Source organism: Trichosurus vulpecula, chromosome 9 (genome assembly GCF_011100635.1).
Source record: "Trichosurus vulpecula isolate mTriVul1 chromosome 9, mTriVul1.pri, whole genome shotgun sequence".
In the NCBI taxonomy this organism is placed as follows: domain Eukaryota; kingdom Metazoa; phylum Chordata; class Mammalia; order Diprotodontia; family Phalangeridae; genus Trichosurus; species Trichosurus vulpecula.
Genome location: NC_050581.1, coordinates 102,291,187 through 102,363,275, shown reverse-complemented (window position 1 = coordinate 102,363,275; position 72,089 = coordinate 102,291,187). Strand labels below are relative to the sequence as shown.

The 72,089-nt window shown below is 37.9% G+C and overlaps 1 pseudogene; it reads right to left on the bottom strand.

Annotated features, from left to right (window-relative positions):
* Positions 1-34,250: 34,250 nt before the first annotated feature.
* On the bottom strand, positions 34,251-70,887 carry LOC118832191 (annotated as a pseudogene).
* Positions 70,888-72,089: the final 1,202 nt, after the last annotated feature.

The following is a 72,089-nucleotide window of genomic DNA, read 5'->3' as shown; positions in this document are numbered from 1 at the left end:
GGAGAATAATGTGTATGAAGAATGAAGGGTAGGAAGGGGACAGGCTATGAAGGACTTCAAAAGCCAAATAGAGGATTTTATATTTAATCCTGGAGTTAAGCAGGATACACTGAAGTTTGTTGAATAGGGGGAATGACATGGTCAGACCTGCCCTTTAGAACAATCACTTTGATATCTGAGTGGAAAATGAACTGGAATAGGGAGAGAATATATACACATACACATATACAGATGTGTATGTACATACATACACAGAGAGATTAAGACTTACCTTTCATGAAAACTGTTGGGAAAACATGATAGTACTGTAGCAGAAATTGGATTTTTACCAACATCTTATAGCACATGCTAAGTTAAGCTCCAAATGGATTTATGACCTAGATATAAAAGGTCACTTCCTAAAAAAATAGGGACAAAGAAGGGGATTACCTTACAAATCCATGGAAGCAGAGGGAGGGAGGGAGGAAGGAGGAAGAGAGGGAGAGAAATAAAAAGAGAGAGAGTGAGAGAGAGAGAGAGAGAGAGAGAGAGAGAGAGAGAGAGAGAAAGAGGTTTTCATTGTAAATGATGGATAGAGAGAGGATCACAGATAAAATAAAAAATTTGATTACAAGTATTTAAAATTATTGCATAAATCAAATACAAAGTAACTAGGACTAAAAGGGAATAATTAACTAGGGGGAAATCTTTGCAGTAAGAGTTTGTGATAAAGGTATTATTTACAAGATATATAAGGAAATGATTCAAATTTGTAAGAATAAAAGCCATTGGTAAACTGATAAATGGTACAAATGTGAAATGAAGTTCACAAAGGAAGAAAGACAATTTACAACCATAGAAAACTGCTATAAATTACTTATCATTAGGAATGCAAATTAGAGCAATTCTGAATTTCCACCACACATACTCATCAGATTGACAAAACTGGGAAAGAAAATGACCAATGTTGGAGAGACTGTGGAAAAACAGGCTTTTGCGATACACTGTTGATACAGCTCTGAATTGTTTCAGCCATTCTGGAAAACAATTTGGAACTAGGCTCTAAAATTACTAAATTATGCATACCCTTTGATCCAGTGATACTATTACTAGGGCTAGGGCTATAATGAAAGAATTCAAAGAAGGAAGAAAGTGTCTAATAAGTGCAAAAATGTTTATTGCAGGTTTTTCTGTAGTGGCAATCCATTAGGGGAATAGTTGAACAAATTGAGCTATAAGTAATTACTAAGGATTAAGATGAGAAAAGCCTGGGACAATTTATATTAGCTGATGGAGAGTGAAGTGAACAGATATTGGAGAGCAATTTATTCTATAACGTAAACATTAAAAAATTTTTAAAAATTAAAGACCAATGCTACTTGCCCTCCTGACTGAGAAGTAAGGGACTAAAATGCAGAATTATACCAATATTTTTATGCATAGTCAAAATGGGAATTTATTTACCTAACAATATTTTTATAAGAGTTTTGTTTTTCTTTTCTTTTATTAGGGGCAGGTGGAAGGTCAGGGAAAAAAAAACCCTAAATACTTGACAACTGAAAAAATTAATAAGAGAAAAACCCAGCCTTCAGACAAATCACTATCCTATTATTGTTCTTTGATTTTTTATGTTCAGCAAACTATTGTGCAAGTGACAAAATAATTGCTTTTTGTAGTTGAATAACAGTAGTGGGATGGAAAAAATAAAACAAATAATTGTTGATTGATTTTTTAAAAAAACCTTAATATTATGCTACAAGCAGACATGAGTTGTAACCAACTCAAAATAGAAACTAATGTTAAATTTTCAATATGAGCATTTATATGTCAGAAATCAGCAAATGCTATGAATCTTATTGATTTATTATTTTGTTGATTGTTTAGATTTAAGAAAATTAGGAAGAAATATTAATACTACCATTAAACTTAAAAGTGTATCATCATCCATACATTTTTTCTAGAGAGCTAACTGATAAATATTTGTCAGCATACTCATGACTATAAATGTATCTCATGCATAGTTAGCAATTTCTTGCCAAAGTCTTTATGTAAACAATAGTTGCCCTTAGTTGTTATCTCAGTACACACCTTCTACCTTCATTTCATGAAAACTAGAACATACTAGTGGTACTGAATTAAATCAAATGACATTAATGTATGTTCAGTTTTCCTATATTAGGTTTCAAATGAGGTTTTCAGCTTAATTCCTTTCCAGATCACCAAATCGTCCATTGCCTAAAAGGTTTTATAAACTAGAGTAAGTAAGGAGATGGTAAGAAAATAAGTAGCTGCTGTCAATGAGTTCAAGTCACCAGGCATGGATGAAATCTATTCCCAGATAGTGAAAGAGTTGAAAAATGGAATTGATCTGTCACCATCAGTAATCTTTTGTTAATGAAAAAGAGAAGAGCAACAGGATGGGGAAAAGGCTTATGTCCTGATTTTCAATAAAAGGGATGGAATCTAGAGATCATAGGTAAATGAATTGAGTTTGATTCCTGGAAAAAAAATAAAATCTCTTATTAAATATATGGCTTATTAGCACTTAGAATAGAAAGGAGTGGTCACATGACCTCATCAAGAACAAGTCATACTTAACCCCATTTTGTTATTTTGTAACTAGACAGGTAAAAGGAATCCAGATAAAAAGTATACCTAAATTTCAGTAAATTATTTCTCAATTTTTTGCACACCATTGCTATCCTAGTGAACTAGATGACAAAGTAGGAAATAATACAATTAAAGGAATTAAAAAATTAATGAATGACTGGACTTCAAAAATAGTCATGAATAGGTTGATATCAGTGTGCAAGGGAGGCAGCATGTTGTAGTGGCTCTTAATAGAACTGGCCTTGGAATCAGGAAAATGAGTTCAATTTCTGCCTTTGACACCTACTGGCTGGGTAAATCATATAGTCTCTCAGGGCTCTAGTGCTCTCAGTGAATTCTGGAATACTCTAAGTTGTGGAGAAGGAGCCAACCTGTAACTGGTAACAGGAATTTCCTCACCAGAGAATTTCGTATGTCAATGAAATCACAGGTCCCATCAATGTAGAAGGAACTCTTTAGTGGAATGCTCTCTGGATCTATTTATAAGATTGTGATGTTATATCATTAAGGCAGAATTCATGACTTCAAAGATAACCATGAATATGCCTGAATGGTCCAGAATCACAGGATATAAGGAAGTCTCTAAGTAGAAGGCAGAGGAGTTAAAGCATTTATTGAAACTCAAAAGTAGCAGACCCATGGACCAGTGTTCCCAGTTTGACATCCTGGCAAGAACCTTCCAAAACCAGTATGCCCACCTCACAATAGTGACCAGGAGGTTACAGAAAAACATTATGGCAGCAAGCCAAGCCATACTGGAGCTTCCCCCCAACCAATACCAGGGCCCTCCAGCAAGAAGACCACCCACTGGCCTCAAGCCCCTGCTCAGTACTCTCTGGTCTCCATGGGGGTCAGTCCTGCTTTTTTGTAGCACCTGCTGCCATCACCACTGCTTCCGTTGCAATCTCCAAGCTGTGTTCCAGCTAGCTGACTGCTTCCTCTCTCCTTCAGCTCTTAAATGCTCTAATCAAATGCCTCACCAGCTGCCTCTTAGCTCTGCTCCAACCGTTCAGCAAGCTCCTCCCACCACAGGCTTCATGTCATCACATGGACCAGAACTCAGGCACCTGCCATTGGCTCCAGTCCTAGCCACTCCCCCCAGGACCCTGAGCACCCCCAAAGCCCACTCAAATGGGCGGGGAAGATCTTCCCATTCACTGATTGCCTTTACAGATGTTTAATTTTTTTAACCAATGAATGAAGGTGTAGGTGGCATCATTGTTAAATTTGTAAATAATGCAAAGCTGAAAGGCATAGTTAACATACTGGATGACAAAGTTAGTATACAAGGTCTTGGCAGGCTAAGGAGATGACCAAAATCTAATAAGATGAAATTTAAGAAAGATTAATGTCCTGTTTTTCATCTCTGTCCCCCTTTCCCTATTCACTTGGCCTCCATCATAGTTCACAAATTAATTACTCCTTGTTTGAACTATTGCAATAGCCTTTTATAAGGACTTCAGTTGTCTTTTCATCCTGCTAAATAGAAAAACTGTTTGGGAAACTCAAATCTCCTGTCACCCACCAAAAGAAGGCCTGCAGAACCAACTGAAAGTCCTAAGAGCATGAAGCTCTGCCAGTCCAGGAATTTTGACTTACACATGGGTCTCATGCTCCCCACTCACTCCTCCCCCAAACTGGTACTGCCTGACTTAGATAAGAACCCTATGAAAACCAAATGACCTTTACAGCAGTTTGGGTGTCACCTTCCACTGGTTTCCCAGAGGATTTGACCTGTTTCCAGCCTCCCTGACTTCCCCCTGTGATATTTCTCCTCAAGAAAGCCAGCTCTCAATTTGAAGAGGGGGCAGAGCCAAGATGGTGGAGTAAAGTTTTGCATTGCAAAACTTAAAGGGCTGTATAAATGCCATTTGCTATTATTATTGGTGTTATTTATTGTTAGCAGTCTCCAGTAAGCAAGCCTCTAGTTCAGTGATGATTTCATTCCCTGTGCCTTCTACTTCAGCCTGAAACACACTTTTAAGTTTAATCTGCATTACTAACTGTTTCTTAAGTGTAGACAATCAAGAAAACAATAAATCAAATCCTGATGTGAATGTTGATTGCTGAAGTGTAAATGCTCACACTGAAAATATAGTAATGGGCTCTGGTATTTAGAGCTGGCTCCAGCACAGCACCCCTTGCTCTCTCTCCCTCAAAGTATACATATTTAACTATGTAAATATTAGATCCACTTCCCAGTGGTCCTGTGCTCCCCTCCCTCCAGGAAGTAGAACATACGCAACAACAGAGCTTGGTATTTTGTAGTAGGCTAGCTCTTTATGGGGAGAGTAGGATAGTTCCATCGTGCTCTTAGTCACTCTCAGCTTGCCTTAAGTCAAGTATTGTCTGATAAAGGACCCTGGATTTACCCAAAGCAGCATAGCACAATGGGAAAACAAAGCAAAATTGTTCTTAGTCTTAAGGCATAGATTTGAGTCCTAACTTTGTCCTCTGTTCCTTGTAAGATCTGAGGTATGACATGACCTTCTTCAGCCTTAGCTTCCTCATCTGTCTCCATGTCCAACTCTATAACCACTTTGCCGTCTTAGCAAACTTTTGTTGTTATTGTTCAGTTGTCTTTCAATCATGTTGGATTCTTCATGACCCTATTTGAGGTTTCTGGCAAATATGCTGCAAGTGTTTTGCCATTTATTTCTCTAGATCATTTTCCAGATGAAGAAACTGAGTCAAACAGAGTTATGTGACTTTCACAGGGTCACACAGCTAGTAAATATCTGAGGCTATATTTGAACTCATGAAGATGAGTTATTCCTGGAGTTTGCTTGACTCCAGTCCCAGCACTCTATGGCATTTCGCTGCCCCTAGCAAACTTAAAGTGATAAATAAATGATAGTCATTAACTCAAGGCAGAAGTACAGCTTGTCACATGGGTCTGTTGTTAAGAAAGAGCTTTGTAGGAGCCAAGATGGCAGCTGGAAAGCAGGGACTTGTGTGAGCTCCCCTCCAGGTCCCTCCAAAAACCTATAAAAATCGTACTGAGCAAATTCTAGAGCTGCAGAACCCACTAAATAGCAGAGGGAAGGAGGTCTCCAGCCCAGCACAGCCTGGATGGTCACTGGGTAAGGTCTGCCATATGGAGCTGAGAGCAGAGCAGAGTAGAGCCCAGCGTGGGCTGTGCCCAGACCAGCCAGACTGGGAGCCAGGTGGAACAGGCCCTAGTGCCCTGCATCAGTGAACTATGGCAGTTACCAGACTTCTCAATCCACAAACACCAAAGACAACAGAGAAAGTTAGTGGGAAAAGCTGTGGGGACAGAGTGAAAGGAGTTTGTGGTTTGGCCACCACCCCAGGGGCAGCAGAAGTGGTGCAGCTCTGAGGACAGAACTACAGCTGCAGTTGCTTCCGGCCCCCACCCCACCTGGGGGGAGGAATTAAGTGGCAGATCAGAGCAGGAGTACAGAGCCTGCTTAAGATCTGAGTCACAGTCCGGGTTGGCAGTTCTTGGGGGAGGAGGAGCACTGGTGTGGCAGAGCTGGCTGTGTAGAAATAGCTCTGAAAACAACAGCACAACCCCTAAAGTTTGGGACAAAGTACTCTCTACTCTACAAGCAGTCATACCCTGACAAAAAACTGAGGGGTGAAGTAATTGGCTGGAAACATGACCAGGCAGTGAAAATGGACTCAGATTCAGACTCAGACTTTGGAATCTTTCTTTGGTGACAAAGAAGACAAAATCATACAGCCAGAAGAAGTCAACAAAGTCAAAGAGCCTACATCAAAAGCCTCCAAGAAAAATATGAACTGTTCTCAGGCCATGGAAGAGCTCAAAAAGGATTTGGAAATGCAAGTTAGAGAAGTAGAGGAAAAATTGGGAAGAGAAACAAGAGTGATGCAAGAAAACCAGGAAAAACGAGTCAATGACTTGCTAAAGGAGACCCAAAAATACTGAAGAAAATAACCCTTTAAAAATAGACTAACTAAAATGGCAAAAGAGCTTCAAAAGGCCAGTGAGGAGAAGAATGCCTTGAAAGGCAGAATTAGCCAAATGGAAAAGGAGGTCCAAAAGACCACTGAAGAAAACACTACCTTAAAAATTAGACTGGAGCAAGTGGAAGCTAGTGACTTTATGAGAAATCAAGATACTGTAAAACAAAACCAAAGGAATGAAAAAAATGGAAGACAAGGTGAAATACCTCATTGGAAAAACCACTGACCTGGAAAATAGATCCAGGAGAGATAATTTCAAAATTATTGGACTACCTGAAAGCCATGATCAAAAAAAGAGCCTAGATATCATCTTTCAACAAATTATCGAGGAGAATTGCCCTGATTTTCTAGAGCCACAGGGCAAAATAGAAATTGAAAGAATCCACAGATTGCCTCCTCAAATAGATCCCAAAAAGAAAACTCCTAGGAATATCATCACCAAATTCCAGAGCTCCCAGATCAAGGAGAAAATATTGCAAACAGCCAGAAAGAAACAATTTGAGTGTTGTGGAAACACAATCAGAATAACACAAGATCTAGCAACTTCTACACTAAGGGATTGAAGGGCTTGGAATATGATATTCTGGAGGTCAATGGAGCTAGGATTAAAACCAAGAATCACCTACCCAGCAAAACTGAGTATTATGCTCCAAGGCAAAATATGGATTTTCAATAAAATAGAGGACTTTCAAGCTTTCTCAGTGAAAAGACCAGAGCTGAATAGAAAATTTGACTTTCACACAGAATAATCAAGAGAAGTATGAAATGGTAATCAAGAAAGAGAAATCATAAGGGACTTAATAAATTTGAACTGTTTTGTTTACGTTCCTACATGGAAAGATGATGTGCATAATTCATGAGAACTCAGTATTAGGATAGCTAAAGGGAATATGTATGTGTATAGATATAGATATAGATACAGATACAGATATAGATATAGATAGACAGGTAGATAGGTAGATAGATAGATAGATAGATAGATAGATAGATAGATAGACAGAGGGCACAGGGTGAGTTGAATATGAAGGGATGATATCTAAAAAAATTAAATTAAGGGATGAGAGGGGAATATATTGAAAGAGGGAGAAAAGGAGATATAGAATGGGGTAAATTATCTCTCATAAAAGTGGCAATAAAAATCAGTCCTGTTGGGAGGAAAGAGGGGGCAGGTGAGGGGGAATGAGTGAATCTTGCTCTCATCCGATTTGACCTGAGGAGGGAATAACATACACACTCAATCGGGTATATTACCCCACAGGAAAGAAAGAGGAAGGAGATAAAAAAGGAGGGACAATAGAAGGAAGGGCAGATAGGGGGAGGAGGTAATGAAAAGCAAACACTTTTGAAAAGGGACAGGGTCAAGGGAGAAAATCGAATAAAGGGGGATAGGATAGGAAGGAGCAAAATATAGTTAGTCTTTCACAACATGAGTATTGTGGAAGGGTTTTGCATAATGATACACATGTGGCCTATGTTGAATTGCTTGCCTTCTTAGGGTGGGGAGGGAAGAGGGGAGACAATTTGGAACTCAAAGCTGTAAAAGCAGATGTTGAAGAAAAAGTTTTTGCATGCAACTAGGAAGTATGATATACAGGCAATGGGGCAAAATGGGGAAATAAGATATACAGGGGTGGGGGGGAGTGGGCTGACAGGAGGGAGGGTTGACTGGGGAACAAGGCAATCAGAATATATGCCATCTTGGAGTGAGGCAGAGGGTAGAAATGGGGAGAAAATTTGTAATTCAAACTCTTGTGAAAATTAATGCTGAAAACTAAAAATATTGAATAAATAAATAATGATTTAAAAAAGAAAGAGTTTCGTAAATCCTAAAACACCTTTGAAATGTGAATAGTTATTATAATCTAGGGCTGACCTTTCTTATTAGGGTTTCTTGGTTTGCCAGATGGCAGCCTCTTTGCTAAGGCGGATGCTAAAAGCCCTTCAGAAACTCCTATTTATCCAATGTTAGGGTGGGGCATGGGTGGGAATCTATCTTTGATTATAAATGGGGTGATCTATAGGACTGGTTTCCTTGAAATGTGGATTAAGAATAAGACCATCAAAGATATGGATTCATAAATAGACAAGGCTGGACCAGGAACATTAAGAGGTCATGTAAACTTTTCCAGGAGCCTGATGGAAAACATCTAAGTGGCCTGTTCCATTCATTCATAGAGCAATCAAATTTCCTCAGACAGGAATGTCAATCAGTCTCACAGAGGAGCCATTTTCTTCATATTCCTACTTGAGTCTCCCCATTTCACTGTAAAACCTATATTCTTGTTATACAATGTGATAGTGGCTACAGGACAAAGCTGTAACTGGCACAGGGAACCTGAGACTTCACCTCAGGGTGCTGGCATCTACTATGTTTTCTCTCTATGCAACTACTACCCTTGTATCCCATTTTTGTCCCCTGCCTATGATGCCATGCAGCACTGTAGCCACAGAGACCACCATTTCCAGAATTCCATTACCATGGTGCTCCTCTTCTAGGGCCCACCTCCTGTCTCCTCAACTCCTTTGAAAATGAGGGCCAGATTATCCCTTCTCTACAGTGGGATTGTTTTCTACAATACTGCCACAACACACCAGTCTGGGCCCCCAGTTCAATTGATTTTGATTCAGTTGAAAAAATTCTTAGTTTGTCTCTGCTTCTGGGTTTACACTCTGTCATTTTGGGGGCACCAGTCAAAATGTCATTCCCCATCAGTAGATAGAAGGAAATTCAAAACTTAACTGGGAAAGATACCTGGGATGGGTCAAAGTTTTCTCAGGCTCAGAAGTTTACAGTTATTATCAGCATGAAGGAGAAATGCTGGTTTTGCAAACTAAGATAAAATATAATAATAAGATGAAACAATAAAAGCAGCTCACATTTATATAATGCTTTATGGTTTACACAATGCTTTATGTATATTGTCTGATTTAATCAAGGGCTAGTTGTCAGCTAGGAGCAGAGATGAATGAAGATGGATCATAGATATAGGCATAGAAGGGACCTCAGAGGTCATCTAGTTCAAAGCCCTTACTGTAAAGCTGAGGAAACTCAGAGAGGTTAAATGATTTCCTTAAGGTCACAATGCTAGTACGTGGCAGAGGTGGAGTTTGAACACATCCATTGATCCAATGTAGTGCTCTTTTCTCTCCTATAATGGAAATCCAAGAAGAGGAAGTAGCAATCGAAACACCAGAACCACTTACATGTGAGTGCACAGGATTGTCACAGGGAAATGGCAGCTGATGCACATGGCACATGCTTTGGTGTGCCTTTCTTTAAGGGGAGAAATGAGACATGCTATCCACAGTACTCTTCCTTCTTAAATAATAATGGTTCACATACACACAGTGCTCTAAATTTTGCAAAGGTCTTAATATATATTCTCACATTTGATCTCACAACAACCCCATGAGGCATGCACAACTACTATCCCTATTAGCTAAGAAAATAGAGATTTAGAGGGATTAAGTAACTTTTCTGTGGCCATAAAGCTTCTAAGTATCTGAGACAAAATTTCAATCTAAGTCTTCCTGATTTCAAATCTACAACTCTCTTCAGTCTATAATGTGGATTCCCCTAGAAGAGTCTTTTTGTCAGAAGGTGGGAGTCAAGCATTCTCCAAAATTGATATTTCCCTTTTCTGAACTCTAAACACTTATAAGAAGTATGCCACAGCTAAATAATTACTTCTCTAATCAGTAAATGTTTTAGAATTTTTTAATCCCAAGTATGCTGTAAGAACCTTAAGGCCAAGACCATAGCTTAGATAACCTTATTAAATCATGTCCCTTCCCCTTCCCTCATTCCAATACCTAGCCCAGTCCTGGTTACAGAACTAGAAGGGACCTCAGAAGCATGTACTACAACCTTTCATTTTATAAATTAAGAAAATGAGGCCCAGAGAGTTTGTCACAGTTTGCCTAATGTCACACAATTAGCAGCACCAGAAGCAGGAGTTAAATATGGTTGCTCTGAATCTAGAGAAAGAAATCCTTACACAGTACTATCAAATGTGTAATTGCTAACTGGGATATTTTGAAAAATCCCAAGCAATTAGGGTTTGGAAAGCACTACTTTTTGAGTGAAATAAGAACAAAACTGATACCCACCAGAAATACTAACTTTCTAGACTGTATACCCTGAGAGTGGTCTTTCAATGTACCTGTGTTTCTAACAGAATCAAGCCTAGCCACTATGCCTCTCCCATTTATCAGATCACTTAAATTAGCAGTATTATTTTTCCCAAACAAATGTCATTTCTTTTGAAGAATTCCAAGTGCTTCACAGAAAATTACTTTACTCAATTTTAAAGCTACCCTTCTTGTAAAAGGAAGCATACTTATTTCTTTTTAAAAAATATATTTGTATTTATTTCATTAAATATTTCCCAGTTATATATAAAACTGTTAGCATTCATTTTTTTAAATTTTGAGTTCCAAATTCTCTCCTTCCTTCACACTTGTCCATCCTCCTTGAGAAGGTAGGCAATTTGCTTTTGATTAAACATGAGAAGTCATATAAAACATGTTTCCATATTAGCCATGTTGCAAAAGAAAACACAGAAAAAAACCCTAGAAAAATAAAGAAAGTTAAAAAAGGATACTTCAATCCACATTCAAAGTTCATCAGTTCTTTACCTGGATGGCATTTTTTTAATCATAGGTCCTTTAGAATTGTCTTGGATCATCATTTCGACAAAGGTAGCTGTCTTTCATAATTGATTACCCCTACAATATCGCTATTATTGTGTACAAAATTCTCCTGTTTCACCTCACTTCCCTTTGTATCAGTTCATATAAATCTTTCCAGGTTTTTCTGAAAGCATCCTGCTCATCATTTCTTATAGCACAATAGTATTCCATCCCAATCATATACCACAACTTGTTCAGCCATTCCTCGATTGATGGGCATCCCTTCAATTTTCCAATTCTTTGTCACCACCAAAAGAGCTACTATAAATATTTTTATGCAAATAGGTCCTTTTCTCCATTTCTTTGACCTCTTAGGGATACAGATCTAGTAGTGATGTTGCTGGGTCAGAGTATGCACAGTTTTACAGCCCTTTGTGCATAGTTCCAAATTGTTCTCCATAATGGTTGGACTAATTCACAACTCCACCAACAATACATTAGTGTACCAATTTTCCCACCTCCTCTCCAATCTTTATAATTTTCCTTTCTTTGTCACATTAGCCAATCTGATAAGTATGAGGTGGAATCTCAGAGTTGTTTTAATTTACATTTCTCTAATCAGTAGTGATTTGGAGCATTTTTTTCATGTAACGATTGACAGCTTTGATTTCTTCTGAAAACTGCCTGTTCATATCCTTTGATCATTTATCAACTGGGGATTGGCTCTTATCTTCAGAAATTTGATTCAGTTCCCTACAGACTTGAGAAATGAGGCATTTATTAGAGAAAATTGCTTCAAATTTTTCCCCTTAGTTTCCTACTTTCCATCTAATTTTCGCTGCATTAGTTCTGTTTTTGTATAATGTTCTTACTTTCACGTAATCAAAAATGTCCATTTTACTTCCATGATCCTCTCTATCTCTTGTTTGGTCACAAACTCTTCCTTATCTATAGCTCTAACAGGTATATTTTTCCATGCTTCTCTAACTTACTTATGAAATTATCCTTTATATCCTATTTGGGATAAGAACTCATTATTTGATAAAAACTTCTAGGAATACTGTAAAACAATAAGACATAAACAAGGTATAGATCATCTCACACTATGTAACAAGAATGGTCAGAACAAGGTCAGAATGGGTGCATGATTTAGACATAAAGCAAGTAATAGTCTACCTATCAGATCTATGGGGAGGGGAAAATTATGATCAACTAGGAGATAAAAAGTATTATGAAATGTAAAAAAAGATAGTTTTGATTATATTAAATTAAAAAGAAAATTTTTGCATAAACAAAACCAATGCAACCAAGATTAGAAGGAAAGTAGAAAGCTGAGAAACAATTTTTACAGCAAGTGACTCTGATAAAGGTCTTGTTTGTCAAATATATAGAGTACTGGGTCAAATTTATGAGAATATAAGCCATTCTCAAATTGATAAATGGTCAAAAGATAAGAACAGGCAGTTTTTAGATAAAGAAATCAAAGCTCTCTATAGGCATATGAATAAGTGCTCTAAACCACTTTTGATCAGAGAAATGCAAGTTAAAATAGCTCTGAGATTCCACCTCACACCTAACAGATTGGCTAATGTAACAAAGAAAGGAAAATTATAAATATTGGAAAAGATGTGGGAAAATTGGGACACTAATGCATTGTTGATGGAGTTGTGAACTGATCCAACCATTCTGGAGAGCAATTTGGAACTATGACCAAAGGGCAATCAAACTGTGCATATCCTTTGAGCCAGAAATGCCACTACTAGATCTGTATCCTGAGGAGATTATAAAAAAAGGGAAAAGGACCTACATATGCAAATATATTTATAGCATCCCTTTTGGAAGCAGAAAAATATTGGAAATTGAGGGGATGCTTATCATTGGGAAATGGCTGAACAAGCTGTGGTACATGAATGTAATGAATACTATTGAGCAATGAGGAATGATATTTTTGGAGGGGGGAAGGCAGGGCAATTGGGGTTCAGTGACTTTCCCAAGGTCACATGGTTAGTGTGTCGAGAGTCTGAGGCCAGATTTAAACTCAGGTCTGCCTAACTCCAGGGCTGGTGCTTTACTCACTGCACCACCTAGCTGCCCCTAGCAATAAGGAATGATGAACAGGCAGATCTCAGAAAAACCTGGAAAGACTTGTCTGAACTGAGGCAAAGTGAAATGAGCAGAACCAAGAAAACATTGTACACAGTATCAGTAATATTGTGTAATGATCAACTATGAATGACTCAGCTCTTAGCAATACGGTGATCCAAGCAAGGGCAAAGGACTCAGGAAGGAAAATCCAGTCTATATATAGATAAAGAACTGATGGATTCTGAGTGCAGATTGAAGCATATTTTTCTCACTTATTTTATTCTTTCTCCTTTTCTTCTTTTGATCTGTTTCTTCTTTCACAACCATGACTAACATGGAAATGTGGTAGTACATATGATAGTACATGATAGTACATATATAAACTATATCAAATTGCCTACCATTTTCAGAAGGCAGAGGGGAAGGAATGTGGGGGCAGTGATCTGGAACTCAAAAACTTGTAAAAATGAATGTTAAAAATTTTCTTGACATGTAACTGGGGAAAAAATAAAATGCTATTAAGAAATTCTTCTCTTTAGTGGATTTTTATGCCTCTTTCACCATTTGGCCAATTTTTTAAGGTGCTATTTTCTCCAGTATTTTTCGTGCCTCTCTTACCAAGCTTTTATTTTTTCATAATTTTCTTACATTACTCTTATTTCTTTCTCCATTTTCCCCTCTATCATTCTTATCTCTTCATTTAACTCTTCCTTGGGATTGGGCCCAATTAGCATTTTTTTTCTTTTAGGCTTTACTTGCAACTGTTTTCTGTTATCTTGTTCTTCTGAGTTTATGCCTTAAACTCACCTACCACAGTAGTAGCTTTTTATGGGTCAAATTCTTTTTGTTGTTGTTTGCTCATATTTCTAGCCTGTTTTCTGACTTTGAGCTTTATATTAAAGTTAAGCTCTCCTCACCTGGGGGTGGGGAGGCAGTGTCCTAAGACTGAGGCTCTTTTATACTACTGTTTTCAGAGGTAGCTCTGTGAGTGTGCAAGTTTTTGGTACTTCTAATCTGGTGTGATGCCGGAAAAAGCATTGTCACAGTTCTCCTCATCTGCACCCTGGTATATGCCCAGAAAGGCCTCCTAGTCTCCTGCAGCCACAAGCACTAGTGCTCTTTTTGCTTTGGAATTGTTACCAGGACCCCTGCTTTCTTGTGACTAACCCTCAGTGTTCCTCTCTGCCGTAGAACTATGACTGAGAATTGCATACAGGCAACAGAGTTTCCAGTACTTGCCAACATTACCCAGTGCCAGCAAATGTTCCATGGTAATCTCTTTCCAACCTCCTAACTGACTCTGAACTCAGAGCTAGCAAAGCTGATGGGGCCGCTATTGCCACCACATCATGTATGGCCTCTGCATAGACCTCCCAGAGTCATACACCTGTTATCACAGACTTTTACTGTTGACCTTTTAACCTTTTCTTAGACTGGAAAAATGTCTCATCCCAACCTTTTATTGTGTCTGCCACTCAAAAATTTGATTTGAGGTGTTATTTTAAAGTTGTTTGAAGAAGAATGTTGGGAGAGTTCAGCTGGGTGGTTGCCATCAGTTCTTTTTCTGGGGATGGATAGCATTTTCATCATTCCTCTACCACTCTTATCTCTTTATTTCACTCAGGAATTCTTGTTTGGCTTATTTTCATTTAGCATTTTTCTCTGAGGCTTTGCTTAGAGCTGTTTTCATGTTATTGTCATCTTCTGAGTTTGTTCCTTGGTCTTTCCTAACACTGTAGTAGTTTTTTATGGTCAAGTTCCTTTTTTGAATTTTTTGCTCATTTTCCCAGCCTATTTCTTGACTTTGAACTTTATGTTAAAGTAGGATTCTGCTCACCTAGGGGTGAGGAGGCACTGTATCAAGCTTCTGGATTTTTTATGCTGCTATTTTCAGAGCTAGTTCTGGAGGTCTGCAAATTTTTGGTGTTTCCAAGGTGGTGTGATCTGGGGAGAGTTGTGATCACTGCTTTCCTGGGTTGCACTCTGATTTTTACCCAGGAAGGTCTCCTGCTCTCCTGAAGCCACAAGCACTAGAGCTCTTCTCTGTCTTGGAACTGTGACTAGGGCCTCTGCCTCCTTGTGACTGATCATAAGCTTTCCTGTCTGCCTTGGAACTATGACCAAGAAATGTATATACACAATTGAGTTGCCAAACAGCATCTGGTCTTGCATCCAGTGGTGGCACAAGGATGCCTGTGTTCTCTTTCTGAACAGCTGCCAGGTTTCCTTATGATCTCTGGCTTGAGAATTCCTGAAGCTGCTACTGCTTCTGTCACCACCACCTTATCCCACCAGTGATGTTTCATTCACATGGGCTCCAGGCCAGCCTCCACACCCATGTCTTGGGTTGTCTTGGGTTGGCATAATGTCTCACTCTGACCTTTCATTGGCTCTGCCACTCCAAAAACTCAATTTGAAGCATGATTTTAAAGTAGTTTGGAGCGGAATAGTGGGAGAACTTGGCTGTAGTGCTTCTTCTACTCTACTATCTTGGCTCCTCTTCATATACTTTTTAAACCAGTTCTATTGAACTGAATCAAATCCAGTTGATTGTAATCCAATCCAAACTACTCCAGGACAATAAGAACTTATTAAGTGTTTTTTTAATGTGAAAGGCACCATGCTAGGGGCTAGGAATACAGAGACAAAATACAAAACTAACCATATTTTCAGCAATTTTGTCTCTTGGAGAGTAGAGAAGAATATGCAACATTTAAGCCCACTTCAAATACTGGCCTGATAACTGGCTACTGAATGAGAATTGCCCTAGCTAAGTTCAGAGAGTTTTATCACTAGGTGATAGATTTTTTTCATCCAATTTTATTTTATTTTCAATTCTAAATTCTCTCTCTCCTTTTTCTCTTTTTCCATTCACTGTGAAGACAAGAAAAAAATCTCATAAATATCTATAGTCATGCAAAACAAAATCATGCATTAGCTATGTCTAAAAAGGGAAAAAATGCTTCTATTTGTACTCTGAATCTATCAGTTCTTTATCTGGAGGTAGATACCTTATTTCCTCATGAGTCCTTTGGAGTCATATCTGGTTATTGGGTTGATCAACATTCCTAAACCTTTCAAAGTTATCTTTGAAATATTGTTATTGTATAAATTGTTCTCCTTATTATGCTCATTTCATTTTGCATCAGTTCACAGAAATCCTCCCAGGTTTTTTCTGAAACAAGTCCTTTCATCATTTCTTATAGCACTGTAGTATTCTATCACATTCATATACCATAACTTATTTAGCCATTCCTCCAAGTGATGGGTACTTCCTCAGTTTCTAATTCTTTGCCACCACCAAAAAGAGCTGCTATAAATATTTTGTACATATTGGTCCTTTTCCTTTTTTCTCATCTCTTTAGAGTACAGCAGGTAATAATCTTTTTCATCCATGGAAAATCATGAATGCCGTCTACTAAGATATGGAATGCATTGGGATTTACACAGTCAAGGGCAGACTCAAGTCAAGGAATCTCCATTCTGCATTTGGCTAGCTCTAATAGGACATTTTTCTCACTTCAAACTTCATTCTAAAAACATTGAAGTAAGTTAATCCCCATGAAAAACTATCTTCTTGTCTCTTAAACATGTTTTGTTTGGGACATACCCATCCTCTGCAAGCAAAGATTTGTAGTGAAGAATCTAGGAACCTAGAAATGAAATTAATTTCAGTCAGAAAGATGATGCTCTGGGAATAACATACACACTCAGCTGGGTATCTTACCCTACAAGAAAGTAGGGGGTAAGGGGATAAGAGAGGGGGATGATAGAATGGAGGGCAGATTGGGGGGAGGAGGTAATCAAAAGCAAACACTTTTGAAAAAGGACAGGGTCAAGGGAGAAAATTGAATAAAGGGGGATGGGATAGGATGGAGGGAAATATAGTTAGTCTTTCACAACATGACTATTATGGAAGTATTTTTGCATAATGATACATGTGTGACCCGTGTTCAATTGCTTGCCTTCACAAGGAGGGTGGGTAAGGAGGGAAGAAAGGAGAGAATTTGGAATTCAAAGTTCTAAAAACAAATGCTCAAAAAAAGTTGTTTTTTCATGCAACTGCAAAATACGATATACAGGCAATAGGGTATAGAAATCTATCTTTCCCTACAAGAAAGTAAAGGGAAAGGGGATGGGGGGGGGAGTGGGGTGACAGAAGGAAGGGTAGACTGGGGAAAGGGGCAACCAGAATATATGCCATCTTGGAGTGGGGGGAGGGTAGAAATGGGGAGAAATTTTGTAATTCAAAATCTTGTGGAAATCAATGTTGAAAACTAAAAATATTAAATAATAAAAATATGAAAAAAGACAATGCTCCAATTAATAACAAGCATTTATTTAACACCTAATGTGTGCTAAGCATTGTACTAAATGGACTCTGAGGGCACAAAGACAGAAAAATAGACAACCCTTTGTCTCAAGGAATTTACATTCTATTGGGAGAGATGTCATGTTCATGTATAAGTAAATACAGAATAAATATAAGGTAGTCAAATTCAAGGTAATTAGGGAGGAAGGGTAATCATAGTTGAGGAGATCAAGGAAGGCTTTGTGTAGAAGGTGGTGCTTGACCAGTGTCATGAATGAAGACAGGGAGTCTACGAATTAGAGTGAGGAGAGACTACATTCCAGGAATGAGGGATGGCCAATGCAAGGACTCCACAAAAGTCCTCTTCTGATGTTTCATTGGGATGTGTGGGTGAACTTGGGGTCTCAAAGAATATGAAAACAGAACAAAAGCTTCAAGTATACTTCCCAGGATCAACCTTGGTAAGTTTGGAGAGCCTCAGCTCCAAGTTGGCTACAGAGTGTTAAATTTCTAAGCCACGGCCACTCTCAAAGACCATTTACTAAATTGCAGAGGAGTTGTTATCTGTGACAGAGGGAGAAGCCACACAGAAATCATAGGTCTTTCAGAGTATTGAAGCATGAAGTAAGATATAATCTTTCTTCTTTAATATTTCAAGGAGCTGTCATTTCATCAGTGTGGGTGCCTGCTCCACTGTCACAGATCCTGTCTTGTCTAAAGCAGAATAAATGATCTCACAAATTCATAGAACCTCAGCATTGGAAGAGATCTCAAGGGTTCCTTAATGAAACTCATATGTTCACAAGAGACCCTCCTACAACATTCCTGAGATGTGCTCATCTAGCCCTTTCTTAGAGACCTTTAGTGAGTAGGAACTCACGACTTTCAAAGGTAGCTCATGCCACAGGGGTTCAAATTGTAAGAAAGATTTTCTTTCCATAAAGCCTAAATCACCTTTTCTGCAATTTCCATTTTTTGCTGTATTCTGAGGCTGAGTACAACATGTCTATTTCCTTTTCCAAATGACAATTCTTCTTTCAAAGTATAGAATAGTATACCCCAGACCCCTAAGATTTCTCCAGCTAAACTTTCTTGTTCCTTCAAATGGTATTCATACGGCATGGACTTAAGCCCTGAACTGTTTTGGTCATTCTCCTTTGTGTGTTGTCTGGCTTATAATCATCATTCCTAAATTTTCCATTTCCTTAAATTCTTAAAAATGTAAAATACCCTGACTGCCATATCATGATGTTGACTCATATTGAGCTCATGGATCACTAAAATCCCTAGGTCTTTTGGGAAAAGATTGCTGTTTAACCATGCCATCCTTATATTATAACTGTGAAACTAAATTTCAAAACCAAGCATAAGGTTCTACATTGTTCCTATTCACTTTTATAAGAGTCTTCTATTAAGGTGAGCCAAATGATGGAGTGCATATTTGTTTCCTAGGACCAATCTCTGTAATTTTAGAGGGGCTCATGAGCAGGCTACCACCTATTGAAATGCCTTTGAAACCCCACTTTTTCATCTGATATGTTAGCTCTTTCTCCTAATTTTGTGTCATCTTTAAACTTGATAAATATGCCAACTATGACTTTACCCAAATAATTAATTTAAAAAAGATAATGGTACAAGAACAAGCATGGCCTCCTGAATCATTCTTTTACGGACTTCTTTCAGTGTTGGTTTTGAATGACTAGTTATTCAATAGACTTATATTCACTCCAATTATACTATCATCTAACCCATAGTCCTCCATCTTGATCACAAAATGCTGTTGGAGACAAAAATATTCAAATGTACTGAGGACAAGTCTTTCCTCTGATGAGCCTCTCCATTAGGTAGATTGGTTCTGAGATCATAGACTTACAGTCCCAATATCAGCTCATAGGTGAAGCCTTACTACTTTGATAAGGCCTGCTGGCATTACTTTTGAGAATCCAGGTTCACCTCCATGTCATGACTCATCACTGAAAGAAGACTTAAGTAAAGGAGAAAAATTATATCCATTACTGTAAATTCTGAATGAGCTTTTCATTTGCACTACAAATTATGAAAAAAGTCCTGTTCTCACTACAGTTTGGCCCAGAGGACTAGTAAGCAAAGTTTCAAGAGAAGCTTCAGTGGGCTCAACCAGAAAAAGGACTGTTACTATTGGCATCCATGAAGTGTTTGTTCAGCCTATGGAGTGACTCATTAAGCAGCCTCTGAATGGAGAGGAAGCAGGACTCTACCTGGAATTTATGGCTCAGTATTCTTGTATCTCTTAGTCAGTGAGAGAGCTGACTCACATTTCCCACCCACATGAATTGTCTTTGTTCTTCTCTTCGGATGTCTGAACCTGTCAGTTTAATGAAATTTGAAATCTTTGATTTCTTCTCATGAAACCTGGCATCAAGGAAAGTATCTTCCCCAAAGACTAGCTCCTCATGCAAGAATGGAGTGCCAAGATACAGAGAAGAGGTTGCAGAACTTTGTGCTCGTTAAAATGTCATTACTCATGGAAGAAGTAAGCTGGATAGCCATCATACATAACATGATTTCTGACCTATTTCTATTTTTTCAGTTGTAGTGTGATCACTTCAGTCCTTTGCTTATTATACATATTCAAATATATTATATATTATGGATTAAACTATATTCCTTAAAATGGGACCCCATGTATTAGAAGCCTGATACATAGTAGAAAGCCTGTAGGAAAGTCAAAAGATCATAGATGTGGACTGAAATGGTCCTTTGCAATCATCTAGTATAAATCTCTCAAGTTATAGGTGAGGAAAGTGAAGCCCTAAGAGAAGACTCCTGCCAAATGTCACACACCTAGTAAATTTCAGAGCTGAGATTTAAATTCAGCTTCTCTGGTTTCAAATCTAGCATGATTTCCATTATATTGTGCTGCCTCTAGATATCAGTCTTGCTCTCCATTAAATCAGTTCTGTAAAGAAGTTTCATTATATTTATAAAAAGTAATTGCTTTCATCACTCAGAACAAAACAGCAAAAAGCAAGTAGAGAAAGAATGCTTATTGTTCAGGTCATGATATACAGTTGGATAAATAACCTACGCAGATGCACACCTACACACACATATGTATGTCTAAAGATTTACATATGTGTTACATATGCACATATAATCTATAGACATAAAATTTATAGATATCTATAAACTTTTGCAATGTGTGTGTGTGTGTGTGTGTGTGTGTGTGTGTGTATGTTGAACAGACACTGCAAGTAGACAATGGACTGGACCCAGAGCTGAATATAAAAAAAAGGAATAGGCTAGATTGAATATAGGTAAACATGCCATGATTTGAAAGATCCAAGTTTTTTCCTGAAGCAAAACCCATATTTTTATCATGAATATTTTTCTAGTGATTCTGTATGGCTTAAACAATGAAACATCCCCAGTCTCGGAGGAATCAACATTGCAGGTCACCCAAAGGGCAATGGAGAGAGACACATGGCACACATAAATAGGGCTGTAGTATATTCCCAACAATGGATTGCAAACAAATGCAGAATAAAATATATCATCAAAAAGATGTATGACCAGAAAAGGAGGTGGGCCAATCATGCAGCTAGACTGAGGAGTAACAGATGGACAGCTCACACGTGCTGTCTTGGTACCCACATCATGAGAAGAGACTTGGACGAAGGCCCCCAGCATTTGTGTGGACCTAATGTGGAGGACCGACAGGGGGACACAGATAAGAATTGCCTAAGATGCGAATGCATGCATGACTTCCAATCTGCACGGTGGGAGGGAGTTCCCACATTGATGAAATCACAATAGCAGTAAAATTTATTGCTGAGTAAAGCTGTCTATAGCAGTAAGCTTTCCTTGTTTCAGGCTACTGACAGAGCCCTCTCAAAAAGCAAAATTTTTATAGCCTCCTCCAGAGTGTTAACTTGAGCATTAGCCCAGTAGTTATCTTCTGAGGTGAAAAGAACCCCTAAACAGTAGGAGTCCAATAGGGAAGCTTTGGGCTTCTAATGGACACACTAAACCTTCATTGGAAGCTCATGTAGAAACCTGAATCTACTCTTCAGAGCTTAACAAATAGAAATATTTACTAAGCATGTATAAGAAGTGAGTGCAAATTAGAGAAATACTAGGTTAATTTAAGGTAGAAAATAAAAACATTAACAACAGTGGACATTTAGTGAGTAGTAGCAATGTAAAGTCCTGTAAGTGAAAATTATGATGTAAGTAAGAGGTCTCATTGATACAATATTTAAGAAAATCTAAATAAATTGAGAGAAACATATGATTTCACTCAAACCTTGACTAAAGGATGAAAGGAATTGTAGGGATTTTGTAGCACACATCCATTTTTCCTCTTATTGGCAGAATAAATCTTATACTATTTTTGCTGTTGCACATAGTTTGCTCTATCCATTAATTTACTGTTGTTGGGTTCCTATATTGGTTTTATAAACTAAAAGGCTCAATCCAATGATAATCTTCAAAATTTCAGATTGCATTATGGAACCAGAGGTATTCGCATATGAGAACACAATGCATATTAAAGGAAATGAGCTTAAACAAGTGCAATGTACAAGTGAATAGGAATTAAAAATTTTGGTTTTCTTCTGTTACTTTTTAATTTTAAGAAGACAGAAAACAAAACATCAGCCAAAAAATAGCATTATATAAATTTGGTCCTCTAGCATTACCATCAAGGGAAGTTAGATAATTTCTTATATTACAAACGAAGTGTGGGCCAATCAAGTCTGACATGGGTGCGATGGCCATCAGCTACATCATTCATTCATTTATTCATCTCTCTATTGATTCATTTATAGATCGAACCATTCATTCACCCATTTATTCAACTATTAATTCATTTATACATCTACTTATTCATTTACACAATAATCCATCCATTCATCTATCCATTTGTTTATTCATCCACTTTTCTACCTATTCGTTCTTTTGATTAGTCATCCATTTATTGATTCACTCTTCCACTCCACAAATATGTACTGTGCATTTATTGCATAAAAGTCACTCTCTTATATGCTGTGGAGGGCACTATAAATGAGACCCAATTTCCTATCCTTGTGCAGCTTATAGTTTAGAAGGGGCCTGCACATTGATAGCTGTAAGCTAATACATGAAAATATTACAGGGGTGATACAAACACAGTGCTACAGGGCTTCAACTGAGGTAGAAATAAAATTTGTTTGTAGGGATCAGGTAAGGCTTCCCATAGAATTTGGACCTTTAGGGAATGGATGGGATTTCAACAATTGAAAATCATAACGGAGAACATTTTAGGAAAATAGTAGCACGAACTGTTTGTACTAAGGCAAAAGAAACAAAGAAACAAATCCAAAACACCATGAAGCATATTTCAGGAAAGTGACAAGTTCAGGTTAACTGGAGCACTGTGGGAATGAAGGGCAGCATTTGAAGATAAAGCTAGAGAGATTGGGGGTGGAGAAGGTAGGTTGCAGCCAGAGCTTGGAGAGGTTTAAATTCCAGAGTAAGGAATTTGCACTTAATTCAGTAGAATATGGGAAGCTATTGAAGGTTAATGAGCAAGGAAGTGACATGATGAGAGCTTTTCATTATGATGAAAACTAGTCTGGCAGTGATATAGCGGATGGATTGGAGAAAGGAGAGATGGGTGGTGAGGAGGCAGTATTGCAAGAATGCAGCATTTAGCTCCTGTTATATTGTCATTTTAAACATTTGCTGCACCCCACCTTTGCAAAAACATTATTATCCAATTAACTGGACTCAATTTTAAATCAAAGTTCTGGGCATAAACGTTATGTTTTGGATTTAAGATGCTAGTCAATGATAAGAAAACAAAAGGTTTGCATGCTCAAACAGACACATACATTAGTATCAAAAGAGTACTTGCTGAGCCAAAGATTGAAGAGAATATACATTTTGCAATAGAGGCTAAAACCTTCCAGAGAGGTGTCTTAGAAAGCATCTTTTTTTTTTTTGCAACCAGACCAACTAATGAATACACACACACACACACACACACACACACACACACACACACACACACACACACACACTAGCCCAGCCTGTTTTCTCTCCAACCTGTGACCTTTGGCCACTCTCTCCATCCTTCATGACACTCTGGTTTTCAGGGAATGAGGTCCCTGGGGACAAAACTGAACGTGAAGCAAGCCCAGCAAATGATCCCATGGAGTGTGGGGCTGTCTAATTCCAAGTCTGTGTTTTGATTAACAAGAAAAGTATAACATACAAATCCATCTAGAGAAAACCAGGGGCTGTTCTTGAGGTTTCAGACCTCTAAGCCTGAGGAGAAACGATGATGGGCTGCATTCTTGGTGGTGGTAAATAAAGTAGAGCAAAATCGCATGAAATAATTAAGTAACAGAAAAGGAACAAGGGGACAAAGGAAAACCAGTGAGAGACAGACCTATAGTAATTACCAAATCAAGCATGTGGCCTTTAGAATGAGTGGGATCATTCATGTGTTGCAGAAGATTAAGTGAATCTACAAAAACCATAAAACCTTGCATCATGCGGAAAAGAATTCAAAGAAACCCGAAATTCAACTCCCCCACAAACAAATACCTGGTGAAATTAATGGTACTTCAAATATTAGCCCTCCAAGGAGCTCAGGTCTTTTGGAGAAATGAGTTGGGACTCATTGGTGCAGGATTCAAAATTACAAAGCCCCCCAAAATGCAATTAATCTGAAAAGCAAAAATTGAAATTTGAGGGGGGAAGGGAATCAAAAGAAGTCAGGCTTGAATACACAGTAGGCATCACTGAAAAATAGAGATACATGTGTGATTTTTTCTTGAACACAAACTACACCACCAATGACTCCACATTTTTGGAATCAAAGCCAGTGTTTTCTTTTTATTGAGTAGTGAGTGGAAACCATTTGCCATCCTATTTCATATAATCAACAAAATGGTTCTTCTTTTTGTCAGAACAGAATTTCATTCAAAAGTCCCAGGTGTGGTCACTAGGACTTCCCTCCCAGAAATATCACAGCCTACAACCCTGCCCAGCCTGCCAGCCAGCCCATTTTGCATCAGGCTAATCTTTTTATTTGTTTGAAGATGAACTAGACTGCCATCAATTGCAGTGTCCTCATAGGAGCTGCCCTTGCTGGGTGAGATGGGAGGGAAGGATGATGTCACCCCTTGGATTCATTAGGCCAAAATACAGCCTGAAGAATACTATAGAGATTCCAAGAGGAAATGGCAAGGAAGAGTTATGAGAAATGCAATTGAATTCTGTTTGCCAAAATCTATATTAAAAGGAACTTTGCCTTTGGAAACAGTTTATTGTGCTAAGGTACCTGAAGGTATTTGCCGATAACATTAAAATTAAAACTTGTCTGCTGGGCCAAGTTGCTAATTAGTTAGAACCCAATGAATATAACACTGTAGCTTGAGTTTAGACTTAGTGGGGAGATAGGTGCATTCCTGGTGTCAATGGCAAGTAACAAAGCCAGCTTATAATAGCTAGACAAGTGACCACCCACTGTGACACATTTTGGAGGAGAGATGCCAAGGGACCAGTATCAGGGACCAGAACTGGAGCTCCATGATGTACAGTGCTTAAAATGAAAAAAAAAAGTAAATTACACTGTGTAGAAGAGGGACTTTCTGCATTTCCAATGGCATAAAATTACCGCATTAATGAAACCCAGGAATCCACATGATCATCTCCACTGAGTTTTGAGGGAAGCTGCTTCATATGATAGAAGCTTTAAATCTAGAAGCTGCTTTTAATACCTCCCTACCACTAATGGCCTTCCCTGGGAGACTCAGTTTCCTTAGAGGTAGAGAAACATACCATTTCATTCATCTTTTGCTGAAAGTAGAAGGAATATGGCAGAGGTGCTAGAAGTTAACATTTCATTTAAAAGGTCTACCCTTGACAATATAAATCTGGCTCATCACCTACTTCCCTCCTCCTCCTTATTCCCCCTCCCCACCCCCTCCTTCTGTCTCAGGGCTTTGCTAGTATGATGAGCAGAGAGATGTCACGTTCTGGAAACACACAGAGGTTAAATAGACCTCCACCATCTGTCCCCTATTAAGAACAATTGTTGGGGTGGAGAGAAACTGCAAGCATTTCCCCCTACCAGCATATTCATTCATGTCTCCTTGCTGAAATCTGCCCCTCTGCCAGTCCAGAATGCAAGTATTTTCTTATGAGGTTCCTTCTGTGGAGAATCATGAAAATTGATAAGAAAAGTGCTTTTTTTTTTTGCAAACAATGTAATCCTGGCATGGCACTGCTTTCCTTATAAAAAGAAGGCGATTTCAGAAAACCTAAGTCTAGGGAAGCCCTCGACAGAGGCCCCAGACCTTGTCTATTTTCCTTCCTTTGCTAGTACTAGCCCTGCTGGACCAACCCAACCAACTAGTCTTCTCCATTTTTCCATACAATTTCCTTACAAGATCATTCCTTAATCCATTTTCCAAGAACATCTCAACCTCTATTACCAAAGTTACCCAACCAGAAAGTAATCCTGCAGAGATTTTCTTTTACTGGCAGGGTGGGATGATGATGGGAGTTAGCGGAGAGAAAGAGAGCAAAAGGAATGAAGCACAGACCAGAGGATTTCAGGGGAAGGTAGAGAAATTCTCAGGTGCTGGCTGTTCAATCCCACTACATCTTGTTGAAAAGTAAAATACATAGCCAGTCAACCAACTGCTTGGTCTATACCATACCAGAAAGCTGGTTGAGTTGACTTTTTTTTCAAAACAAAATTAGCTATATTGACCAGTTGTCAGGCTAGAACATTCCATTGTGTTAAATTATGTGGGGATTTAAGGTGTATTAGATGTTATAGTGAGCCAATGAGTCAGGTACATTATAAACTAATGAAGAATGACATTCAGAATTCTAAAGGGGAGGAGATGGAGGTAAAATATCCCAGAGGTGCTTCCTCCTATCTATTTCATGGAGACACCCTCAGCTCTCCAAACTTGATTTCAGGTTGTATTCACAATTATAAGCAAGGAGAGACCTCTAAGAATGTACCAGGTTTATTTTTATCAATTAGGTATGATAGAACCATGGCTATTTAGGGGGTAATCAGTGTTAGTGATTTGGGGATATATCTTTTTACTCATAGATAAGGCAGTCAAAAGTGTTTCTGGACTTATTTTTCTCCTGTTCTGAAAGAAAACGTACCATGACTGTGGCCACTGACAGCTGTCCACACAGATCATTTCAGCACTGTGGACTTGCCCGCAATAAACATTCTAACTACTCAAAATTATCCTTCTGACTATTAAAATGCATACTTTTATAAAACTAATTTAATAAAGGGCTAGGAGGATTGAGAAATAGCATTGAAGGAAAGGCATTCAAGCAGAAGAGATAATAGAAAGATAAAGAGCAAGTTGGAGCTACCTTCTCTTTCATTTTCTGAGTCCCTTTCCCTTCTCTCTTCTTCCTCCCCCTTCCATGCCCTCCAACTTCATTTGAACTTTCAGTACAGGAAAAGTTGTAAATGATCTCATGAAAGCCTGTTCTTGAGAGCCTAGCTATAAAAAAGGATGAAATTGGATTGCAAACCCAATGGGCAGGGACTATGCCTTACTATATTCAGGGCACTCTTAGTCTTCATTCAGTGCAGAATGATCACCATAATAGAATCTGTGTGTATATGCACATGGGAATGGAATTACAGTTAAGAGCCAAGAAATACCAAAGGCAAGCTAAGGAAAGACAAAAGAATTGGAATAAAAGAAACCCTATAGTAGGAATCATATATAGAAATGGAAACAATCTAAGACATTTTAACTGGATGTAGCAAAAGGGAGCATGAGGTCTGAGAGATTGGACTAGAGAACATGGCAAGGTATAGTTAAAATCAATGATATTAATCTCTTTGACTACAGAAGCTGGCAGAACTGGCATGAAATCACAACTAGACACATGGGATTTAATTAATAATAGGACACCTCAAGGCCTTGAAAAATTCAGTATGACCTTCCTTTGTCTGCTTCTAGCTCTTTTTGCCAGTTTCTCTGCCTTAAATACCCCATTTGATATATTTTAATATCTGCAATACTTATAGGTTTCATTTCCATTTCCTGGTTCACAAACAAGTTGTGATAGGGGAACTGATGGAAAGTACAAAATCTTAGCATTGGAAGGAACCACAAATGTAACAAACAAGATGAAAGATTAGACATTTTATCCAATCCTTGTGATGTCTCAAGCCTCTACAAAATAAGAATTATGTGTAAGAGATAAAACAATTTCACTGCATCCACAGTCTAGTATACTAGAAATCCTAATCTGGTAACATTTCAGTGACATAATAGCAGAGATGGCTAATCCTGATTACTGAACCTAGTCACCCAGTATCCCCTCTTTCACCAACTACCAAGCTTTGCCTTGGCATCAAATTTACACAAGCTGATCCATGGGCTTGCAACAGAACACAACTCTATCCCCCCAACACTCAGTGCTGAGGAAAATCAAAAGAAGATTGCTTAGCCTGGGACAATAGCACAGAAGTGCTCTGTGTTTCAATAGAACTCTGGAGGAGAACTGGAGGAGCAGAAGGGACTGAGATGGGAGGGGTGTGTGTGTGTGTGTGTGTGTGTGTGCATGTGTGTGTGCTCATGTGTGTGTGCCTGGCACTCCACAAAACCTGAAAGAAAGAGCCCAGTATCCAGTGGGGAGCATTTATGTACTCACAGAAGTCACTTCGGGCAGAGACAGAGACCTATGAAATTTCAATTATGCAGTGTGGGAGTAGGTTAAGACAGCTTTGAGTTCTAAAACCCAAGGAAACCACCATCAATGGAAAAGAGTCAGAAAATGGATGTAGGGGAATATAACCAAAACAAAAGGCAATTAGCAAAGATCCAAAGATTACAGAAGGAAGCAAACACAAAGACCTTAAGTATAGTCAGATAAATAAGAGAAATCAATAGGAAAGATATTAATAACAAGCAAGAGTATTGAGTCCAGACATCTATGAATAAATACTGCAAAACAAATGAAAATGAACCAATGCCTGACAGGGTAGAGAAGTCTATAAATTCCCATAAGAGCATGGAACCGTAGCAGGACATTCTTGAATCTGTTAAAAGAGAAATAAGAATCATGAAGGCAGAATTTGTGGCCTACATAGCAAAAAGTAATTGGCAGAACAGAAACTCTTAAATCCATGGTAGCAAGTCTCAACAAAGAAATGTAAAAGAGAACAAATGATTGGGAATTCAAATACACAGAAGTACAATCAAGAGAAATGAAAAGGAAAAGCAGTAGCACTAAAAATGTTCTCCACACTATCAAAAAATCTTTGATCTTGAACATAGGATGCATAAAGAGACAACTTAAGGATTATAAGTCACAAGGAAGAACACAAATAAAAAAAAACTGAACACAATAATACCAGATATAATCCAAGAAAACTGATCAGAACACTTGAATACAGAAAAGTACTAATTGAAACAATCCGCAAAGTCTCCATTAAAAAAACAACAACATCAACAAACTATGCTACAAACTCCAAGACACCCATCATAATTAAATTGAACAATTCTACTGACTAACAACAAACCTTGCAGGGACCAGAAGAGTGAGCTTCAGATATAAAGGAAAGGAAATTTGAAAACCCAAGACTATTCTGCACCCACTAGAAACTACAGAAAGGACTGGAATAATGTGTTCAGAAGAGAGAAGGTGTTCAAGATGCAACACAAGGTGACCTAACTTGCAAAAATAAACCTAATTATTAATAAAAATAGATATTCAATAAAGAGATATTTGATGCATTCCTGGAAATAAAAACACACCTAAAAAAAGTATTTGCTTTGCAAACACTCAAGGCAATAGATATATAAGAAACATAAACAAGTATAGCAATCCATGGCATCAACAACAAAACAACAACATGGAGACCAATTAAAGGTTTCTTTCTAAAAGTTCACAAGGAAACAAGGGTAAAAAAAAGGTGCCAAACAGAAACTGTGAGGGAGGAATAGGCCCTAGTTGTGACCTAAAACTCATAATCCTCTGCCTACTAATGAATCAATATTTGTGTGTATGTGTGGGGGGGGAGGTGTGTGGGTGTGGGTGTGGGTGTGTCTGTGGGTGTGTTGGGGATGGTGGTGGTAGTGAGTGAATTACACAATGGGAAGTCAAGCTAACAAAGAAGGGGAAATAATTCATGTCCCTAAGGAAGAATGGAAATAGGAGGGGAAAAAAGGAAAACTTGCTTCAGTGGCAAGAGGAGGTAACATTGATTAATTCTCCCACGGGGGAAGAGACATGTTCTATAAAAGGTTATGGGAACCTTACACTGGGTGTAATCTGTAGCAATTTGGTGCTCAGAGAGACCATTCATTCTGTTTTAGGAAGACAACTAGTGCTCCTGGGGGCAACTAACACCAAGAGGAGAGGAAAAGCACGGACCTAAGGACAAGATTTCAAGGGAAACAGGAGGAAAATGACAATGAAGAAGGCAAAGATTAATCATGAACTGAGTTCATGGACATAGACAATTCCTACTGAGAGGCAATGCCTTCTTTGTCAACTGCGGAAATTGATATTTCTAAGGAGAAAACACAACAGAAAAGGTGGCTCAGGGACTAGATCTACAAATCAATAAAATACAAACTGTTTAGAAGAGAGAACCCAAAATAGGTAAGTTAAAGAATTTATTTCCATAAGGAGTATAGAAACTAAAGAAGGACTAAATAAGTTTTATTGCCATAAATAAAAGAATAAAGCCTAAAACACATCAAAGGAGAACATAAATAATGAAGATCAAGAGGGAAAGGAATCCTTTTTATATAAAGGTGCAGAAAATCAAATTTACAAAAACTAAAGAATCAAATAAATTGAAGAGGAAGAAAGGAAGGGGGATTTTATTTGGCTACTTGAAAGGAAAAAAGTGAAAAATTAAATAACTAGATAAAAGGAAAACAATGTATTGTGTCCCTTGAGACTCACTTTTATATTTGTGCCACTAGTACATAGAAAAGTGTTTATCACATAGGAGGTTCTTTCTTTTAAATTTATTTAGTATATTTAGTTTTCAGCATTGATTTTTACAAGAGTTGGAATTATAAATTTTCTCCCCATTTCTACCCTCCCCCCTACTCCAAGATGGCATATATTCTGGTTGCCCCATTCCCCACTCAGCCCTCCCTTGTGTCACTCCACTCCCCGCCCATCCCCTTTTCCCTTACTTTCTTGTAGGGCAAGATAAATTTCTATGCCCTATTGCCTGTGCATCTTATTTCCTAGTTGCATGCAAATTTTTTTTGAACATCTTTTTTTAAAACTTTGAGTTCCAAATTCTCACCCCTCTTCCCTCCCCACCCACCCTCCCTATGAAGGCAAGCAATTCAACATAGGCTACATGCGTATCATTATGTAAAACCCTTCCATACTACTCATGTTGTGAAAGACTAACTATATTTTTCTTCTTCCTAACCTATCCCACTTTATTTGATTTTCTCCCTTGACCCTGTCCCTTTTCAAAAGTGTTTGTTTTTAATTACCTCCTCCCCCTATCTGCCCTCCCTTCTATCATCCCCCCCTTTTTATCTTCTTCCTCCTTCTTTCCTGTGGGGTAAGATACCCAACTGAGTGTGTATGTTATTCCCTCCTCAGGTCAAATCGTATGAGAGCAAGATTCACTCATTCCCCTTCACCTGCCCCCTCTTCCCTTCCTACAGAACTGCTTTTTCTTGCCACTTTTATGTGAGATAATTTACCCCATTCTATCTCTCCCTTTCTCCCTCTCTCAATATATTCCTCTCTTATCCCTTAATTTGATTTTATTTTTTAGATATCATCCCTTCATATTCAACTCACCCTGTGCCCTCTCTCTCTCTCTCTCTCTCTCTCTCTCTCTCTCTCTCTCTCTCTCTCTCTCTCTCTCTCTGTGTGTGTATATATATACATATACATATATATATATATATATACATATACATATATATTCACTTCAGCTACCCTAATACCCTAATACTGAGGTCTCATGAATCATACACATCATCTTTCCGTCTTTCCATGTAGAAATGTAAACAAAGCAGTTTGTGATTTCTCTTTCTTATTTACCTGTTCATGCTTCTCTTGATTCCTATGTTTGAAAGTCAAATTTTCTATTCAGCTCTGGTCTTTTCACTGAGAAAGCTTGAAAGTCCTCTATTTTATTGAAAATCCATATTTTGCCTTGGAGCATGATACTCAGTTTTGCTGGGTAGGTGATTCTTTGTTTTTATCCTAGCTCCATTGACCTCCAGAATGTCATATTCCAAGCCCTTCAATTCCTTAATGTAGAAGCTGCTAGATGTTGTATTATTCTGATTGTGTTTCCACAATACTCAACTTGTTTCTTTCTGGATGCTTGCAATATTTTCTCCTTGATCTGGGAGCTCTGGAATTTGGTGACAATATTCCTAGGAGTTTTCTTTTTGGGATCTTTTTCAGGAGACAATTGGTGGATTCTTTCAATTTCTATTTTACCCTCTGGCTCTAGAATATCAGGGCAGTTCTCCTTGATAATTTCTTGAAAGATGATATCTAGGCTCTTTTTTTGACCATGGCTTTCAGGTAGTCCAATAATTTTTAAATTATCTCTCCTGCATCTATTTTCCACGTCAGTGATTTTTCAATGAAATATTTGACATTTTCTTCCACTTTTTCATTCTTTTGGTTCTGTTTTATAATACCTTGATTTCTCATAAAGTCACTAGCTTCCACTTGCTGCAGTCTAATTTTTAAGGTAGTATTTTCTTCAGTGGTCTTTTGGACCTCCTTTTCCATTTGGCTTATTCTGCCTTTCAAGGTGTTCTCCTCCTCATTGGCTTTTTGGAGCTCTTTTGCCATTTGAGTTAGTCTATTTTTAAGGTGTTGTTTTGTTCAGTATTTTGGGGGGTCTCCTTTAGCAAGTCATTGACTTGCTTTTCATGGTTTTCTTGCATTACTCTTGTTTCTCTTCCCAATTTTTCCTCTACTTCTCTAACTTGATTTTCCCAATCCTTTTTGAGCTCTTCTCTGGCCTGAGACCAGTTCATGTTTTTCTTGGACATTTTTGATGTAGGCTCTTTGACTTTGCTGACTTCTTCTGGCTGTATGTCTTGGTATTCTTTGTCACCAAAGAAAGATTCCAAAGTCTGAGACTGAATCTGGGTGTGTTTCCACTACCTGGCCATGTTCCCAGCCAACTGCTTGACCCTTGAGTTTTTCATTGGGGTATGACTGCTTGTAGAGTAGAAAGTACTTTGTTCCAAGGTTGAGGGAATGCATTGTTGTTTTTCAGAGCTATTTCTATACAGCCAGCTCTGTCACACCAGGGATCCTCCTCCCCCAAGAACTGCCAACCTGGACTACAACTCAGATCTTCAGCAGGCTCTGCACTCCTGCTCTGATCCACCACTTAATTCCTCCCACCAGGTGGGCCTGGGGTGGGAAGCAACTGCAGCTGCATTTCTGTACCTGCACCACCCCTGCTGCTCCTGGGGCAGTGGCCTAACCACAAACTCCTTTCACTCTCTCCCCCTCAGCTTTTCCCACTAACCTTCTCTGTCGTCTTTGGTGTTTGTGGGTTGAGACATCTGGTAGTTCCACCCAGGTGCCAGTCTGGTTGGTCCTGCCACCACCCAGGCTGGGCTCTGCTCCATGCATGACCATCCAGGCTGTCCTGGGTTGGAGCTCTGCTTCCCTCTGCTATTTTGTGGGTTCTCCAGTTCTAGAATTTGTTCAGTCATTTTTATAGGTGTTTGGAGGGACCTGGCAGGGAGCTCGTACAAGTCCCTGCTTTCCAGCTACCATCTTGGCTCCACCACCCCCATAGGAGGTTCTTAATGAATAATTTTAAACTTATTCTTCATGTTGAGCTTGCAATTCACAAATCTCTCAGTCCTTTCTAGATATACTGCTACCTAACCATTCTTTTCTCATTGTGTTCCGGTGAAGTTGGTTTTTTTAACCCAAATAAAATATTTCAAATTTATTCATATACCCTAATGAATCTGTGATCTTATTGATTCAGAAGTTTCCTCCAACATATAAATAACAACTCATTCATCTTTACCCATCTGGTATGATTCTCATGCATATTCCCCCACTAGTTAATATTCTTTGTTTTCTCTTAGCATTACGTAGGTATTAGTGGAACACTTTGGCTATCCACTTATCATGCCCTGCCTTCACCAAGTTATGAGCCTATCTTATCCTCCTATTATACAATTCTTTGATGACATCATTTATTCCTGTTCTTCATTGGCATTCTTCATTGATTACATTTTGCAGCCAGTTTATACCTATCATATGTTTCTTCATTGCCACATTTGTGGTTTTCATTCTTTATTTTTGGAGATGATGTATTCCATGCTTTGCTGTCACATAGCAAAATGCTATGTATTAAAGACAGGGGCCTTTGCTTTCATAGGAATCTTGGGGTCATTAAAAAAGGTTTATAATTTGTTTTTTGTGTATTACTTTATGGACAGTTTGTTTATACATTTATTACATATTGCACATGCTCAGGTTCATACAGACACAAATGACAATTTTGGGGGGTAAACATTCTCTTTGAGGAAGACCATATGTGGGCTTTCAGAAGGAGCTTATTCTTTATCTTCATGAAAGAAGGTTTTTGGAAGCAGTTCTTTTGAGGGAACCCATATATTTACAGAAGTCACTGAGGGCTTTTTGTGGTGTATAGTCTGGTTCACTAAACATAGAATTCCTTGGCATGTTGGACCTGGTCAACATCAAAGATTTGCTGATTACACCTTCCAGTGAGATAGTCCTGTTTGTTCTTTATCAAAGATTTAGACAAGATTCTTAACTGATAAAATTCAGACCTTGGCATTTGTCCTTTCCTTTCCACGTATACGCTGGAATCCCCAGTCTGGGCCCACATTTCACAAACAGGTGATACACTGTCTCTGTTGAGTATTTCTCTGCTGTGTATAATCTTGGTGTGCCCACCATAGTTCAAAAGTAAAAGAGATGGCTGTCTAGAGTCCTGGCTTTAGTATACTGTTTTTTATACTTTGGACTGTCCCACTCCCATAGGGAAGAATTTTGGAAATGCAACAATATTGGACTGCCTCCTCATAGCATGGTGGGCTTCCAGGGATTTTCTGATCTTCAAGTTGGAATACCTTTTCAGCTGAGAGGAGATGTGACTTTGAACCCCCACATTCTGGAGCTGGCTTTTAGTCACTAATAGCTTTGGCACAGCTTTCCTGGACAATTCTAGCAAATTAGGCCTTCTTTTGAGGTCCTTCTTCTCCTGGTCTCTGGGAAAATCCTTCAAGGATGGTGTGCTGGGTTCTGAGTACCTCCTTTCTTGAATGCTGAATGAGTTTTTAGTAATATGGCATAAAAGACAATAGACCCTGGTCTCATCTATTGATGATTTCTGTTGTCCAAGTCACTAACCAGACTTCAGTGTTTGGGGGCTGCTTGTTTTGAAAGCCAGTGCTGCTGCTGCCTTCTGCATTAGTATCTGTACTCTCATAGGCTGAGTCCTTTTGCAGAACTGATATATCTGAACAGTAAGTGTGCTCCAATGAGTCACCAGAAGCGATGCTGGGGGAGTGCCTCAGAATGCCCTCTCCAAATATTTCAAAGCAGTTATCAATGAGGAATTCCATCAATGTCTTAATCTTGTTGTTCATCTTCATCTGGGCATTCAAAGACAGGCTTTGGTCAGTATTGAGGGTCAGTATGTTGGGTCCAATACAAATGGCAAGATTGATGAGCCCATCTTGCTGATGTCATAAAGCATGCAAACCAAATGCTTGAGCAGTAGATCTGCCCATGGTAGTGTCTTTGTGACCTGCTTCAGGCTTTCAATTTTGTCCTCCTCATTTGGTTTCTCTAGAGCTGCCATCCATTCTTCAGATAGATCTGATGAAAGTAGCTTGAGTGGGATACTCCTGTGGAAATCCTTAAAAACTGCATCCAATATGTACATAGTTCTGGTGTGTATTGCCCCAGAGTTGAGGTCTTCCTTAAGCTCTTCCCAGGCCTTTTCATTGGCAGCCTTTATGAATATTCATTTCCTTCAAAGTGTATTAAATACTTCCTGACGGGGTTGGGGAAGGCTGTCATCACCACCACAGATTATTAACAAGGGCTGGTCATACAGGGGAAGTTTTTATTCTGGTGCCAAAAGTCTGGAAGAATCTCATGAAGAGGTCATCCTCCTCATGGGTGAAAGACCAGGGTAACCTTTCTCTTCTTATTTTCAGTCAGGTGGCAAATCCCACATTCACTATCACATTGTGGCAGCAACTGGTGTTCTTTGACATCACCCTGTCTGTACACCAACATGCTTTCTACCTCCTACACATTCAGGACTTCTTAGTTGAAGATGTTCTCTGGCTTGCTTTCTGGCAAAAGCTTTCCTCTTGGCCCCATGCTGTCTTTGGAGTCAATGGGATCAGGTTGAGAAGTCTGTAGGCAGGGTATCTCAGTGTTCCGTCCATAATGCCTCAGTCTCACTCTTCACCATTATCTCCACCTGACTTCTGCTTTCACCTCTTCTCCTTGTGTACATTTAGAAAGAATTGTCTTAATGATATCTCTGCAGTTGTTCTGTTGCTGTTTGTCACTGGCTACTGTATTCGTTCATCCCTCCCACACTTTGGTTAGCTGTGGTGCTCAAGAAGCAAATAATCTCTTCAGGTCTGGTTTTCTTTTTTTAAAAAAAAATTCAAATGCCTCTTTATTACTGAATGCCTATCTTTTTTCATTTAAGCTCAGATTTGCAGGGCAATTCACTCTGAGCAGCATCCATCACTCTTTAGAACACATTATTCTATTCTTGAGTTTTCTGGTGGATGAAGAACATTCTTGTATTATTTTAATTTCCTTTCCTCTGTATATGAAGATCTTTCTTCTGGTTATTTGAATAATTTGTTGTTTCTAAATTGAATTATTAAATTTAAGCACATGTGTCATTGAGTTTAGAGCCTTGGGTTCTTTTCTAGAGGTGATTTATTCATTCTTTCAAATGGTACTGCTTTTTCTATGTTCAGAAGTTCTGGGGAGTTTTCTTGCATTATGGTGTTTGAGTTTTTTGACTTGTCTTACTGTGCTAGGAGACATATACTCCTTAGTTTCTTTTCTTCCCATCTTGTCTTCCAGATCAATATCTTTGCTTGAATAAAGAATGTGTTTTCTTTAATGTTATTAGTTTTGTTTTTCTTCTTCTAGATTTTCCTTCACTTCTGTGTGTTTTTGTTACCATCAGCCACCCTCTCTTGTGTTTCTTCAATAAGATTTGCCATCAGATTCCAGTTTTTCTATTTTTCCCATTATTTTTGTTCTGCAAGCCATAAATCCTACTCTCATTCTCATTTCTCTTTTTAAACTATGTACGAACAGTGTGTTGTCATTCCATGCTCTCAAATTCTACAGGATCTTTTGTGTTTTCAAGTGTTGAGTGATTTTTTTCTTTGTTTTGCTGTAGTTATTCATAGAGGCCTGAACTCATTTATGAAATCTGGAGTTCATATTTCCTTTTGTGTTAATAATGTCTTTGCTGATTTATCTGTTTATGCTCTAGGTCTTTTGAATTTTCATCCTCCTTAGATTCTTGGTAATTTCAGTGTTTCCCCTCCCTTAGCTTCCCCTATTCTTCATTTTCTGACTCCCTTCCTTCCCTCTGATGATGGTTTCCCTGGGTGCTGGATCTTAAAGTGTCTCAGTCTCCTCCCATATTGGGCAGTTCAAAATTCATTAGCCTAGGTCTCTGCCCCAAGTTATTTTTAGGAGGACAGAATTGGCTTTTTTCCTTAGGTTTAGAGGAGTGCCACCCAGGCCAATCCAGTCCCCTGTTCCTGTTGTTCCTCAGTTATCTGCCCAAGCATTTAAAAGTAGCACTATGCCGTGGGATTAATTTCTGTCCTTTGTAGTTTGGATCTCTGAGGTTCTGTGAGAAGCAAAAGAGAGGTTCAGGTGTGGGGTTGAGTTCTAGCTCAAGCATAGATGTATATTGTCTCATTCGTCTGTCCTTCTTGCTCTCCTGTATGGATCTTTTTCAGTACAGAGTGCTACCAGGGTGTTAGCTGCTGGGGTTTCAGGAAGTTTCTGCAGTTTGGCACTTGAATCTCTATGACATGGTGAATATCAATGTAGAGCATAAGTGTTGCCTCTTACAATCCTTCTGTCATACATAATGTTTCCATAGCAAATAGGTTCTTCAGCTGATGACCTAAAGTAGTCCTGGTAGTGGCAACACTGTCAAGTCAGTGCTCAATGTGGGCTGCAGAAGACATAGGTGCTGGTGGGTCCAGGGCTGGAGTCTGCCATGGTGGAGGTCATTGAAGTGCAGGTAGGCCACTGACAGGTCAAAAGGCTTGGTTGGGAAGCAGTAGAAGGTTGTTGAGATGGGTGTCCCCATGACCTATAACTGGCTCTACAAACAGACACTCAGTGGCTGCAACATTACAGCCTGGTGGAGTGGAAAGCACCCGGAGAGGTGGTCAGAGCTCCACTCCACCCCAGTGACCGTATGGATGCTGCACAATGCTCGCCTGTAGTGACCCACAATGGAAGGAAAGCAATCCTAGGAGTCAGGGGTAAGCGGTGAGGTGCCTTACCATGAAGGTTTATAATTTCTTAAAAGCAATCCAGGCCTGCCTTTCTTTTGCTCACTTCTTGGCTCCCACTTTTAGTCTGTCTATACTGTTTTTCTCAGAGATAAATACAGGTAGACAAGCTCTTTAAGTTTTCCATCCCAAAATGAACATATCGTATTCTGGGCAATATGCACACTCCATCCAGTTGGTCTTTCCTATGTAATCAAGTAAAATTCTTTGAGTGATCAGAATTCTCGTCCAGGATAGTCTGTCATATTCTGAGACTTGATACAATCAGCACAAGGTCCTCTGAAACTAGGAGCAGTTGGAGGACCCCACTATCCACAAGGAATCCTTTTTCACCTTGAACACTGAACTCGATCTCCTCCATCCCAGTGGTAAATACCTTGGTGAATATAAATCTCCCTGTCTTATGTGTCACCTGATATTTATGATTAAAAGTCTGTTGAAAAGGCTATTTCTGTTATAATGTTTTAAAGAATGAATTTTACAAAAGAGACCCAGTGAGAGGAAGAAATGCCCTTGAGGCCACATATATAAAGTAGAAGGCCAAAAATTTGAACCTAGGTCTTTTGCTTCTAAACTGGGTGCTCTTTCTGTTATTCCATGCTCCCTATCATTGTGATAGCTATGCTCCATCTGAAACTATAGCATGCAATTGATGCTTTACCCAAGTCCTTGATAAAAATGGTAAATAGCATAGAGTTGAGCACAAATATATACCTGTGAAAATTCTTTTCCAACCTGACAGCAAACCATAAATGACCTGGTCATGCAACCTATTCTTAATCAACCACATGGAATTATTATCTCTCATGTCTCTCCATTTCTTCCCCACAAGAAGAGAATGAGAATCATTGTTAAATGTTTTGCTGAAATCTTGGTAAAACCTTACTTTTACCTACAAGAATAGTGATCCTGTCAAAAAAAGGAAATGAGGTTAGTTTGGGATGACCTCTTCTTCAGGTGGCTATCCTTTTCTTGTATACTCTTAACGATCTCTTTGAAAATGGTACTACATTACACATATGATTAGACTTGGTTGATATATCATTTTGTTTGGGGCAGGGAGGTTCATTTTTATTATAAGGGATAGTGCACTGAGTAGAGGAGATCAGAGGGATGTATTAAAAAGATGACCTAAAATAAAACATTTCTGTAAATTTCAAAATGCTATATTTTTTTTAAAAAAATCACTAGGAATCAAAGTAAACCTCAGTGCCCCATAATAGCTAGCTTTTTAAATATATATATTATATATATGCACATATACATATATACATATATGTGTGTGTGTGTGTGTATATATGTATATATATATTTGCCCTTTTCTAAATCTGCAGTACCCGTTTTATTCTTTTTTTTCAGTTCTGTTGATCTCTTCTTTGATTTGCAGAATTTCTATTTTTGAATTTATTAGGGCAAGGTTAATTTGTTGGTTTTCTCAAGTATTTTTAGCAGTGATACTTTCACTATTATCCCCATTCTCCATAAACTTTCAAGGATCACTGACAATGGCTCAGTAATTTATTTCATTCCCTGAGAATGCAATTTACCTGGACCTAGTGACTTAAATTTGTCAAGGACAGCCAAGTGCTCTCTTATTATGTTCTTATTTATTTTGGGTATCAGCTCCCTAATAGTCATTTTGGTTCTGTCCTTTCCTGTTCAAAGATCAGTCTCCTTGGCCAAGAAGACTGAAACAAAATAGACATCAGGAAGCTTGACATTTTTATTGTTAATGTCATTCCAACTATACAAGTTGTGGTCCCATACGTTTTCTGGTCCTCCTCTTTTCCCTAACAGCTCATTTAAAATAAAAGCAAAAACAAACACTCTTTGTTGTCTTTATCTGTCCCCTCCAGTTTTAGTTGATTCTGAGTTTTAATCTACTTGGCCTTTATTTTCATATCTATAAAATGGGTCTATTAACCTGTTATTTCCAAATAAGAAATAATGTGACAATAAAATCATGATAGCCATTGTCGTCCTCAATTTCTGGTAATGTTCAAATTTCTTCCTGTGTATAGCATTATTGCCTTTGAGCTTCTTAAAAGTTGTACTAAAGTTGAACTGTTTTGTTTACATTCCTACATAGAAAGATGATGTGTATGATTCATGAGACCTCAATATCATAGTAGCTGAAAGGAATATGCATATATATGTTTATGTATATATATAAGTGAATGTGCATGTATGTATATATGTATGTGTGTGTATATATATGTATATATATACACACACACACGCATATGTAGAGAGAGAGAGAGACAGACAGACAGAGCAGACACAGGGTGAGTTGAAGATGAAGGGAAGATATCTAAAAGAAATAAAATCAAATTAAGGGATAAGAGAGGAATATATTGAGAGAGGGAGATAGGGAGAGATAGAATGGGGTGGATTATCTTGCGTAAAGGTGGCAAGAGGAAGCAGTTCTGTGGGAGGAGGGGAGAGGGCAGGTGAGGCGGGAATGAGTGAATCTTGCTCTCATCAGATTTGGCCTGAGGAGGGAATACCATACATACTCAATTGGGTATCTTACCCCACAGGAAAGAAGAGGGAAGAAGATAAAAAAGGAGGGGATGATGGAGGGGAGGGCAGATGGGGATGGAGGTAATCAAAAACAAACACTTTGGAAAGGGGACAGGGTCAAGGGAGAAAATTCAATAAAGGGGGATGGGTTGGGAAGGAGCAAAATATAGTTAGTCTTTCACAACATGAGTATTGTGGAAGGGTTATACATAATGATACACATGTGGCCTATGTTGAAGTGCTTGACTTCTTAGGGAGGGTGGGTGGGAAGGGAAGAGGGGAGAGAATTTGGAACTCAAAGTTTTAAAAACAGATGTTCAAAAACCAAAAAAAGTTTTTACATGCAACTAGAAAATAAGATACACAGACAATGGAGCGTAGAAATTTATCTTGCCCTACAAGAAAGGAAGGGAAAAGGGGATGGGAGGGGAGTGGGGTGACAGAAGGGAGGGCTGAATGGGGAACAGGGCAACCAAAATATGTGCCATCTTGGAGTGGGGGGAGGGTAGAAATGGGGAGAAAATTTGTAATTCAAACTCTTGTGAAAATCAATGCTGAAAACTAAATCTATTAAATAAATAAATTAAAAAAAAGTTGTATAAAATATTCCAAACACCCTAGTCAGATATTACTGTTTTTGACATGAATTTTAAGAGAGAATATAACCTGCCCCCCATACACACACACACACACACACACACACACACCCCTTTCCAATTTTCTTACTCCTTCCTCCAAACTCCATGCACTTTGATCCAATGACAGTTGTTTCCTTGATGTTCCTTGAACAAGACACTTCATGTGCTGACATTTTTCACTGGCTGCCCCCATAACTGGAATTCTCTCCTTCCTCATCTCTATCTTCTGGCTTTCCTGGCTTCCCTTAATTACCAGCTAAAATTCCACCATCTATAACAAGATCTTCTTAATCCCACTTTATTTTAGTCCTTTCCCTCTATTATTTCCAATCTATCCTGTACATAGCCTGTCTGTATATAACTCTTTTCACATTGTTTCTTCCCCAGATTATTAATTAATTGAAAGCTAATTTGCCTTTCATTGTATCTGTGTATTTAGCACAGTACCTGGCGTATAGTATGTGCCTAATTAATGTTTATTGATTGACTGACTAGAGAGAGGGTGAAGGGGGTTTGTGACATATAGAGCTTATTACAGCTCTCCCATATATTCATTTTAAATTCTTCGAAGGGATGAAGATTGTGCTAGATGGTCTCTGAGGTTCATTCTTAGCACAATAGGAAAATAATTCATTTTTATATCATTTAAAATTTGTATTTATTGACTCACTTGGTATTGACACAATACTACTTCTTAACATTCAATGGCCCACATAGGATCATCATCCTTCAAAAAAAAGTGAAACAAAAGAAGCTAATATAACAATTGCAACTGACAGGACATGAAACTTTATGCTCTTGTAGTTTATTGTTTCTAATGGAAAATAAGGAACCTCTGTGTATTTGACCAAATTTATGTTGTTTGTTAGTGTTATTTTCATTTCCGTTATTGTAGTCACCATGAATATTTTTCTTTTGCCTCTGCTTTCTTTGCATTGTGAGAATGCATTTTTTGCCCTATATTTCTCCAAATTCTTCATGTGTACAATTGCTTAATGTTAAGTAATATCACTTTAAATTCATGTGCCATAATTTTTTCAAACATTCTGCAATCAATGGGCACATTCTATGTTTGCAATTCTTTTTGTCATTTATACTCATTCATTAATTTACATTAATGCAAAAGGTTTTGCAACATAACTTTTTTGTATTTGGTATTGAGGTAGCTAGGTGGTGCAGTGGATATAGGAAGACCTGAGTTCAAATCTGAACTCAGACACTTACTAGCTGTGTGACCCTGGATAAGTCACTTAACATGTTTGCCTCAGTTTCTTCTCCTGTAAAATAGAGATAATAATAGCACCCACCTCTGAGTGTTGTGAGATAATTGCAAAATATTTAACACAGTGCCTGGCACATAGTAACCATAATATAACTGTTAGGTAGGAGTAGCAGCAGAGGCAGCAGCCACAGTAGTAGTAGTAGTGATGGTGGTGGTAGTAGTATTTGGCCTTTCTTCATTTCATTGATCTTCTTTTGTATAATTCCAGATGTAGAATTGGTAGATCAAATTATACGAACTATTTAATAACTTTTTTCAGCTAAATACAATTTCCCCCTAGAATTGTTGTATTAATTCACAGCCCAACCAACAGCTTATTTTTGTGTCTATCTTCCCCAAACCTGTCAGTTGACCATTAAAAAATTTTACATTTGGCAGTTCAAAACATATGACATAAACTTCTAATTCTCCACAATGTTTTAATAGGTAACTAATCTTCTAATTCTATTAATTCCAATTTTACAGAATCATTAAGAAATTTGCATACAAATTATCTATTAAAAATCTTCTATTCTTTCTCAGGTATTAAATTGTTTTTCTAAACCATCATTCTGGAAAAAAATATCTTCCCTTTATCTTTGTGATGTTTTATATTATCATAATATTATTCATTTATTTGGAATTGATTGTTGTATATAGCATACAATGTTTCTCTGAACCATGGGGTTCATGAACTTAGATGAATTTTTTTTATTTTCATTAATTTTAATGGTAATTTAGCATTTCCTTCAATTTTCAAAAACCATTTTCTGAGAAGGGTTACATAAGCTTCACCAGATTATCCAGGGGTTCATGACACGTACAAAAATCAAGAACCCCATCTCTAAATTTTTTTCTCTACCATGTTTTTTTTTCATTACTTCTCTTTCATTTGCCCTTCACTTTTGTATATTTGAATTCTCAATCATTTGTTCTCTCTTTTGTCTCTTTGGTGATGTTTGACACTATGGATTTGTTTTTGTTTCTATTCTTATTTCTCCTATTTGTACCATAAGTTCTGCTTTCATGGTCCTTATTCCTCTTTTAAACTTTACAGGAAAATTCTGCTGTGGTTTCATGCTCTTATGGAAATCCTCAGGGTCCTCTGCCTTCTAGGGTGTTGATTTGTTTTCCTTTTTCTTGCAATATTCATAGACGGCTAGACACTTTTGGCTAATCTGGAGGCAATATTCCCTTCTATGTATCTATTTATGTGAAAGGACTTTAACTGAGCTTCCTTTCTCCTATGATCCTTGGTAATTTGGTGGGTTTTTTCCTCTCTTTTGTTTCCATATCACTTACTTTCTGACTCCTCCCCTTTTGATGGAGGTCATCCTAGGAATTGGATCTCAAAGCTATTTTAGCTTCCTCTCATGCTGGAAAATTCATGTTTCACCAGTCAGTGTCTCTGCCACAAGTAACATATGAAGCAACAGAACTAGCCTTAAGTGAATGCCAGTCCCCTTTCCTTCAAGCCTAGTGTAGTGCCACTCGTGTTGGCCACTGTCTCAGTTCTCTTTGTTCCTAAAGTTCTCTGGCTGAGTACTCTTTTTTTCTGTGTACAGAATGCTATCCCAGCCAGAGCTGGCCTCTGCCTTTTGATTTTCTCTGATGGGGGTGGGGAGGGCAGAATTAGGGATTAGTTTGAGAATCCCCACCAGAGCAGAGTGGCTTGTGGTGTAGCGGGTGCTGAGTGAACTTGTTAGGGGTTAGGTATTAGCTTTGTCTGCTCCTAGTTCCTCACATGTTTCTTTCATTCTTGGCATCTTAGACTATAGAGACAAATGAAATTGCCTCATATCATGAATAATTCCTGTTTTATAGAAGTCTGAAAGGTAATAAATATCAGAGAAACTATCTAGTCCTCTATCTTTTTGGGACCTAAAAGCCCCCCACCCCCAACTTGTTTTCAATTTTCCCAATAATTTTTGTTGGATCAGGAGTCTGCTCCCCAATATTTTGTGCCTTTAGATTTACTGAATATTAGTGGTCAATATGTCATTTTCATAAAGTCTCTTTTTTTCTTTTCTACTAGACTGTCCTGATTTTCTGTTCTTTAAAAAATTGCACCAAATAGTTTTGGTGATTATTGTTTTATAATATGAGTGTTGTTGTTCAGTCATATCTGACTCTTTATGACCCAATTTAGAGTTTTCTTGGCAAAGATACTGGAGTGGTTTTTCATTTCCTTCTCCAGCTCATTTTACAGATGAAGAAACTGAGGCAAAGAGGCTTAAATGACTTGCCCAGGGTTACATAGCTAGTGAGTGTCTGAGGCTGGATTTGAACTCAGGAAGATAAGTCTTTCTTCCTCAAGCCTGTTGCTTTATCCACTGTACCACCTAGCCAATAGTATAATTAGAGGTAGGGTAACACTATGCCAACTTGATTCCTCCTTTAAAATATTTTTTCATTAAAATTCTTGACCATTTGTCTTTTCTTAAATGAATTTTGATTTTGTTTACTAGAACTATAAAACTGTACACTTAGTATTTCATTTTATAGGACTGAATCTGTTTACTAATTTAGCTAATGTTTATTATATTGATATTTCTCAGTCACATTGATATATCTCTATTTAAATGAGTTCTTCCTTTATTTAAAATAGGTTTTAGTCTAGGCTAAGATATTTTATTAATTTTGTAGTTATTTTAAGTGTACTTTTCTTTAAAAACTTTCCCTTTTTTCTTAGTATTACATAGAAAGGCTGAAGGGAGTAATTTTTTTATTCTCCTACTTAGCTGAAGCTATTGACTTGATTAATTTCTTTGTTGATTCTTTGGAGTTTTCTAAGTAAACTATATTACCATATGCCAATATTAACACTTTTGTCTCCTCTTTGATTATTTTTATTCTCATGGTCACTTTTTATTGTCTTATTATAGCAACAAGATATAGTCCTGTTTTAAATTAGATAAGAAAGAAGATATGCTTCTTTTACTCCTAAACTTATTGGAAATGCTTCCAGTTTTAAAAATAATGTTAGTATTTTATTTTAGATAAATTATTTTGATAATGTTTAAGAAAAGCCTATGCTTTGTTAAAATAGGTTTTAATAGAAATGAATGTCAAAGACCTTTTTTGCATATGCCGATAAAATGATAAAATTTTTATTATCTTGTTAATAATATCTTAAATTATGCTATTTATTTCTTAGTAGAGAAACACTGTTGCATTCCTGGTATAAGTGTAATTTGATTATAATTAATCATTTTTAATATGTAGCTCTAACTTCTGTGAAAGATGTTCTTTAAAATTTTGTTTCAATATTCGTTTTTTAAATGTCTGTAATTCCCTTTTTTTGACTTACCCATTGCTGATTTAGTGGTGAACCTTTTTCTCACCATTCATCAAGTTTAGTAGGTCTAATTGAAATATTTAATTTGGTTGTATTTCTTAATTATGTCATCTGCAATGTTTTGCTCACTCTGTTGTGGTTTGTGGAATGAGTCAGGAGACTTGAGTTCAAGTCTTGGTGCTGATATCTACTAGCTATATATATTATATATATATATATATACATATATATATGTATTATAGGTAACTAACTTAATTCTCTTTACTTCTGTTTCATCCCATGTAAAGTGAAGGTAATGAAATTGGACTTTCTATGCGAAGTGCTCTCATGGGAAAGAACTTTGAAAAACTAGAAGTGTCTTTTAAAATTGTGAAGGAAGTTTATTGTCTGTACCAGTGGTGTCAAATTCAAATAGAAATGAGGACCAATAAAGCATATGTAAGGATCCCTGCAGACATCATATTGACATGGAAAACCATATGTTTATGAATTTCTTTTTTAAAGGAATATATCAATGCATTAAAATCATATAGAACTACATTTTAAAATGGTTTGGGCCCCACTCAGGAGTACTATGAGCCACATGAGGCCTATGGGTTGCATGTTGGATACCTCTGGTCTATATCAATGATTGGGGGAAAGTTTACTGATTTGCTTACAAGGATAAAAAAGAATCTGATTCTTTTAATAATTCCATGTGTGTGTGTGTGTGTGTGTGTGTGTGTGTATGTGTGTGTATGTATGTGTGTGCAAGAGAGAGAGAGAGACACAGAGAGACAGCGACAGAGACAGACAGACAGAGAGAAGACAGAGACAGAGAGAGGAGAGAGACACACACAGAAAGAGAGAGAGAGAGAGAGAGAGAGAGAGAGAGAGAGAGAGAGATAGAGAGAGAGAGAGAGAGAGAGAGAGAGAGAGAGAGAAAAGACAGAGCCAGAGCCAGAGAGAGAAGAGACAGACAGACAGAAAGACAGAGACAGAGAGAGAGAAAATGCATGTTGTAGTAGAATGAACATTGATTGATCTTGGAGTCAGGAGATCTGACTCAGTTCCAATGCTTACTTGCTATGTAAATTTGGGGAAGTGATAAGATCAGAGATTTAGAATTTGAGGGGATATAAAAAGATATGTAGTCTAAAACCCTTGCTACAGAGAAAAAGAAACAATTTGCATAAGGTTTTATGAGTACTAAGTGGAAAAAAACCCAGGATTTCAATCCAGGTCTTTTGACTTGAAATCTAATGTTCTTTCCACTGCACCACATTGCCTTCAAGTCATTTAAAATGTTTTTTGGAGTCTCAGCTTCCTTATTTCTTAAAAAGAATAATGAAACCTTCTACTTCCCCAGTGCTCTTCTCCAATGCTTCATTGTGGCATAAAAGGGATCCTGCATTTTTGAAAGTTATTTTTGAAGAGCTCAGATTCCAGCAAATCCTAGTAAGCTGGAAAAACATTTAGTATAGACACAATGGTAAACTGTGTTGCCCAAGAATAACTCCTCAGTATGAAAGATCTTAGCACCAAACAGTTGGCCACCAGGTAATTAATATTTTCACTCACACCAACTTATGAATACTTTCAATTAAAGCACGGAAGGTTTGAGATCTGCTTTTGACACAATCACAGAACCTTGACGTATTCAAGTAATAATTAGAATATCTATTTCACTGTGTTACCATGAGGAAACTGATTTTTAAAAAGTTTTATACATTATAAAATGTGAGCTATTTTATTATGATTTTACCCATTGTGATTGCAAGGATGATAAGCCTTCTGATACAGAATATCAGCAAAATACAATGTTTAGAGTTGGAAGAGACCTAAGGAAACGTGTAGTCATGGGATCACATAGCTGGCTCTTCCTTATATAGCACTTATAAGGTTTGCAAAGAGATTTACAAGTATTATCTCCTTTAATCCTCACACCAACACTGGGAGGTTGTTGTTGTTCATTTGTTTCGGTCATGTGCTTCATGACCACATTTGGGGTTTTCTTGGGAAAAACACTAGTGGTTTGCCATTTCTTTCTCCAGTTCATTTTTACAGATGGCAAAATTGAGGCAAACAAGATTAAGTGATTTGCCCAGGGTCACATAGCTGGTGTGTCTGAAGCTGCTTTTGAACTCAGGAAAATGAGTCTTCCTGATTCCAGGCTTGGCACCACTGTGCCACCTAGCTCCCCACCCTGGGAGGTAGGTGCTACTATTATCCCCATTTTATAGGTGAGGAAACTGAGGCAACCAGAGGTCAAGTGACTTGTCCAGGGTCACACAGTCTGTATGTGAAGCTGGACTTTAGCTCTTATCTACTCTAGAAGCTCTATCTATAGTGCCATCTAGTTATCTAGGATCATTGATTTAGAACCAGAAAGGATCTTAGAAATCTGGAGTCTTCTCCTTCCCCTCCCCAAAATTTGAGAGATAAGGAAACTGAGGCCAAAAATGTCTTGTAAAAGTTCAACAAATCATACTTTAGGCGTTCATAGTATAGGCTTGGACTTGAATCATCTCCTTTCTCTCTTATGCAAACCCTAAGCCTAAGGAAGTCTGGATGGCTAAAATGCTGAGTCTGGGCACAGAGAAGAGCTAACCAGTATCCACTTCAGAAGAAGCCATCATGTTTCTACAGGAAGGTTTCATCTATTTTGAGCCTTTGGCTTGTGGGCTTTTGGAGGTGGTAAGGGCCATGTTATAAGCTCCTCAGAGCTTACAAGCCTTCTACCTAGATAGAAAAGGGACAGATAAAGTTCTCATAGTTGCATCCTTGGAACATGGTGCTTACACTTTGAGCTTTTATTTTTAATAACAAATTAAAATGTGAAGTTTATAACAAATGGAAATTATAATTGTGAGATGGTGTTTGAAATTTTTGTCTTATTAGTTAATGTTTTTATCATCACAAAATGGCAGCTTAATGCCATATTTCATTAATTACTAATAGGGAAAAATGCTTGTGGTCACAGTGTAAAGTGGATTTTCCTTTCAATCCAGGCACCTTAAAAAGGCTAAAGGTTACCATTATGACAATATATTTTGAAGAATTATTCACTAGGCCACCTGAAAATTAAATCAGGTTGTAAGTTATAAACCTAGGACAGAACTGTGTATTCTGGTCATCTATCCTTGTATGAAACTTTGTTAATTTGCACTTGGGAATAATTTGTAATCCAGAATAACTGCTCTTTATATTTTATTCATTTTCATCTTCTTATATATACTGGCTGAAATTTTCTTTATAGAATTCCCATTTGGTTTATGGAGATTTTCTCTTTGAGTCAATAGGAGTCTCTCCATGTCACGGCTTGCAATGTCAATGAAGCTTTTATTATTGACTTATACACTAAATTTTGAGCTGGGGCTCCTGTTTATCATGGCACTTCCTTGGTGCATAGGCCAGGAATCCAAGGACACGGACTAAATAAGGAAAGGTTATGAACTTTATGCTTATCTAAAGGCATACTAGTACATAGATATATACTAGCCTAGAAGTAGTGTTTGCATCACTGTATGGTATGGAGAACACCACAAAATAGCGAAGAGATTAAATTTGAGTCAGTCTCTGAATTGTAAAGCATTCTATATAGCCCACCACAAATTTGTAGTACAATGCTTTGAACATAATTGGTGTTGAAAAAGTGAATGAATGAAGTCATTTGCCAGATGCGAACCTCAATTCCTCCACCTGTTAAATGGTGACAACAATACCGGTTTGACCTTCTTTCCTTGGAAAGAATCTCTCCTACAGCTCTATCTCTGATTGGTGACTTTATCTGAGAACCTCTCTTTTGAGGAAGTACCCAGGCCAGCTCTATGTTCAAGTCTTTCCCTGCCACCCCAGTTCAACTTCTGCCTTTCTGGATTTTTCCTTCATGCCTCCATTTTAGTACCTTAACCTGCTCTCCTTACCCTACCCTAAAAAAACTTCCCTTTGAATGTAAGCTCCTTGGAGTCAAGGACTGACTTTCTTTTTGTATGTATACGTATATTCCCAGTGAAGACTTTATAAATGTTTATTGACTAGCATTCTCAAGATTGTTGAGAGGCCTAAATAAGATAATATATGTGAAGCCACTTTGTAAGCTGCCAGGTACTCTATATAAGAAAAGGATCATTGCTTGTGTTCTAGGATAGCAAATTTAGTATTTTAGTGAGTAAATGTAGAGAATTCCTTTATCCAGGGGTTCTAAAATTTTTCCACGGTGGGAGAACCCTTCAGTTTGAACAAAACTTTGACAGAACCATTACAATATAATCCTCTAAAATTATCATTTTTAATAGCTATCAACAAACAACATAAGGTTCATTAAGAAAAAAAGTCCTTGGGGGTGTTTCAATGTTCCTTGCCACACAGTCCTAGAAACATTGCTTTATGCCAAGAAATTCTATAGGCTAAAAATATAACCAGGTTTAGAAAGGGGTTAAATGAATTTGTGGATCATTAATAGGTTTTTAAAAGAACTTACAGGGTTTTCAGGGACTGTTCCTAACTTTTTAATAAGGAAGACATAGAAGACAATCATGCCCTCTCACAACTCACCTCAGCAGAGAGGGGGATGGAAACAGAAATAAGAATACTGGTCTGGCTGAATCATGGACCTGATCGAGTGTGGCATTTCTTATGTTTTTATTAATCCACTGAGATAAAACTCTTTTCCAAGAAGAGGGTCCCAAAGGTTAAGAGACTGAAGCTTAGGAGTAAAGTACCACCAGGGAAAGATGCACTCCTATATCTTTGGTCTAGAGCATGAAATTTACACAAAAATGCAGAAAAGATGAAAAAGCCCAGAATCATACAAAAGCTTTGTTAAAACTGGATACTCTTCTAATATAAGACTAACTAGGAAAGAAGAGTTATGAAGATCAATGATGAAGCCTGGCCTTGAACCAAAAACAATGTCCTACTAAGTCTCATATATATAGATTTAGGCTAGTCCTTAAAGAGTCCATCAGGTAAATGAATTAGCAGAAATGTATTAGCTATCACTGATGAGTCTATCAAGAGCAAAGAAATCCCAACCTAAATAAAGCATTTAAATATTTATATCTCATGGAAAATACTACAATATATTAGTGAAATGAAGGCACTCAAGACAACACTCCTTGCTCAACAGTTGTGGCAAAAGATGCGGCAAAAGCTGTCTTAGCTGGGTAAGGGTAAACAAAACTGAACACAACGATGCCATTCTCTAAATGAAGAGAATTAATGCCTTTGGTGGGTGTGGGAAGTTTTTATAATCTGTCTATTGAAATAGATGTTAGAACTCTTCAGAGCTCTTCAGATCCAGTAATTAACAACTGAATGATTAGGAAAGTGGCTTCCTGAAGAAAGACTTAATATTAATAATGATATGGAGTTATCCTATAGTGTTTTTTACAGAGTACACACACACACACAGAGAGAGAGAGAGAGAGAGAGAGAGAGAGAGAGAGAGAGAGAGAGAGAGAAATTTGAGTACCATACTAATACTTTGAAGTGGTATTATCATCTACATTGAAAGAAAACGAATCTAAGAGAAGGTGAAATCACTTGCCCAAGATCACAGTGCTAGTTAGTGGCAGAACTGGGATGTGAAGCCAGGTCTTATAACAGTTTCCAGGGATGTGCTCTCATCAGGAAAAGTCAGCAAGTAGCAATGCTAGGGGTTTCCCAAGCTCTTGTCATGGTCAGGAGATTCAGAATAGGAATCTGACTAAAACAACTAAAAACTAAAAATGATAATTATACTTTCATTACCTAAAGTCTGAATGAAAAAAGAGAGACAAAGATATGTGGAGACAGAGATAGAAACAGAAAGTAGGTGAAGGATGGTAACATGCTATAAGAAAATGATATTTAAGGTCATATTAATACATAAAAGTGAGTTTTAATGACCACAAGCATTGTCATTCTCTAAGTGTGCTACATGTCTGTGGGACATCACAATTTAAAGAAAAATCTCATTTGCAGGTTGATCCGAAAGGCAGATATAAATAGACTGAAGTACATAATCAGTGGTGAGTAAAAATGAAAGTAGTGTAAAAATATATCATCAAGGATATTTGTGACAAGAAAAAGAAGTAAGTCATGTGTCTAGAATAATGTCCACAAAATATTAATAGAGCTAGAAGAAGTGTATTGGTTGGCTCACCAGTGGAGATTTACAAAAAGACATGTGTAAGAATGGCACAGGATGAGAGAACATGAAAAAGTGAGATCTACCCCAGGAGAAAGAGATCATGGATCCATGCAAGTATTTTTGTACATTTTGTAAGAGGTAGAAGGGGATCTCTGTTGCCATTGATGTACTACCTACCTAAGTGGAACTACCTGAGTGGAAACATCCTCTTTTGATGCACTGACAACTGATCTATAAAGGATAGTCTTTGAGAATTAGCCACAGTACTGAGAGTTTAAGTAGCTTCTCCGTGTCCACAACACTAGTAGGTATTAGAGGTAAGACTTGAAACGAAGTCTTCCCAACTCCAAGGCTGTTTTCTTTCCTTAATAAAACCATGCTGCTCATTGGACTAATGCTTACTGTCATTGACCTATTAATGTTTGCCATTCTAACAGACTGGTAACTGGCTATCAGTTACAAACTGGTAACAGACTGGTAACAGGATACTGTTTCCATCTCCACAAGTTTTCAGTTTGGGGGACATCTCCAGTTGTCCTGATCCAAATCTTGCCATTGGACCCAGATGGCTGCAGAGGAGAAAGTGAGGCTGGTGACTTTGCACAGCCCTCCCTCACTTAAATGCAATTCCCTTGTGTGTCATGGAACCACCTCCCTGATGTCATGGTCCTCTTCAAGAAAGAAGGACAAACAACAACAATTTTCAGTTTACAGAGTCCCTTTGGGTAAGAAGAATGAAGCTTTCCTTATATCTAAAAATGCTAACTTATGGTCAATTAGTTCAAGCTTCCATGACAGAACTTTGGCAATAAATGATGCATCCCATGGGCCAGTGAACACTCAGGAGGCCAGGCGGTCCATTCTCTTGAGGTTTCCTAAAAGGAGCTTCCCTGAGCAGAAACCCCCTGGTAACTGGTGCTTTCTAGTTAGCTCAGGGCTTAAAACAGAAAAGTACAGCTGAGCTCACATTGAACCACATATCAATAGTCCAGCGAGGCTCTGGGGCCTAAGACCCAATTAAGCCCAAGCTGAGAAAGATTTTCTACAGCAAGTCCCTTTCCTCATCCAAGTCGATGGAATATTTGGACAGAGAGACTAACTCCAGGGAGCACAGTGCTTGCTCTTAAACTTCCTATTAAATTGGGGCAAGAATCACTGGTACCTGGGGGCAATTAAGGGGAATTCTAGATAATTTCTGGCATTTCTTTACTCCTGACTGCCATTATATTTCTAAAATACACAATAAAATATTTTGTATTTACATAGCTAGTGATAAAAAGGACTTTTTATACAATCACTTATTTGTTCATCGTAACTCTTTTGTGAGGTAGTTAGTTCAGATAGGATTCTCCCCCACTTCACTGATGAAAAAACTGAGACTAATAGTAAGTGACATAGCATAGGGCCTAAGTTCATTGCTTTTTTTCCATGACAATATAATGTCTCACACAACACTTCACAATGCATTCTAAATGGATATGTGACCTTAGTATTAAAGATCACACTATAAAAACAGAAGAGAAACAGTCCATATACCTCTCACAGCAACAGGTAAGAGATGTATTTTTAACCAAACAAGAGATAGCGGTAATTGCAAAAGACGAAATAGATAACCTTGCTACGTGAAACTGAAAAGCTTCTGCGCAGACAACATTAATACAGCTAAGAAAAAGAAGGAAGTGGTCAAATGGAGGAAAATATTTGTATCAAAATTCTCTAAGAGTTTGGTATCCAAGAAAGATAAACTATATACCCACATATATGTTTATGTATGTATGCACATATATAAAACTAATAGCCATTCCCCAATAGACAAATGGGCAAAGAACATGAAGAAATAGTTCTCAAAAGAATGGCAAAGCATTTACAATCACATGAAAAATGCTTCAAATCACTAATAATAAAAGAAATACAAATCAAAACAACACTGAGGTTTCACTTCACGTCCTACAAATTGGTAAAAATGATCAAAAATGGCAACAATTGATGTGGGAGGGGTTGTGGAAAGATAGGCATACTAATACATTGCTGGTGGAGCTATGAAATGGTACAACCATTTTGGAAAGTAATTTGGAATTATGAAAAAAATTGAGTAAAATGTTCATTCCCTTTGAACCAGAGACTCCATTACTGGATTTATACCCAAGGAAGCTATTGATATGAAAAAATTCCCATACACTCCAAAATATTTATAACAGTACCTTTTGTGATGGCTAAGAATTGGAAACAAAGTAGACACCAATTAATTGGGGAATGGTGAACACATTGTTGTAATGACATGACTAATGTGAAAATATGTTTAATATGGATGTATATGTGAAGCCTATATCAGATTGCATGCCGTCTTGGGGAGGGGAGGGAAGCAGAGAATATTTAAAACTCAAAAGCTTGTGGAACTGAATGTTAAAAAACTAAAAATAAATAAACTTTTAGAAAAACAAAGAAAGAAATGATGTATAATCAACACAGAGAAATATAAAAAAAGCTCTCTATGAACTGATGCAGAGTGAAGGAAGCAGAGCCAAGAAAACAATATACTCAGTAACCACAACAACGTAAATAGAAAAATTAACAACACACCAAAACATCAGAAGTAAATGTAATAAAATTATCAAGATTCAGCAGGGCTCAAATGGAGAGGTATGAGAAGACATCCCCAACCCACCCCTTTGTGGAGATGGGAGGTCCATAGTGTTACACACTGTACATATTTTAGGTTCTTTAAATGTATCAGTTGTGCTCATTTTCTTTCTCTCTAAAAGAGTGCTCTTTGTTATGGTGGGATGGCTCTCAGGAAGCAGGATGTGAAGGATACTTGAGATTACTACAGTGGTGTAAAAAACCGAAAATATAAAAAAAAAACATTTAAAAACATTATGTTTCATGCATAAAGAGGCATGGTATCCTCTTTCTATGGAAAGGATGCATATTAGAACAAACTACAACTATTGAATAATATCTCCAACCCCAAACAAACAAAAACAAACTGCATGGTACAGGAGAAAGGGTTAGTGATCTTTTAGAAATCAGAGGACTCCAGTTCAAATTTTGCCTCTGTCACTAATTTTAGTCTTTCATCTCTTCCGGCCTTATCCATAAAATAATGAGTTTGGCCTAGATGGAATCAAATATCCCTTTCAGCTTTATATTTATGATCCGAGTTTCCTTCTCTTAAACCCTCCACTACGAAGCACAGTGACTGGTGTTTTTAATCCCTGCTGCCAAAGGAGGCTAAGGCCAATGGATCCCTTGAACTTGGGAGTTCTGAACTTTGGTATGGGTAAACCAGATCAAGCCCCCAATATCTTGAAAGCCTGAGGACTGAGGGTTGGGGGAGGTGATCGAGGAACCTGAGGAAGGGTGAATTGTCGCATTTCATAAAGGGAGCAAGTCAAAATTTTCATATCAATTAGCAATGAGTTTGGGCCTGTGAGTGGCTGCTTCACTTCCAGCCTGGGTAAGATAGGGAGATCCAATTTAAAAAGAACAAAAACAAAACCCAACCAAAATAAAGCAAACCCTTTTTCTTATCGTCACTCTATTGTCTAATTTCTTCCCTTTCCAGCCACTTCCCCATATCTCTCCTTCACTGCTAGACTGAGTGAAAACTTATCTATGTCTAACATTTCTGCTTCTTCATCAAGGACTATCTTTATTAGCTTGGAAGTTGACTTCAATCTCCTGATAACTTCATCTTCATCAAATCAAATGATCTTTTCTTATTTATCATCCTTTCTGATTGCTCTGCAGTTCTGGACGTAGTTGACCATTCCATCCTATTAGATATCCTCTTTTCCCTTGGCTTGAGAGATACCACATTTCCCCGTGCTCCTACATCTCCAAATCCCTCCTTTGCTATCTTCTTTTCTGGCACTGCATCCTCTTGCTAACTCTTTCATGTGGTAGTTATCTTCTCTTTTTCTGTATCTTTTCCTTTGTTCAGCCATTATATCTCTCTTATCTGAGCTTCACTCCTCTTCCTTTTTTGCCACCAACTCAGTATAGAAGCCCATTACCATTAATCTGAACTATTGCAATAGGCTCCTAATTGATCTTCCTGACTGCAGTGTCTTTACCCTTTAATTCATCCTTCATACTATTTCCAGAATAATCTTCTTATACATAGATCTAGTCATGTTATTCCTTTGCTCAAAGATTTTCAATGACTTCCTACTGTCTTTCTCACCAAGTTCAGACTAATTTACCTGGCATTCAAAGCCATTCACAATTCAGTTCAGTCCCACATTTCCAGTCATATATGATATTATTCTCTTTCATGCATTCTATGCTTCAGACAAAAGGAATGAGTATCTGATACCCTTACCCCTGACCGTACAGATTAAGTGGCATGGTGTATAGAGTGCTGGACTTGGAGCCACGAAAACTTGAACTCAAATGCAGTCTGAAATGCTTAATAATCGTGTGACCCTGGGCAGGTCACTTAAACACTGTATGACTCAGTTTCCTCATATGTAAATTCGGGATAATAATCATCCCTCTCTCCCAAAGTGGTTGTAAGGATAAAATAAAATAATATATAAAGAACTTTGCAAAACTTAAACCATTATATACTTTTACACTATTATTATTATTATTATTATTATTATCATTGTTATTATGTTTCCTTCTTCCATGGCTCTTCTCATGCTCTTCCCTATCTCTGGAAAGTCCCCATTGTCTTTAGAATTCCCAATAATCCTTAAAACCCCAACACAAAAGCCACCTCTTCCAAGAAGCCTTCCACGATCCCCCTATCAACTAACTTTTTTCCTTGTTCCTTTCAGGGAATTTTGTTCATCATGTCTTTAATAAAATTCTCATATAATATTATGCATTATAATTATTTGTGTTCATATTGGCCTCCTAATCTGTAAATAATGGAACAGCAGACATCCTATCATATCCAGACGTTTTATGTCCCCAACCACCAAGTACAGTACTCTGCTTATATAGGAACTTAATAACATCTGTTGATTAATGTATTGTTATTGTCGCTGTAGTTCTTTAATAACAGGAATAACAAGATGAACATTTTAATAACACACTCCAGGGTCACCACTCTACAGTAATAAAAAGCTGTGAAGCTTCCCGTAGAGACTTCACTGTTGTCTGATACACAATAGAAGAGTTAGCCATGTTTCCTGTTATTAGCCACATTGTTTGAGCTAAATGGACAACTGGACGGATGACTATAAATGCCTCTGCCCTACTAAAAGGGAAAAATCACCCCCGGGCTTTAGTTGTGGTTTAGTCAAATGAAAGTTGTAATGTTCGGTAAGCTACTAGGAAGCCCCAAGAAAATCTCGTTCGCCAGCCCCCTTTGCCTTATAATTAGGGCCAAAATGCATGCTTCTTATTGCCAAGAGTGTAAGGAGGACAGCAACTTTTTGCCATGATGACAGGAATGCAGGACGAAGCTTGCCAGCACTATTTCTCCCTTTTCAGTCTTTCTAAATGTCTCACAGATGCTTATCCAAGTTTTAAGGCAATTGGCATGGCCTGGGCATTAGGCACTAGAAGTGAGAATGAAGGAGCTTTCAATGAATAGGGAAGAGTTTAAGAGTTTTCCTTTTTTAGATTTTGAGCATATATTGTAATGATTTCATTGGTTACATTAAGTACTTATTTTACCTACTTGTTCAATAGCCCAGAAACAGGGGTGGGAAACCCACAGCCTTGAGGCCACATGTGGCCACAAGTGCAGCTGCAGGATCTGCGGGGCCACATGTAGGCTGCAGGTTCCCTACCCCTGGCCGAAAGAATATTAAATTCAGAGGATAATATGAGAATAACGAGCACATAGGCGGTACAATAGATAGGGTGCCGGACCTGGAGTTGAGAAGGCCTGGGTTCAAATCCAGTCTTAGACAATTACTACCAATCTGATCCTAGGCAACTCACTTAACATGTTTCATTTTCCTTTCCTTCAAAATGAGGACAATAACTGCCCTTACTGCCCATGGTTGCTAGAAGGATACTTGGAAAGAGCTTTGCAAACCATAAAGCACCATACAAGCGCTAGCTATTATCATTGTCCCATGATAATTTCTCCCTAACTCCATGGAAAAAATGAAAAAAAAATGGAATTATTATTGTTAAAAATGAAAAGTGATATAGGCTGAGGTATAACGTGCCTTTGCTTGCTACAAAAATGTAGTACCTGCCAAATATCTAGGAAGACATGACTCAGCGGCCAAACTCATATATCAGAAGAATCACTACCTTTTATCAACTGACAGCCAACAAATCCCCATGCTACAAATACAGACCTCAAAATATCCTGGAGAACTCAATTTATAAACTTTACTGGAACCAGACCATAATCATAGACTGGATGTAACATAGATCCATAAAATATTGAACAATGTTTTTAATAGATATTGCAACACCAAGTTCTAAAACTCTCCAAGTTTCATAAAACAAAAAGGTTTCAAAACATAGAGATGCAGCAGAAGAAATCAGAATCACGTGGGGACAAGACGAGGTAGGTATCCTTCCTGTCGTCCTGTCTGCTTTGGGTGTTTTTATTCAAATTCGAAAAGCCATGATTTTATCCACCTGTGAAGTAGGCTACAGAATATTAAGTTTAAAAGAAAATAGAAGAATAGTGATTATTAGTCAAAGGACTGTTTCTATCTGAATTCCACCAAAAAATGAGAATTGGTGTGTTGATGATAATGATGATGATGAAGATAATGAAAATGAAGATGGCAACTGGCATGTAGATAGGGTGCTTTAAAATTTACCAAGCATTTAACTGCATTAGCTCCCTTCATTGGGACAATCTCTATGAGACTGGTAGTAGGTGTATTGTAATTCCCATTTTAAAGATAAAGAAACTGAAATTCTGAAATGTGAAATCACTTGCCTGTGGCCACATAGCTAGTAACTATTAGAGGCAGGATTAGAACTCATTTCTCTCAATCAAGGACTGCACTTTCTCCCACTACACCACATGGTTAATAATATCGAGTGAAAAATAAAATAAGGGGAGTGTATAACAAGATAAATATTCTTATTCTAAAGGAGTTTCTTAGATTATTGACAGTTATCAAATGTGGCTTCCCAGCTATATTAGAAACCCATTCCGTGCTTTGAGTAATACACTGCCAGCCATTCTGTTGGTAACTATTTTTAAAAATTACAGGTTGACTTTCAGTTCTTAAGTTTCAAATTCTATTTTTAAGGGAGGCTATATCAGATAGATAGAGACAGACAGACAGATGAGATAAATACTTAAGTCCTATCTATCTGTCTGTGTGTTTGACTTACCTATCTACAACTAAGGACTTAAATATATATGTAAGATATATGTATGTATATATATATACATACACACATATATAAACACATTTATCTCCTATGTTCAGCATCTATTTAAAATTAATTTTTTCTTCATATTGATAGATATGATATATATGTGTAGCTAAATATATATATACACATATGTATGTATATAATATACATATATACATGTATGCCTAATTTATATATGGCTATAAAATTTTGTATCATCAGAGGTGGAAGGAAGCATGGTATAGTGGGTAAAGAGAAGATCAGAGAATGAGGAAGTCCTGGGTTCATGCCTTGCCTGTAACTAGTACTGCCTGTGTAATCCTGGAGAAGTCACTTAATCTTTCAGTGACACATAACCAATTCCTTAAGCCATATGTTGCAGAGCACTGGTAAAAGGAGTTTCCTTAAGAGAAATTCATTATACTAATAAAAATCATAATTTCTGCCCTGAGCCCCCCCCCAAAAAAAATCTTAGGTATAAGCAAATGTACATTTGCAAATAATAAAATGATTTCTCAAATGGAGCATTTGAATATTGTTTTGGTAATTTTCTTATTACACTACATAAATGCCTTTGATTTGCTTTTTAAAAATTTTTTTGGGGGGGAGGTTGGGAGGCTAAGACACTGTACCACTAGAAGGGAAGGGCACGAGCTGACAGCCTTTGTTAGCAGAGCCCCAGTCACCTTTATACTTGAAATGCAAGATGTCGGCAATCCAAATTCATTTGCAGTACTCATAAGTCCTTATGGCTTTAATGAGGGCAGGACATTCGACCACAAAGCTCATGATCTAAATTCCTTGTTTTCAAGATGAGGAATCTCACAGTAAAAGAGGTGAGGGAATTTGCCCAAAGTATCACAATTAATTAATATCAGATCTGTGACCAGGACTCAAGTATCTTGACTCATGGTCAAGTGCCTTTTCTTAGAAAAGTAACAATAATAATAACATTTCACAGTTATATATATATATATATATATATATATATATATATATATATGTATGTGTATATATATATATATATATATATATATATATATGTTCCTATTTGATCCTCAAAACACACTAATGATGTAGGTAACATAATTGTCCCCATTTTATAGATGAAGAAAAAGAGAAAGTAAGTGACTTGCCCAGGGTCACACAGGTAATGGGCAAGATTTGAACTCAGGTTGTTTTGATTTCAAACCTGGTGCTTTCATCACTACACCACCTAGCTGTCTCAAAAATAATAATGGCTATGTAGTGCCCTTTCTTCAGCTCCCTTGAGGCATGTTCAGTTGGTATCCCACAGTTTAGTGGGTAAGCATACAGACGCTTGGAGTATGTGCCTGAGGGGTCTTTCAATTAGTGCCCTTGGCCATGCCCTCCCCCACCAACTCTTCTTCAGATCATGCTTGAATATCTTTTGGCTGGTTCTTATTAGCAATGATAACTCATTTTGGGGGGGAGCGAGATTTTTAATTAGATGCTGTGGCTATTTTAAACACATCACACAAATTCCTTTTCCCACCCAATTGTCTAAAAACCTCACACTCCCCCACCAAGATTCTCGTGCTCTGCCCCTGGCAAGAAGATCCTTAAGGTCAAGGATTACCCCTTTAACATTTCCAAGGAGCTTTCGTTAGCAACAACAACAACCCCTTTGTCATGAGAGGAACTCTTGGCAAGGGGACCCTACAGCTAACATTTTCTTAATGTTTGTACCATTTGTTCCCCACCTTCAATCATATAGGCATGAACATGGTATCACCACTATCATTACTTGAGAGTGAATTTAAAAACATGAAGCTTAGGGGTGAGATTTAGGGGAAAGGTGTCTAGAAAGAGTTCTTCATGTGATAAAAGCAAAATTTCATTGGCCGTTTCCACATAGGGAAGAAAGATTGTGGGTAACAAGTGAGGGGAGGGGTCCATTTGCTATTAGTAATATCACCACTCTCTAATGAGGCAGCTAGGTGGTTTAGGGGACAGAGCTCTGGACCTAGAGTCAGGAGGACCTGGGATAAAATCCAGCCTCAGATACTTACTACCTGGGTGGCCTCAGTAAGTCATTTAACCTGTGGCTTCCTCAGTCTCCTCATTTGTAAACTGGGGACAATGAAAGTGCCTGCCTTCTAATGTTGTTATGAGGATTAACTTAGATATTATTTGTAAAGTACTTTGCAAATGTTAAAACATTACATAAATATGAGCTATCATTACTAGTACTAAAAATAAAATCATAATTAGTTCAGTAATGTGACACTTTAGTCATTGGATTTAATGGTTGTTTCTCCAGTTTAAAATTTGGAGGTACTTTCAAGTAACTTCTCTAGTAAGTCTTCAAACCTCTCCCCCACCACCCTTCCATGGCTCTAGCTTGCTCATGCCTAGTTGTTTGTATGTTGTCCCCCTTATTAGATTGCAAGCTTTTGGATGGCAGGGACTGTTTTTGCAGTTCTTCTTATCTTCAGTGTTTAGCACAGTGCCTTAGTCACCACCTCAGTCAAACTGAGACCTGTTAAAGACCTTAACTTAAAAAGGTCAAGGCCTCCCACTGCATCTGGGGCCATCTCCAGTTGTCTTGATCTATATCTGACCACTGGACCCAAATGGCTCCGGAGAAGAAAGTGAGGCTGGTGACTTTGCACAGCCCTTCCTCATTTAAATCCAATTCACTTGCATGTCATGGCATCATCCCCCTGATGGCATGGTTTTCTTTGAGAATGAAGGACAAACAGCAGCAGCAGCACAATGCCAGGCACACAGAGAGAGTGCTCAATAAATGTTGGTTGACTTACTGACTTGACCCCATCTTCCTGAGTCAAAGGAACTCTAGTCAACCAAAAATGCAGGAAAGAACGAAAAAAGAACTCAATGGTGTATTGACCAGCTAGAGAAAAATCTGAACAGTGCCTTCTCCAGCAAATGGTCAATTTCAGATGGAGAATTCTTGTTTAGCCATTGGTGAGGGAGTAGTACTCTACTTAAAATCAGAAGACCCTGAATTTCATGCTATTGCTACCTACTGGTGTAACTTTTCACAAATCAATTCCACGAGTCTCGATTTCCTTATCTGAGGAAGTAGAAATAATAACATGTATACTGTGTACCTCATAAGGTGCTGGGGAGAATCAACTGAATTCAAGACAACAATCATTTTTAAGCATGTACTATGTGCCAGGCACTGGACTGTGAGCTGGAGATGGAAACTTAGAAATGAAACCAGACCCTTTCTTCAATGAGATAATGTAAGTAAAGGGCTTTGCAAACTGGAAAGTGTTACATAAATAAATGTCAACTATTATTATTGTTGGTTGAACCTAGGCCCAAGAACTGATGCATACTGGCAAACCTGACAAAAGTCACACATCTCTCAGTGCATTCTGTGTTTCAGCCCTGAGGCTAAAACTGAGCTTGAAACCAATCTATTATTGATGGGAGGAGGAATGTGTATTTTAATAAGTTCAGACACATTCTCTGAACCTTGGCCTTGTTACAACATGTCTCTTTCGTGCTCTTACTCAACAACATTTCCTTTCGGTAGCGCGCAGGCACAAATTAGCCAACAGTTCGAGGTCAAGGTGAGGAGGAATTCCTGTGCATTGGGCATCTGAAGCTTAGTTTGGTTTCAAAGTCACTGTTGCAGAGGGTGGGGAGAAGAGGTGGAAAGATCACTGGACTTAGAGTCATGAGAATGACTAAATCTTTCTGAGCCTCAGTTTCCTCTTTGGTAAAATAAGAATAATAATATCTCAAGTTCCTGCCTCCCCCCGGGTTTTTGTGAGGCTCAAATGAGATATCATAGATAAAGATCATTGCAAACCTCAAAGTGCTATATAGTGTTAGGATATTATTATTGTTACATAGTCAACTGAGCTGTGAAATGGTATACTTTTTTTCCCTTTTCCTTCCTGAGTTCCTAGGCATTTTAAAAATAAGCTGCTATTTTCCCCATTTTCTTTTTCATTAGAGCATACTGGCAAACTTTTTTCTTTTTCTTTTTGAGACGAGAGATGCTCTTTGGATGTGCTTGGAAGTACGAGAGAGGGCAGGCTGATCAGCAGATCCACCCTTTACATATTATCTCTGCCATGACTGGAACCAAAATGCACACAAATAGGTGCTTTGGTTCAACTGGGACATCCTAAACTACATTGCACAGTTCACTTCAATCTCGAGACAAAGGTTCCTTGTGCACAGGAATCGATTCTCAAGACAAAATTCTCTTTGCAGGCTCCTCCAACAGATTCTGATAGTCCTAACCATAGGGAAGTCAGAACAGACACAGAGTTTCACGTTGTGAAGACTAGAAAAAAGCTTGCCTCTCTTCTGTAGCCTGTAAGATCTGCCTTGTCTCTGGCCAGGAGAGATTCCTTTCGGTGTTATCCATTTTATCACAGCTTTCCCATATTTCCCTTTTCATCTCGTGCCCCTCTCCTCTTCCCAAGGTCATAAATCAAGGGAGGCAGACAAGGTGTTCTTCAAAAGGGTAGGGGAAGAGCATAGACTTCACCTACTCTATGGATATGTGAACAAGCTGAATGCCACACTTCATTACCACTTCCTTCCATAATAACCTGTCCAATTTTCAATCCCCAAGCTAGGGAGTTCTGTGGCTCCTGCATCACCAACCTCATGTCGCTAGCGTGGTATTTAGGGAAGGATGTATGTGAAGGGCTTTGCAAACCTTCAAGCAGAATGGGAATTAGTATTATTACTAGCATCGTTATCATTATCTATTGTTACAGATCCTGATTTGAAATCTGACCTTGGTCCAGCTGTGTGACCAATCCAGTTCAAACATCGGAGCATCTATGAAGTGTCTACCATTTGTTGAGTATAATGCTACACATGAGAGAAACAGACAAAATATGATGGCTTGCACTTAGATGGCACTTGAAGGTTTGACAAGCACTTTATATAATTAGCTCATTTGCTCCTCACAACAGCCCTTGAAGGGAGGAGCTATTACTCTCACAGTTTTATGGATGATGAAACTGAAACTGAAGGATACTCAGAGCTAATCTGAGATGGAATTTGAACTCAGGTCTTTTATAAAGAGGGCCCAGTATTTTTCCCACTATGCTAACTCTCTCTTCAAGGAGTTTATCTTCTACTTCATGTCTCAACTAAAATCCTACTTTCTGTAAGACGCCTTTCATTAAAATGCTACAGATATGTGAATTCATATGATTTTTTTCTGTTATCTCTCTTTACAGAAGGAACAAGATTCCATCTATCTACATCCAGAGAGAAGATGTGGTGAATAAATCCCAAATACTAAGTGAGAATCAAGGCCAAATGCAAGTAACTGTGTAAGTGTGAGAGAGAGAGACAGAGAGAGACACAGGAGGAGGAGGAAGAAGAGGACAAGGAGGAGGATACAGAGAGGCAGAGAGAGAGAGAGAAAGAGAGAGAGAGAGAGAGAGAGAGAGAGAGAGAGAGAGAGAGAGAGAGAGAGAGAGAGATGCACATGGGAGGGAGGGGAGATAGGAGGGAGAGAAACGAGAGAGAGAAAAGGAGAGAGGAAGAGAGGGAGAAAAAGAGGAAGAGAAAAAAAGAGATCTAAGATAAAGAGAAATAAGAAGATGGAGAAAAAAGAAAGAGAGAGGGAAGAAGAGAGACAGAGAAAGAAAGTAAGAGAGAAGAAAGAGAGAGAAAGAAGAGACAGAAAGAAAGTCATGGTGCAGGCATGCAAATTGGAATTTTCTATGATTTAAAGGTAATCTGAAGTTACAAACAAATAAAAGTTTAGAAAAAAAGGAAGAGCACCAACTGTTGGCATCATATTTCTGTCTTGGAAAGAAGAGAAAGGGGGAAGAGAATATTTGGATTAAATTAAAAAGAGTGATAAAGGAAGCCTAAAAGGTGGACAAGGAAGTGATGAGGGGAAGCCAAATGGGAAGAGAATAAATCCCACTTAGTTGGTCCCCTTTACCATCTAATTTATTTCTTGTTGGACCAGTGTTTTATCATCTTTGCCTAGAACATGATTGGCCACTTATTTCCTGCATAACTCATTGCAGATACCATCCAAACTTTGGACATCCTACAATATCGAATATGTTTTTTATAGGAACAAAGCAGATTTTCCCACAAATCAAATAAGCCAGAGGTTATGGCTATGTTTCCCTCAAAGGACACCAAAAGTCTGGGAAAGTGGAGGATTTCAGCACAAAGATATTTGATTCTTTTCACACAAGTACTACCTTCTATAACAGAATACTTATTAAGCAAGATGCTATAGGAGGCACTCTACTGAATAGGGTCTATTCAAATGTCCTTAACCAAATTATCACAAAAGATTTCTGGAATTCTTATTCTTCCCAACATGTTTTATATATTTTTTAATAATCAGAAGGTACCATTCCTGCTTTTGATTAATTGATAATTTATAATCAGCACAGTAAGGATCATGAGGTCATCAGCATGGGAACCCCCTCCACCAACAGTCCATAATTGAACAGATAAGTCTTAGAGAAATAGCAATGGTCAGAGAAGTGAAGTGACTCTCCTCGAGTCACCAAGCAGCGTGTCAGAAATAGGGTATAAACCCAGGTCTTCCTTACTCTGGGTCTAGCACTCTATTCCTTTTGCTGTTTTTGTTAGTAATTGATAGCTCTTAAATATAAGTATTACAATTTTTAATTACTAAGACCCAAAAATCAAAAGATGTAAGAACTGAAAGGGACAACATATATCACCTAATTCAAAATCCACATGAAACATTATTTCTCCCACTAATGTACATATGTGATTGTCCAGACTTTGCTTGAACACTTTCATTAACAGGGAACTCACTACCCATAAGGCAGCACATTCCATTTGGGGGTAGTATTGGTAGAAATTATTTAACATTGATCAAAATATCCTTCCAAATATCTATCTATTTCTCCTCCAAGACCAAGAAGAATTAGCTCATTCTTTTTTTCAATACAGCAATGTTTCAAATATATAGAGAGAAATCAGGTGTACCCCAAGTCTTCCCTTTCCCAAGTAAAGCATCTCCAGTTCTTGTCATTCTTCTATGACACAGCTGGATTGACTTCTCTCTGGACATGTTCTGTCATAGCAATTTTCTTCCTAGGATGTTGTACCCAGAATCAGACAAAATATTCTATTAACCCACCACCTGAACATATAGACTCATGCAGTTTAATTAATGAATTTTAAAAGCAAATAAAGGAGGAGTAGATTTTTTGCTAAGATTTTGACCCATATCTAGGTTTGTCATTCTTTTTGCAATTATTTTTTATAAGAATTGAAGAAGTTACACTTCTTCTAAAATTCACATGGTGATACAGGAATTTTATGTCAATTCCATGGGTTATGAGTTGCAACTGTCTGCAGAATAAATTAAACAGGCAAAACATATGATTACCTGACATTCTAAACTTTGAACGTTCAACACATCCATCAGTCCATAAACAAAGGGAGAAATTAAGACATAGAATTTCTTTTTTTGGCACATTGAATTTCAATTCAATTAAACTCACACTTATTACACACCTATTTTGTAAAAGATCTTATATTCAGCACTGGAGTTACAAAGATACATGCAACACAAACCTTTTGGTTGTAGAGCTTACAATCTAGTGTGAGAGAGAGGGAGTAGAGATCAACTACAGAAATGACTGTGACCTGAGAAACAGCAAGATACGTAGAAAGGAAAGGTCCAGAAAAAAGCAAAGAATGTGCAGAGAGCATAGCCACTTTCATCTGAAAAGTGAAAGTAGGGAATTGGGGAAGGCTTTGAGGAGGTGGTGGATATTTTACTTGGACCTAGAGCTAGGGAGAGCCTTCAGCAGAATTTTCACAAGTAGTACAAATTAATATAGATCTAGTCAGGGAGATACATGCTGACCTTTAACTTCATAACTAGAACTTAGAGATTTCAGAATCGGAGATCCCAGATCTAGTAGGGAGTGGGAGTCTTTTGTCGATAACATGGAAGATAACACACACAAGGTTGGAAAAGATCAAAGGACATCTGTTATTTATTTAGGTTAGGTTTTAAAAGAAATATGAGTTTTGTTTCTTAACTATGAAAACCCTAGGGCTATTATTCATAATTGAAGTACTTGAAGTATATAGTGATTCACAGAAGTATTGTGACATTACAGGTTATACTCAATCTGAGGAAAGGAGGGGAAAGTGCACACTGTTGTACATGGTATTCTAGGTTTTAGTTGCCTTGGGCAGTCATAGGCTATGGGATCTGCTTCTAAGGAGCTGTGGTAAAAGCCAGAATCTGGTAGAGGAAAGATATGAAATTCAATTTAATTCACTAAATAGTTAAGTTCCTCATGTGGAAAAGGTAGTATGCTGACAAGTAGAAATATAAAAACAAAAATAGTTCCTGCCCTCCCTGAGCTTACATTCTGCTAGACTACAGCATGCAAAGGATAAGCCAATAGAGAGTTCCTACAAAATTATGCATAATTCAAGAATGCACCCAAGGTAATACCTGGGAGTGGCGTAAGGATCAGGGAAGGCCTCATGTAGAATATGGCATCTACACATTGTGCACAATTACAAACACATTGGATCTGTGATAACTAACTCTGATAGACTTGGTCTTCTCAGCAGTGCAAGGTTCTAAGACAACTCCAAAAGACTCATAATGGAAAAAGCTATCCACATCCAGAGAAAGAATTATGGAGCCTGAATGCAGATTGAAGCAAACTATTTGCTCTTTCTCTCTCTTTTGTTTTGTTTTGTTTCTCCTTTCTCGTGGTTCATTCCATTGGTTCTAATTCTTCTTTAAAACTTGACTATTGTGAAAATATGTTTAATGTGAAGGTATATGTAGAATTTATATCGGATTATATGCTGTCTTGGGTGGGGAGGGGGAAGGATAGGGAGAAGGATAGGGAGGGGGAGAAAATTTGGAACTCAAAAACTTGTGGAACTGAATGTTGTAAACTAAAAATAAATAAATTTAAAGGAAAAAAAAGAATATGACTTCTACTCTGGGCTATGAAGGAAACTAGATATTTTAAGAGGCAGAGGTGAGGAGGGAATCTCATTCCAGACACAGAGTTCTACACCCAGCTTGTGACTCTTCCATCCTAACAGATAAATGCATCCTGTATATTTTTGCTTCACACCATGGTCAAGTTAGCCAAAACGGTAAAACCAGTTGGAGAAGAAAAATCCTGAAAGAAGGAATGGATTGTTACCAGTTGCTAGCAAACACTGTTCAATATTTTCCCTCAGAAGCACCTCTAAGCTCTACTGCTAATTAAGACTCTTCACATTCAAAAAGACATCCACAAATACCCCCCTCCTGTGATCAAAATAGGCTCACTCACTCTATCCTCTGACACTTATCTTCTGCAAATCACTCAAGAGAATGCAACATAAGGAAACATAAAACCAGACTAATCACACAGGGACCTCTTTGAGCATCCACCTCCAGTTAGGCAGACTAAGTCCCCAGTTGGATACAATGCTTGCACACAACTCATGGCACACTATCTTGAACACACACACACACACACACACATCTACCCCTCATTGCTCTTATTTCTTAATCCTTACTCTTATACTCTTGAGGCATATACTAACCTGCACACCCACACATCCATATCCTTACACAAACTCCACAGACAATACACAATTTTAAGACATTCTTTGAAGAATGCCTTAAAGGATTTGAATCAATAATCTTCTCAGATCCGAAACTGGAGCTCTGCAGTTTGCTTTTTAATGATATCTCCCAACTCAGCAATCACAAGTGCTTCTTACTGTTAGCTCCTGGCTTGTCTAGTCTATTCTTCCCTTGGCCCATATATCATAGTTTAAAAAAATAAAATAAAGAAACAGACACGGAATTAAGACTCTCTGTCCCATGAGCTTCATTATCCTGGCTTGTTGGGAATGTGTTAAACATACAGTGTGAGTTTTCTTAAGTAACAGAAAAGGATCAAAGGAATGCTACTTTACCAAAGGTTTTGTACTGAGGATTGGGTGATTCAAATCACCCTGGGTAGTAGTAGTGATAAGATAAGGAAGGAGAGATCTCCAACAGTATTTTTTATTTCAAGAAAAGAAAAACTTTTTAAGCCATAAAATGTTCTTTGCTTTCTTTGATTTTTTTTTCAATTGAATTGCAATCCTGGAATTAGAAGAAGTTTGGAGGGGAGGAAATGTGCTTGATCTTAACCCTAGACAGATATAAAAATAGAGTAAATTTTAACCACGCAGTCAAGAGATGACACTTCATGGCTATGCTTGCTGAGGTTTTATGTGTTGAGAAAAAACTTTAAAAGTTTAAATGTATACTTAGAATATATCTTGCATACATGTATATAGATACATATGTATGTATATGTGTATACTATATGTATATGTATATATGTCCAGCTATCTAGTATATAAGTATATGCCTAACTGAAACAATGTAAAGTTCCATATACACAATATGCAAAAATATGCATATACATATGGGCATATATGCACATACATGTATGTGTTATATATTTACATATACCCATATGCTTTCTGTATATATACATTTTGTATATATATATGTACTTTATATATTTGTGTGTATATATGTATACGTGCATATACATATACCTATGCACAGAGAGAGACAAAGAAAAAGAACAGAAAGAGACAGAGAGAATTGCAAAAGACAGGCATTCTTAATAGATCATGGTCTGCACTAATGGGTAGAATAACACATCCAAACTTTCCTGTGTCGTTCAACTCATCCATAATTTTCCATAAATTACAGGGTCATGGATTTGTGGCTGGAAAGGACCTCAAAAGGCTGAGCATCTTATGCTCGTAGGACCAAGGATCTAGAACTTGAAGGGATCACAGGACCTCAGAGGCCATCTAATTGAATTTTCTCATTTTCCAGATGAAGAAATTGGGATCCAAGAAATTTAAATCATTTATTTAAAGTAACACAGGTACTAAGCATCAGAGTTGGAGTTTGAACCTAGGGTCTCTGAATCCGTAGTCAGTATGCTCTTTCCACCAAACCTTGCTGCCCCCCTAGGTCATGTAGCCCAACACTCTCATTTTGCAGATGAGGAAACTGAGGTTCAGAGGGATGAAGAGACTTGCCTGAGAATGTATGGATAGTAACTGGAAGAGTCAAGCTGAAAGCCCTGGTCTTTTGAAGCCAAATTGATCATATTTACCACTATATCACAACAAAGATAAATCTTTTATAATGGATTTTTGCCCAAATTTTAAAGTCTTCTTACTGGTTATTTTACTATTTTGTGCATATTAGTATAGTCAGTCTTTTGTCTTTCATTCTCAACCCTGCCCTGCAAACATGGCAGCAGTTCTTACTGTTTACATATGGCATCAAGCATGTGTGTTGGCACCTTCTATTTGCTTCCTCCTCTGATCCTAGGCACCCACAATCCATTGGGGCCACTTGAGTGCTCACACTGCTTAGAAGAAATGTGGTCTACTACTTCTCTTCTTTCTATGGAGGAGGAGTAGGACCATTGAGTCTTACCATCTTCCCTGCCACTGCATCCAATGGTCTCCTAGGACTTATGTTCTGCCCTGTCAGACCCCAGCACTGAGGACCGGTGGGTCTTGCAATCTCCCCTGTGTCTGTGTCATTAGGACTCAGAAGCCTTTCTTTCATCCTGCATTCATAGATTCATAAATTTACGTGTTGTCCCTCCCCAGTTAGAATATGAGCTCCTTGAGAGTCAAGTCTATCTCAATTTGGCTGTTTCTATCCTCATTGCTTGGCAAATAGTAAGTGCTTAATAAATGCTTTTTCATTCATCAATTCCATCTTGATCTGGCTTGCCAGAATAGGAGGACATTGAGGGAATATTTTCTGACAGTGTAGAGATGAAGTAAAGATGAAATGTCTGTCCAGCAGTCTCATAAAGTGTTTCATGTTTTGAAGTTTTAAATACTGGCCTCCTGGGAGAGGAAAATAAGAATTATGGGCTACTGTTTTATGTTTTGAGTCTTTGTCAATGCACACTTATAATCTGTGTGTGTTAATCATTTCTTCTGTGTTGAGGAAACAGATAGCTTTGTCATAAGCCATTCATAAGATTTCATTAATTGATTTTCCCTGGAGCTCTCAGACAGGAGCAGAAAGAGGCAGAAACAAAGAAAAAAAGCCTAGTCACCTTTTTTCAAGGGTAGATTCCCCCCAAGATGCAGTTTGGTTGGTGAAGGTGCCTACACCAGATGTCCCTCGGATTAAGAGAATATTCTCAGCCCTGGCTGGGAAATGCCACTCTGATATAGATAGATAGATAGATAGATAGAGAGAGAGATAGATGTAGATGTAGAGATATAGATATAGATATAGATATAGATAGGGATATAGATATGGATATAGATATGGATATGGATATGAATGTAGATGTAGATATAGATATAGATATATATAGATATGGATATGGATGTAGATGTAGATGTATATATATACACACACACATTGAGATACACATATACATATGTATATTTACGTATGTGTGCATGTGTGTTTGTGAGTATATGTTCATATATGTATATACACATGTAATATATTTTCTATCTATATGTATATATATACATATACATACACACACATATATAAATGTATATATATGTAATCTCCAGCACACATGGAAGACATGGATAAGCACTGGAAGCATCATGGTCTATTGGATAAAGAGATGGCCATAAAAACAGGAAGACCTGTGTTCAAATCTGTCCTCTGTTTCCTACTGGCTGCGTAACTTCAGGCAAGTCACTGAAATCTTCAGTGTCCCCTCACTACTCTCTAAGAGTAGCCTGCATTGGGAGAGAGTTTCCCTACCTAGGGGCTTCCTATACAAA